Source organism: Hylaeus volcanicus, chromosome 5 (genome assembly GCF_026283585.1).
Source record: "Hylaeus volcanicus isolate JK05 chromosome 5, UHH_iyHylVolc1.0_haploid, whole genome shotgun sequence".
Classification (NCBI taxonomy): Eukaryota; Metazoa; Arthropoda; class Insecta; order Hymenoptera; family Colletidae; genus Hylaeus; species Hylaeus volcanicus.
In genome coordinates this window covers 5,651,097-5,721,781 of record NC_071980.1, presented here as the reverse complement: position 1 = coordinate 5,721,781, position 70,685 = coordinate 5,651,097, and the positions used below count along the sequence as shown (strand labels likewise).

General features: G+C 36.5%; 8 protein-coding genes across 16 annotated transcripts in view; 4 read left to right on the top strand and 4 right to left on the bottom strand.

Moving 5' to 3' along the window:
* LOC128877117 (UBA-like domain-containing protein 2) overlaps positions 1-1,672 on the bottom strand; it is a 23,602-nt gene extending 21,930 nt beyond the window's left edge. The window contains exon 1 of one of the 2 annotated variants that reach the window (XM_054124140.1): positions 1,291-1,672. In XM_054124140.1, coding sequence (XP_053980115.1) covers positions 1,291-1,398 — 108 coding nt within the window. In that variant the 5' untranslated portion in view covers positions 1,399-1,672. The remainder of the gene's footprint in view (positions 1-1,290) is intronic. The other variant, XM_054124139.1, reaches the window with a different exon arrangement.
* A 1,081-nt stretch (positions 1,673-2,753) lies between these two features.
* Positions 2,754-3,764, bottom strand: LOC128877118 (tRNA-uridine aminocarboxypropyltransferase 1). The gene is made up of 3 exons (XM_054124141.1): positions 3,192-3,764; positions 2,983-3,123; positions 2,754-2,893 (listed from the first exon to the last, which is right to left on the bottom strand). Exons 1-3 carry the CDS (start codon positions 3,420-3,422, stop codon positions 2,885-2,887), a joined length of 381 nt encoding a protein of 126 aa, XP_053980116.1. The 5' UTR covers positions 3,423-3,764; the 3' UTR covers positions 2,754-2,884.
* An 8,675-nt stretch (positions 3,765-12,439) lies between these two features.
* LOC128877114 (diuretic hormone 44) lies at positions 12,440-44,176 on the top strand. Its single transcript, XM_054124136.1, has 4 exons — positions 12,440-13,151; positions 38,359-38,538; positions 41,760-42,143; positions 42,329-44,176. The coding sequence occupies exons 2-4, from the start codon at positions 38,389-38,391 to the stop codon at positions 42,356-42,358; spliced, it is 564 nt and encodes a 187-aa protein (XP_053980111.1). The 5' UTR covers positions 12,440-13,151; positions 38,359-38,388; the 3' UTR covers positions 42,359-44,176.
* A 336-nt stretch (positions 44,177-44,512) lies between these two features.
* Positions 44,513-49,500, bottom strand: LOC128877112 (F-box-like/WD repeat-containing protein TBL1XR1-B). Of its 2 annotated transcripts, none has more exons than XM_054124134.1 (6): positions 49,095-49,500; positions 46,942-47,229; positions 45,849-46,195; positions 45,404-45,748; positions 44,958-45,326; positions 44,513-44,879 (listed from the first exon to the last, which is right to left on the bottom strand). In XM_054124134.1, the coding sequence occupies exons 2-6, from the start codon at positions 47,063-47,065 to the stop codon at positions 44,748-44,750; spliced, it is 1,317 nt and encodes a 438-aa protein (XP_053980109.1). In that variant the 5' UTR covers positions 47,066-47,229; positions 49,095-49,500; the 3' UTR covers positions 44,513-44,747. The 2 variants fall into 2 exon arrangements, with proteins under 2 accessions (XP_053980109.1, XP_053980108.1); XM_054124133.1 differs by lacking the exon at positions 49,095-49,500 and adding an exon at positions 47,555-47,817.
* Positions 48,756-53,157, top strand: LOC128877115 (methionine-R-sulfoxide reductase B1). Of its 2 annotated transcripts, none has more exons than XM_054124138.1 (4): positions 48,756-48,915; positions 49,992-50,091; positions 50,727-50,899; positions 52,205-53,157. In XM_054124138.1, exons 1-4 carry the CDS (start codon positions 48,837-48,839, stop codon positions 52,357-52,359), a joined length of 507 nt encoding a protein of 168 aa, XP_053980113.1. In that variant the 5' UTR covers positions 48,756-48,836; the 3' UTR covers positions 52,360-53,157. The 2 variants fall into 2 exon arrangements, with proteins under 2 accessions (XP_053980113.1, XP_053980112.1); XM_054124137.1 differs by having other exon boundaries at positions 52,169-53,157.
* Positions 53,158-54,837: 1,680 nt separating this feature from the next.
* LOC128877111 (serine/threonine-protein kinase Pak) lies at positions 54,838-62,503 on the bottom strand. 5 transcript variants are annotated; one of them, XM_054124130.1, is made up of 10 exons: positions 62,152-62,499; positions 61,175-61,926; positions 60,040-60,235; positions 58,763-58,931; positions 58,548-58,674; positions 58,354-58,471; positions 57,993-58,276; positions 56,729-57,224; positions 56,433-56,651; positions 54,838-56,312 (listed from the first exon to the last, which is right to left on the bottom strand). In XM_054124130.1, the coding sequence occupies exons 2-10, from the start codon at positions 61,228-61,230 to the stop codon at positions 56,229-56,231; spliced, it is 1,749 nt and encodes a 582-aa protein (XP_053980105.1). In that variant the 5' UTR covers positions 61,231-61,926; positions 62,152-62,499; the 3' UTR covers positions 54,838-56,228. The 5 variants fall into 5 exon arrangements, with proteins under 5 accessions (XP_053980105.1, XP_053980104.1, XP_053980106.1 ...); XM_054124129.1 differs by having other exon boundaries at positions 61,175-61,919; XM_054124131.1 differs by having other exon boundaries at positions 58,354-58,462; positions 61,175-62,503.
* A 986-nt stretch (positions 62,504-63,489) lies between these two features.
* Positions 63,490-66,019, top strand: LOC128877113 (ras-related GTP-binding protein A). Of its 2 annotated transcripts, XR_008457194.1 has the most exons (8): positions 63,490-63,795; positions 63,880-63,970; positions 64,053-64,152; positions 64,226-64,610; positions 64,683-64,898; positions 64,976-65,091; positions 65,155-65,616; positions 65,758-66,019. XR_008457194.1 is itself a non-coding variant. In XM_054124135.1 (7 exons), the coding sequence occupies exons 2-7, from the start codon at positions 63,959-63,961 to the stop codon at positions 65,244-65,246; spliced, it is 921 nt and encodes a 306-aa protein (XP_053980110.1). In that variant the 5' UTR covers positions 63,490-63,795; positions 63,880-63,958; the 3' UTR covers positions 65,247-66,019. The 2 variants fall into 2 exon arrangements, 1 of the variants encoding a protein (XP_053980110.1); XM_054124135.1 differs by having other exon boundaries at positions 65,155-66,019.
* A 143-nt stretch (positions 66,020-66,162) lies between these two features.
* LOC128876241 (beta carbonic anhydrase 1) lies at positions 66,163-70,399 on the top strand. Its single transcript, XM_054122428.1, has 5 exons — positions 66,163-66,317; positions 67,412-67,496; positions 68,961-69,148; positions 69,364-69,555; positions 69,669-70,399. Exons 1-5 carry the CDS (start codon positions 66,225-66,227, stop codon positions 69,876-69,878), a joined length of 768 nt encoding a protein of 255 aa, XP_053978403.1. The 5' UTR covers positions 66,163-66,224; the 3' UTR covers positions 69,879-70,399.
* Positions 70,400-70,685: the final 286 nt, after the last annotated feature.

Here is a 70,685-nt window from a genome sequence, read left to right as displayed (position 1 = left end):
TTGCTCGTATCGGTCGCTCCTGGGTGTATATATGTAAACGCACCATTAGTAACATCGTACGATTTTTATGAATGGACTACGTTTCTATGTAGTAGTAAATACGCTCGCCGACTCGTGAACGATCACGACCCGGAATTGTTACAAATCGATTAGGCTTCTACGATAGCATACGTGACAACCGACAGTGAAGCATCGACCGAGCAAATTAAGTAGGTTTTGTCAATTTAATTCGTTCAAACACGCAACAATTCCGCGTCGAATCGACGACAGTACCGTCTGGATGGTCGGCCATTTTCCTTGGCTTTGTTTACGTAGCCGTATACCCAGGGCCGGTTCAAGACATGGGTTATAAGGGTTACAAATTACGGGCCACCGACAGCTGGAGAGTCTCCAGAGATAATGTGAAATATTATCTCACTTATGAATACCAAATCGAAATATAATACATGTACTCTAAACTCTATTTCAAACCGGCTGACATTGGTGTCTACAGTCATTGTGCTAAGTTTGTAATTATGGTATTATACTGTGTATTGCATCATCTATACTTGTAAACATTGTGTCATGCATGCTCTACAACAGACCCTACATCATCTTAACCTTCACATATTTTACAAAGCTTTCCTAATCTTTGCCCTGTGTAACTACTTTCACTCTTATTATATGATTTGTTAATGCTTTATAATGAAACATCAACTTGTCAACTTCCATTTTTCCCTTCCATGTGAAATTTATTTTACTATATTTTTATGATAACTAAATTAAAATTATATTAATGACAAATACTAATGACACTAATAGCTTCAAGTATCTACACCCTTGTAGTTCCAAGTTACACTATGGATTTATATACTTCTGTGTTCGATGATAATTATTGAGATCGAAGAAAGGATTTTCTCCAAGATGAAATATGGAAAGGACTGTACACAGACCCAAGCTAACTAAACAAACTTGCTTCTATGGCAGTTGAAAACAATATTCTAAATTTAATACGTCTAAAGATGATCGTTCGAAATAGAAAACGGTATTGAAATATTGCTTTCCACGTCAATGAATCTAAACACTGCTAACGAGATACTTTCTCGAAATACTCGACAAGTACAGATATCACACTTTAAATTCTACCGAAAATATTACCGAAAATATTACCGAAGACATCACGGTTTCTGTAACCCGGGGCTCTAACGAACGTTGATCCGGCATTGCGTCTATCGAACCGCGGTGAACGCAAACATGGCAAAGTTCTGTATGTTTCGGTGGAAAAATCTACCGAATGGCATATTCTCTTACCTCGAATTGCCAGTGTGCCGCCTGCAGCAACTGTTTCGCTTGCTCTCTGGCACAACCAGCGGCCAGCACGAACTGATTGATCATCACTTGCTCGCGAAGGGCGTCCATTTTTTTCGTCACGTTGTTTTTTTTTTTGTTTCCAAAAAGGAGAGAAAATACCAGACGAAATGAGGCACACGCGAGACACGAGCACGGCACAGCCTTCCGTATCACCGGGCTTTAACTGTGCCTCGGAGGTTTCGTTTAGACGCGAGCGCGGCCTGCGAGCGGCGACCAGCCTCTTGTTTTCAAAACTAAACTCATCGCAGACGGCTGATGGGCGCTGCGGGTCGCGGAACGTGCGGGACGAAGGCGGTGTGACGTCACAGCCAGCTATTCGCGAAGGAGCGTACCGCCTCCCCAGTGTTTGGAGACGTTCTCCCCACCGCGTACGCTCCCCACTTCGATTGTTTGTTTTCATACATAATAAACAATGCAAAAGTTTGCGCTGTTAAGGGACGATTCACTCGTGCATTAGCGAACGGTTCCATTTTGTTCGATATTCTCGTATTCGTGCTGCCAACAAATAATTTATTCGCAGCTTAGAATCGGTCAAGATGAAATTTTAACACAGAAATAGATAACATGATTTCGTGTTTCGTTTGGTGGGAATACCTATTAGGTCACCCACCTCTGTTCTCGAGAAACATCGTTTTTGTAATGTTTGGAGACTACTCGGATGTTTATTAAGTTTGCAAGCCTGCTCGATACGTTTTACGATAAAGTAATCTCTAACTTGCCGATTGTAGTTAAGAAACGTGTTATCCGAGTATGAATATTGTTCTGAAAAAATATATTTTGTATCTTTTTAATGACATTATAATTTTAATGACAGTACTACAAATATATTCTTAACAGAATGAAGAAATTAATTTAAGATAATTTGACATTTTTTATGTACTTGAGAACTGATGCTAAGGTTAAAATAATGTAACAATCTTAACATCTTAATTTCTTTTTATTAATAGAACAGTAAGACGTTCAAGATTTTTGTAGAGAGTAATTCATTATCACAGTATTATATTAATGGCCTTTTATATGCCCATAACTGGTCATGATCGTACATAGTATGGATTTTTTCATACATATATTTAAAAAAATATAAGAGATTGTCATATTGACCTTTATATCTCTGATCAATTTCAGATAATTCGTCTTCAATTTGTTCTACAACAGAATCATCTGCGTATCCTTCTAATGTGCCAAACGCGCATATATGCAGTTCTACTAAAAACTGATGAATCGCTTCAATTGTAGCTAAATACCATCGTGGACTTTTTTTTTGATGACGCCAAAATTGGGATATCCTTGATTTTAAGACAATGCATTGTAAATCTGTGAATTAATATTAAATATTCAAAAACTAAATTATGTATTGGCTATGATTCTCAATCTTTTACCTCGTAATCTTTGATCCTTATAAATAGCTTTTGTTTGGTGCCATGTGCTATCAATGAAAATGGCTCGCTTTATAGGAAATTCATTCTTTATCCTATTGATTATCACATTGTTACCTTGTTTTATCTCTTTCTCAAAGAGAGATTCGACACTTATGCTAGTTTTGCTAGGAAAAATTAAGACAGTCTAAGGGATGATGTTATTGAGAACAAACTAATATCTTTGAAAGTTACGATATTTAAAGTACGTGTTCACCTCTTCCTTGTCTACTATGTCTGGGAAATCAGGATATGTAAAAATTCTCACATCGTTTGGTGCCAGCACAGCTGCATGAATAGCTGTACTTTTTCCATCGATTTCACGTGCATGCTTAACAATGTCAATCTTAATTGGTAACTAAAAACAAAAACTTGTTTACTCGTGTTTACGTGAAACGTACAAGTGTTTTCAGTCGATTTCGATACCTTCACTCTGGGAAAGTATTTTTCAGGGATTACCGGTAAGCAACACGAGTAACAAAAGAATTTCCGTGATTTGTAACATCGGTTACATATCTCCCTGCCTTCGATCGTGTCTAAAACTTGAGCATCGGTAATTTTCAAATGACGAAATGGCGCCCTATCGATGATTCTCTGTTCTACCTCCAAGTTTGAAAGTCTTTCGACATAATCATTCGTCACATCAGATTCCGCCATATTTTTAATACCATGAAAATACCTGATTAAACATAAAATCTACTCGATATGCTTAACAGTGTTTTACATAACTGTAGAAATACAAAGTATCGTTGACGGATAGGTTATCACTGTATACGGAAGTATTCATATCTGCACGGAATAGAATATGATTTATCAGAGGTGAAACTCTTGTCGAAATCTTTGATGTCTGTGTTCCTCTTTAGGGTCGACTCTAAGCAAATTAATTTACCGTACTAATGTCAAATTAAAATAATCTTCATACGAAAGGACATTGTAAAAGTATTGTGTACAAATAAATTATACTTGAAAACAGAAAATATTGTCAAATGAATAACTAGTCATTTTTTGATATGTAATCAGCGCCCTCGAGAGCAGAACGCTCAAGCTTGTAGTGGAATAGTTCATAATTTTGATGTTGGATGACATCACCAATATTGCTTATCTTTATATGGTAACTGATTTCACCGTCGGTAAAAAAGAGTTTCTAGCGGCGTCATCTAAAATGATAAGTGGAAACTATTTTACGACAAACTTGGACTTTTTGCCGCCGAGGACGCTGACTATAGGCCGATAAATTAGTTCGGCTTTTTTACCGCTGGATGACTTACACCTTACTATGTAAACTCGATCTATTTGAACTAGGGTTCATAACTCCCAAATGGTGTTACTTCGCATCTGATCGCTGTACCTATCTTTGCACTTAAATTAGAATCTAATCTCTTATTTCCAACGCAAAGCCATATCTAATTAATTTTAAATTTGATACAAAGATATCTTGTAAGGTCCTAAGTCACCTACGTACTGTGGTTGATACACTAACCATTGGTTATAAAAAGGAAATGTCTGATACATTAATAAACCTATAAAAAGCACGAGTCTTAATTAGAATAACAGGTAATTCCGAGTTTTAACCTAAATAGAGTTGCATGAACGCAGCCTGGGATGTAATTTATGAATCACCATTTCTTTGTGTTTCTCTTTTAATTAGAAATCTCCTCGTCTCTGAAAGGAATCCTGTATCGACGTTTGATGAACCGGCGCGCTTCAATTATTGCTTTCGTTTTTGAATAATTAGTCGATGAGGGAAACGTAGGTAGCAGGTAGCTGAGAAAGAAACGAAACGTGGCGTTATCTCTGTTTCCTTCTAATTTAGAACTTCTTTGACCTGGACAATTAATCGAATTATTCGCGAATCTCTCGCTACGCTTGCGTTACGCCGTGAAGAATAAGATTACTTGATTACTCTGTCCGGTGTTAATGAGACAGAGAAAGGTTGGAGCAATCGTAATAACTTGTACACGTTTCTTTTTCTTTTTTTTCACGGAATAGCGTATCCACGTTTCGAACCAAGTTATCCGTTTACTCGGAATTTATTGATTCGCTAAAATGGGACAGCACGGGACTTTATTACTGTTTGAAATAGACCTTTCAATTTTAATGTACAGTGTTATTTTGAATTGATAGCACTCGACGAGACAGTCCACGCTTAGAATCATTCTCATCCAATTTGATTATATCGATCGGTCGAACTTCACTCAAGTGATTGATGAGTGTCTACTGAATTTGATCGATGCCTTGAGTCGAATATCAAATTTCAGTACTCTGGATATGAACGGGTATCAACGATGAAAGTTAATTAAAATTTCAATCAAAATTCCGTAAAATCGTATGTAAGAATAATCAAAAAATGAGAATTATTAATACGAGGGACTTTGATAATTTGGTCTAAGTTCCAAATTTCATTGCAAGTTGATCGCAGTTAAATTTCTTTGCTCTAAATTCGAACGAGAAAAGAATAGTTGACTCTACGTCGTGGATTTTAATTAATGGGTCGTGTAATCAATTTGCAATGTTCGGGATATGTATCGGGAACATCGGTCTGTGAGTATCGTTGATAATTCGCGACAAGTCGAAAGCAATAAATATTAATAATGTGAAAATCGGCGCCTAACGCGATCAGTCTTTGAAAAGCATCGACGGAAGTGCGTGACACTTTCTGTCATAGGCAATTGGCGAAGAAGAAATTCTCTCGGTTCGCCTCGAAATCGAACGCGGCAAATGATTGATCCCTTTTGTTACGAGGTTCTCTCGATAAAGTTCGACGGAAGAGTGCAAATAAAGCGTTACGAGTGCGTGTGCGTGCGCTCACTTCCATTCTGTACTTCGGTAGTTAATTAATTTGACTTCAGATTCAGCAGTTAGGGAGGAGGACCGTATCTTGGGTACGCTTTTCAGCAGATTACTTTCTTAAAAGGGTGTTGTAATTATAATCTACCTATCACATTTTCCCTGGAGTATTTCTATATAAAAATTAAACTGAAACATAATGTATAATGTATAATGTAAATTATAATGTAAATTATAACGTAAAAATAAAGTATAGCGTTGTCTAAACTATATCTAAATGAACGTTACCCACTTTAGCTTTCTGCTGAAATTTTTTTTAAATGTAACACGACGTTGTAGAAACTACATCTGAGTGAACATTATCGAAATGAATATTTTTGTTTAATATTTCGTTCGTTAGTGACAAAGTGTCCGCGACGCACACGTCATACACCCCGTCGAATTATACGTTTCTATATGTGCTCGAGCAATTTCGCGTGATTCGATCAAAGCCGTTGCGCGAATTCCAGAGATGCTTCCACAGTTTCCGGTGCTGCGTTCCAGCAACCATTATCATTATCACATTTTTCCAGCTTCAGCGCCTTAACGCGCTCCCCGGGGAGATTTTTCCATCTGTCGACTCGATCGTTGGTAAATTCAATCGTACTTATTATTAATTTAAATCCAGAAATATTAAGGAAGAATCTACAACGAAAAATTAACAGATACGAACACGTCACGGACACTTTGCGATTTCAAAGCGTTATCAAAGGAGGTAGAGAAAAAGTTCATGAGACTTTTTCGTGTAGAATTTAATTCTCCTTAAAATTCATTCAGAGTATTTTTGGCCATTTTTGTAAATAACGAACACAGAACGGAAAAACCAAAAGGCCACGAGTTCCCCATTTTTCGCGCTATTACTCTCAAAATATCTAAAATAACTAAATGAACTCATTACGTAGACATATCGTTTAAAGGGTTAATGGGGGCTAATTGGCCCCTGGCACCTTCGTTTGACGCGAGACCTTTGGGGATGAAATCGATGGCCATAGAGAATCATCCAATAACCTCCGGGGAACATCGTCCGAACAGATGTGTTACATGGGTAGTTCGACAAACGAATCCGTGGGTTGATTACGCTTGATCAACCCGATCGTGATTGAGGGTAAAAACCATCGATAGGAATAAGTACCGTGATCGCAATTTCTGTTTACAAGATACTTGGGCGCAGGGCCAGACAAGTGTCGATTAATCTAGTCCCGTGTCGACGAAGAGTACCTACAACCCGGTACCTAAAGCAAAAACGACCATTTTTCTAGATAGCTTGCGCCTTATGTCTCCTACCATTGATTAGGAGTGACGTGATCATTTACGTTTACTGCCGTCACTTGTATCACATCAAGATGATTCAAGGATCTGTTCTTGTACTCGTACGTTTAAATAAATCGAGCGTTAGATACCCAGTTGCTAGTAGCTTTGCTCCATCGATAGCTAAACTTGTCCTTGTACTTGTCCTAAGGTTGGTGTTCCCATAACGTTTAAGTCCAAGTTCATTTATTCGTTAATGCTGCTTATAGATTTTTGGTTACTGCATCACTCTTTCCATAATGTATAGCGCGAGAACGAAGGTGTTGAATAAAAATGAAAGTCATTTCTTTATCTAGACTAACAAACTGACAAATAAGTAAGCTATCTCTGTTTCTTTTCTTTATACAATAAAATACCATGAAATCAATTGCCTCATTGGGACGGCACGCGACCGATTGGATGCGTTCCCTAACGAGTTAACAATATCCCATTGCAAGATATCGCGCAATAACGGTTTAAGCATAGTCTATTCACCGTTGCGTCCCGGGTGTAATCGTTATTCTCAATTCTTTTAATTGGCGTTTAACGGGCGACGTATAGCTGCGTCCACACAGAGATTTTCCTCCACGGTTTTTCCACGAGTGAGGTCCTTCGCTTACCAGAATTCATTCGACAACGTAAACGCGCGGATGGGCAAACAGGCGATCCCATCGGTTCAATCGAATAGTTGCTCCATTGCGGGAATTAGTCGACAGGCCAGGGTCCAGACGTTAAGAGCACTATTAGCCAGCGACCGTCGAGTACATATTATAGCGACCGGGACGACGACAAAGTCGCACTTCGATGACGAACTTTAATTGCTTTAGGGCTGGAACTTCGCCAACGTCCGAACGATGGCAGGGTATCAAATGGATTTTATCGTCTTTTCATTGGATTATTGTCGAATTATCGCCCAGATCGACCATCAGACACGTATTTCCGCGAATTAAACCCACCGACTATCCATTGGCTTACTTCCGTTTGCGTTTCCTTTCTAAAACTAGGTTAGTCGGCACGTTTTATGTTTCTGGTGCTTTGGATAAATGGAAGGAAGACCCCACTGGCTTCTTTCGATGATAATTTTCTGTTAACGAGTAAATTTTTAAGAGAGTATTCTAGAGCATCCATTTTCAGGCACTTTTTTTTAATGCGTAAGGATTCTTTCTCATTCCAATGGAGCTAAACGTATCATCACTTCTGTAATCATCCCTTAAATAATCGATTTAGATCCCTTTTTTGTTCGAGGCTCTAGGCAAACGTCTTTCGCGCCATTGAATTTAGTCGTAATTTCTGTCTACGATTATTCGAGCATCCACCGTTTCTTCGATAAATTTAACTCGGCGCATCGGCGTCATTGAGATTTTAAGGTGCTTGCGACGGATCAGGGGTTGGCCTGTAAAACAGCGATTCGCCGAATTCCATCGTTCCACCTTGCCTTCTCTGCTATAATGTAATGTCAAAGAAAATGTATCGTTTGTAGTCACCGTCGTACCTAATGCAAATAAGGAAGGAGAGTAATGGCATCCAGTAGACGGTGATTTTCTATGTGAAATGTGACATTATTAATTCCACTTCGGCTGGTAGAACCATACCCTTGAAGGATGTCCAACTTCTAGACAAACATCCTGTAGACATATTTTTTATTTTTCTCTTTTATTTCGCTAAAAATTTTGATATTCATTTTTTAGCACGAATATCCACGATTCGTTTCAATTCGCAGACGGCCTTCCCTCCTTTCGTTTGCTTCTGGTTTTACGTAATTATATGGAAACAATGATACGTGAACCGAGGGAACTTGATATTTGGAAAATTAATTATTGAATTGTCATGGCATATTTATATTGAATTTCCAATTGGAAATTTAAACAAACAGGCATCACGTTTGATTTAGTTTGAGGTTTATAGAAACCTCATGTCTTCCGAAGCCGTAACTTGCGAGAATTAGAGAGAAGATTTTATATTTAAAGCCGCGTTTCGGAAGAATTATAAATGAAACGTCACCGTTCTAATAAGAAAATTTTTGTGACTTCTTTCAGTGGCTGAGAAAGATCTTCGCAGCTACCGGCTTAATTTCGACAGGAACGATAGAGCGACGTTTACTCTGTATTTGTGAAAAATGTCAAGTTAACCGGTTCATTCGCTCTCAAGACATTACGTCAACGAACTCGAGGAAAACTGCTTTAAACTTGGGTGTACAGTGTCAGAGTACACACGGAGTTCGGTTCAAAGCTACGAAACTTCATCAATTTCTCGAATTACATCATAATACTTTAAAATTATGTTTTTTAAGAGATCCAACTTTGAGAAAATACGCGACGTTCTCGAGTGATGGCAATCGAGCGTAATTTAAAAAATCGAGTGTGCGAGCTTCGTTTATAAGAGTGCCAGGACTTTTGAATTTTTGCTTTACGTTACGTTTGCATTTGCCATGGTATCAGTCTTACGTTTGTTTCTTCTTTGTACGGTATTAGTTCTTACATTTTGCATTTGCTTCTCTTATCTAATTTATAGCTCGGGTACCTCGGGGTTGCTAGACCCGTACTGTAGCAACGATTGAGCAGCTACACAGCCCCTGAGGGTCTAAAAAATCGACTTTTCTTTCACCGATATAAATACAAATTCGTTGTTATCATATTTCCTTCTTGACGCCCAGTTATTTCACTTCAATATCGTCGCGGTTATTATTATTTAGATAATAATTCATTTTCACATTTCGCTTTCATGCTTTCGTAAATATGCATTTTGTTGAACAACGCCTTGAAATTTTCTTGAAAAATATTAATAATCAAGAATATTTACATTCACTTGTGCGATTATTATAATAAAGTACAAATGTAGAGTGATGTTCAACAGGTTTCCATTCGAACCTCTGATGAAGCGTTTGCTTTCATTTTATTTATTCTAATAATTAATGACGATTACGTATCTTGATTGTCACTCGTGATTATTCGTGTTAATCGTCACTCATACGATAAAAACAATTACGATTACCAATTAATCGATAAACAGAGCCGTCGATCATTAGTTCTGTTACACGCTAATCGAAATCGTAAATCATTGAGCAGATCCGATTTTGTCCGGCAACGTGTACGATACGCGTTAACCCCGTCGATTAACTTCATTACCGAAAATTTAATTCCGACGCAGATGCTGTATTTTCATAATAAACACAACTGGGGAAACGCGTGCGAAATGCAAATAGTGAAAATTACGAATTCATCATGCGTAACATGATTCAGGAACTATGTAACATTGAAATTAGCAAACTGTTATTAGCAAAATGTCGATAATAAATATGCTCGTGACGCAAAAGGGCTGTTCAATTGAGCGACGAACTGTTTCTAATCTTTGGAAATTGTTCAATGTTAATTTGAAAAGCGGTGTTCTGTTATTAACATTGTTGGAATGATATGCGAATACTACCGATGATATTTGAGCATGTAAAGTTGAAGTACTCTAATATTTCAATAATTTAGAATATCAATTCTTCTCCCTTCCGCCCATCCAAATACACAATCATCTGACAGCAAAATAATATTATTATTAAAAAAAAAGTTGAAGATGGAAATTTCAATGAAATGTTTGAATGAAATAATTGGCCAATTATTTTTGTAACTGTTATGGTCCCGAGGCACCAATGAATATATACATCTCTCCGCAAAAAATCCATAGAACTTAATTATAAACAAACTGGTTAAAATTGTCCCTTTTTTCAATTTTAATATTATGATATTTAAAAAATAAAATCCTAAGACTCCTTTTAGGAAAAAACCTTTGCATGAAAAATTCGCAAACAAAACGATCGTTGTGCGTTTGACAACCTCGAATTGTTTATTCAATCATACGTTACGTAATAAAATATTCGAAAGAATATTTGCGATATAGTCCACGAACGCCGGTGTAAAACAGAGCGAACGGAAATATGGAACAGTAAACAAACTTAATTGAAATTTGTCTTCGCTATTCCAATAAAACTCATTGGACGGTTACAAACGGACAACAACGAAAAAAAGAACAATTCGATTTCGTCTACGCGTACCGATTTTTTAGGGAAATCTGCGCTTTGTGCCCAGACTTTTGGTTTTTCACGGACGACAATCGTTAACAATCTGTCAAGAGGACAACCAGAACAAAGGGAAATCGAATCCTACTCGATGAAGTGCTCGTTGTTGTTACGTAACGATATATTTGTTTTAAAATTAATTATTTAAAAAATATGAACCTTATTCGTTTAAATATTGAAAGTACGCTCTTGTATTTTATCGTATTAGTTGGCAAAAAATCGAATTTGACGAAGTCTCACTGGTCGGTAACATCACGATAAATAAAAAAAAAAATAATTCACTTAAATAACGAATATTCAATGACCTGTACACATTTGTATCGGAACATATTGTTAAAATATGCGTTCTTCTCTAGCCTATCCATAAATCCAATGATTTCTTCGTATTATCACTGTTATGATAATACAGAATTTCCGAATCACCGAAAATGGGAAACTGATTATATTCGGTTGTTTTAAAAAAATCAATAAATGGCCTAATTTACTTGAAAATCCTCGCTCTAGAAAATTACTGGACACTCGCAATCAGAAATTTTTTCCTTTGTTCTTTGTTGCTCGACAAATCCGACAGTGAAACGAATCATACAGAGGACGTAAATACGTTCGCGCGACATTCGTCTATTTGCTTTTATAACGATTACAAAGGTGAACAAATTTTCATATCGCCTTCCTGCGGAAGATATAGTCAGTGTGTCGATACGCGTGTAAAAAAAAAAAAGAAAAAGAAAAAAGAAATGGCAGCCTGCACGTTCTATTTTTACTTTCATTCGATATTTTTGACAGATTCTTTTCATTGAAATAGATCATTCAGGGCCAAAAAAGGGTTACGCGTTGCAAGCGTCACAGGAGGCAAACAGATACGAAAAAGTTCCGAAACACGAGTTCTACGAAGAAGAAGGCGGTTCGTTACGCAAACAGCCAAAATTATTCTCAAAATACAAAAGGTGTATATTTTAAACTGTGAACGCGATTTTCTCGAAAGAGCGTGTTACGTGCTGCTGGTGCAGATATCTTCGACAGGAACAAATATGGTGTTCGGAAAGTTTAATAGCTTCTAAAAGCACGTACAGTAAATTAAAAAGTGTCTTCCTTAGATCCCACACAGCAGTTTTATTGGAGTTATATGACGATATACCAAACTACTAAACGTTCGACATTTTTAAATATTACCGATATTGATTCGGTTTAAAAAATATTCCAAGTACAGGTGATATACTCCAAAATTTTATATCGAAATTTCGAATCCTTCGCGTTTGCAGTTATACGCAAAAGAAAAATCAATAACGCACTCCTCATTTTAACTGCGAATGAAAGTATATTAATACTCTTTCCTGTTATACAATTTTTCGAACAGAACAGTATCGGTATCGACGACATTAAAAAATGCCAAACTGTAGTAAATACCCTCCGCAATCTCCCCAAAAAATTCCAAATCCCGCGCACCTACACTTTCCCCGCAAAAAATTCCACGAGGACCACTACTTTCCCGGCCGCGATCGAGGATGCGCTCGGTTCCGTCGCATGTTACAGACACTCTACGATCGTATCATGAACATTAAAAAATGCCAAAGCGTAGTAAACGTCCTCCATAATCTCGCCAAAAAATTCCAAATTCCACGCACCCACAGTTCCCCCGCGAAAAATTCCACAAAAGCGCCACCGTGTTTTCGCTCGCGAATATTAACGCCCGGTTAATTGTAATCGAAGCAGTCGATTCGTAGGGCGACAGGGAGGAACAATGGGTTAGGTCCGAGGAAGAGATCGGTTTGTAGGGCCAGGAGCTCCTCGACGGCAAGCAGCGTCGAGCGTAGTCGAGTCGTGCCGGCACGGTTGGCTATAAAAGCCCTCTCGCACCGACCCGTCGACGTCACACGTCGTTAGTACTCTGCACGGTGAGGAACTCCGGCGTGCCACCTGTTATCACCAGGACGAGAAGCTGGGTTTTATCTGCGCCCGACGAGAAGACATCATCGACGAATCGTTCCAACGGACGTACAGGCGGCTTGCTCCAAAGAAACCGGAAGTTGATCGATCAGGGATCGCGGCTCGACAAAGCTGAAAGGCTCGTTCGAGGACTCCTTCGCGGCCGTCGAGGAACTCTCTGCGTTTTATTCCGTTATCTCGCGCGGATCGAGAAGATTTTTTTTCTTTTTATTCGTGAAGAAGACCACGGAGCGCGACGATCCGACGTCTACTCGTGATTATTTAAAGTAAGTGACTATTTTTGGTTTTTCTATTTCACTTTAGTCGATGTTCCGTGTGCGCAGAGGTGGACAAAATGATGTTTCAGTAATGGCAGATAAGTAGAATATGTTTCGTTCTTTGGGGGTATGTGTAATTCAGTTGTTGGGTAGAGTGTTTTTTTTTTTATGTTCATTTTTGAGGTCGCCAAAGAAGAAAATTCAATGTAGGTAGAAATTCTTTTCCCTGGGTGTAAGCTAGCTTCACTTTTCGATCTCATTCCAGATTTTCATCAGAAATGAATTCAACGTGTTATAATTTATAATAACTAGACTGCGGATTTCATGCATTTATAACGAACACTAATATTGAAAGCATCCAAAAAAACGTACATAACATATGCGAAATATATTCTATTAATTAATTTAATACCATCTAATTTAATCCCGCCTACCATCTAAATTCTAATTTCCATTTAATATCAGATACAAAAATCTTCTGACGAATTCAATGTGTTATAATTTGTAATTAATTCGTAATAACTAGACTGCGGATTTCATGCATTTAACACTAATACTGAAAACGTCCAAAAAAACGTACATACCATATGCGAAATATATTCTATCAATTAATTTAATACCATCTAATTTAATCCCGCCTACCATCTAAATTCTAATTCACATTTAATGTCAGATACAAAAATCTTCTATTCCTTGGAAATTTGTATCCAGATAGAACTTTTGCCCGTCTCTCCCCACCCTGGCTGCCGAACTGGTAGCAATTCACGTCAATTTTTCGTCGATTCCGGTTTAGATGTATCTGTCTTATCTTCTTTCGCCTTGGTCAGATGCTATTGAGTAATTATTCGGAATAACGAGCACGTTTATCTGGGAATAAGTTCGCAGCGAAGCGCGTGTCGCGGTGTCAGTATAATTTCGGCGCCCGTCTCGGTCTGCGGATTGGCCGGTAAGGCCTGGCAGGTTAATTGTTGGCGAACTTCGTTAACATAGACGGTTTTTTACATTGCGATCGATATGTGCGCGTTTTACAAGCAACGATACAGAAGGTTAGGAAAAAGTCGTTACGTAGATACATCTAGAACGAGCGAAAGTGAGAGGTGAACTTTGCGAATTTTTTTTCAGTCCGCGATTATCTTTCATCGAATGATAGTTATGTACATTTTCAACTTCATACTTTTGTGCATGGATCTTGCGAGTGTCGTATGAGAATTAACGAAAGCGAAAATATGGCAACCATTTCCATAGGACGACTTTTTTAAGTTCAGGTAATCGAAAGAATCTTCGTTATTTCTTCTCCGAATCAAGAAAACGCGAAATATTTTCCCCAAACACATAAACAAAACTAGCCTGTGCCTTAGTCGAACCTAATAATTTTGATCATTCGCAAGCTACTCGGATAAAGATGTGATTTGCTACCCAAAAATGCAAGGCTATAATTCGCGAACTAAAAATAATTCCAAATCATTTTTTCCCCGTCGCGGTGTTTATTATTTAAATGTAACGGGATAGAAAATATCTTTTCTCCGCGAATTCCTCGATTGGCCTCCTGTTCGAGGATGAGTCACGTTTCGACGCACGTTTCGTCAGAATTTGCAATGAACAAATTCTCCAATGTTAAAACACCTGCGTCCGAAAGTTCTTCCGTTTCTCGTTTTACGGTCTTCCTAAGCCGATAGTACTTAGCACCCCCGATACACCCGCTAATTAGCGGGAGATTTTAACGATCATTCGCGCGAAATCTTCGCGTGATATCGTTCTCGCGTGTTTCGAGAAAAAGAAATTTTTTTGCGATGTGGACGATACTATTAACTCCAGAAGCACTTTTGTACGACCTCTAGCTTATTTCGAATCGTTTAAAATTTTTACAAAGTAGTTATTACACTGTTTGGTAGATAACACGTACTTTTCTTCAAATATCAATTCGTTAATTAATAATTATTGTATTGTGGATATGCTATAAATATCCACAGCCTAATTAGACGTACAGCAATATTTCTTACAGATAGCTTTCTCTGCATTAGTAAAAGTTTTCTTTTCGTTAAGTTCGTTCAGGGGTCTCGAACGACCCGAAAAGTAGAGATCAGCAAAAGTCACTGTGGAGGGTAGGATAACTCGAGTTTATCAACCGAGGTTTTACAACGTGCTATAATTTGGAAAAAGAAACCCATTACACGGCGTCGAACGTGAGCAATAACTACGTGGGCTCGTCTTGGTCACGTTCCGTTCTCTTCGTCTTGGAATCATTGCTTCTTCAGTCTAGACGGTGAACAAGAAAAAAGCTTATTCTCTACTCCCGTGTATAGGTGAAAAAAACTTTGGAGATAAAGTTTTTATTAGCTCCCGCGATCACTGTACAGGCTCGTGATTTATTGTTCCATCGACCCTGAAGGAAAATTATTTGGAAGAAATGATTGGTTCCATTTAGTCTTAGGCACACTTCATCGAAATTCAAGAATTTCATTCAAAATTATTTTCTTTCGCCTCGAATTTCAGATCTTTCAATCGACTAAAATGTTCTACAAACATTCGATGTTATAAACATTGCTATTGTTTCTTAAAATTTGCCTAAAATAAAACAAATCTATGAAGAATGTTATCGACCAAACTCCTAGAACATTCTACTAACGAATCGAACGAATCCATAACGAATCAACTCGATAGATTAACGTCTAATCCTAACTCGCGCATATTACCCGATAAAAATCTATGTTTAACTACTCTTATTATCTTCCACGCGCGAATGACTATGCACTATGCAACTTCTAGAGGAATTACACGTATTGCACTCATTATGCATCACTTGGAGCATCAGGGTTGTTAGAGATTGCAACGTCGATTCGACAGTGGCAATCAAAACAAAAAGATGATTCAGCAGAGTAAGCAGAAGAGTTGTGCAAATTCGAGTTTATCGTAAATGAACGCGATTTTTCTCCACTTGTTTCTTTCTTGTTCCTTCCCACGATTGGATCCAGACCCAATGGGACTTGAGACGTGAGTATGACCCTTGTGGGTATCGGTAATATTGGATTTCCCCATATTGCGCTACGAAACTGTACGTCTGGACGTCTGATATCGTTCGCGTTGGCTAGCGCGTACCACGATTGGTTATTTTATGTGGGTGATTTCGATTCGCATTCAAATGTCACTTGGAGATCCCGACGATCGACGGGATGGGAGCTAAACGTCCGAACCGAGTCGTACAATTCTTTTTTTTGTTTTACCATAAGTGGCTCTAGTGACGCTAACGTTACACGATTTAATTTCGGAATTGTTCCACGTCGAGAACGGTAAGCAATAGAAAATAAAAATGGTTCGTCTATCGTTGAATTGTTTAGAATGTTTATTTCTACATAGAGTCGAATGAAGGGAGAAATAAAAATGTGAGTATCAATATGTGTATTCGTGAACGAGCTTGTACACAAATATAAATACGTACGTACAATGAACTATGGTGGTCAATTAATTTTAACTGACATCCACCATTTATTTTGTGTACGTTTTTATATGCGTATAGTGTACAAGCTTGTTTATCTATACAAATTTTAATATACGCATATATTGCCAAGGAATTCAAATTAAAAATTAGAATTTATGGATCAATGTTTCGAGACTACGAAAGAAAAAAGAAAAACAATATCAATTCGTTATTTCCTAAACAATTTAATCCAAAAAAGAATTTTAGGCATGGCTGTCTTTAATTTCTCCAGGGAAAAATCTCTGGACGTGTTTCCTTCTTCGAACTACCGATTCTATTGGAAAATTCTTACTCTCTGTCTTTCTCGGTCCCTACCCTAGTTCGAAAATTCTTGTAACGATGAAGATGTCCAAGAAATTCGAGATTTCCTCGGACGCTTCTCCGGTTAACAAGAAGACACTGAATCCCTCCTCCCGCACCCTTCCTTTATTTCAACGAAGTCGATTCAAAGTTTTCAACCTGGCGAGGACGCCGTCTCGAATTCCTGTGTTCGCGTTAACCTGCGAGCGTAATTCAATTTCTTTCGAATTTCAATCGGACCGATCACTGACAATCGAGAACCCGTCCAAAGTTTCGAGAGCGCGGCGAGATCGATTTTCCGCTGTACCAACGCGCGGCAAACGCTTCGAGGGATCGAGCACCGGAATACAGGGTGGAGAGCGTTTGAAATTAATCGGTTAGACATTTGGACAGAAAAAATTAGTTAAGTAGACACGAAAGATATTGTGTGTCGATTGTAAAATATTTTTTTATCAATTTTGTTTTTTCAATTCGTTGGTAACGCACACGAATTAAAAATTAGGCATTTAGAACTAATCAACTGGGCAGTTTAAAAGAAAAAATTAGTTAAACAAACTCTAAGAATACTCGTTGTAAATTGCAAAAGATTTCAATCATTCCCTTCGTATTGTTAGTGAAGTCGCCATATCAAGACATTCAAATTAAGAATTTAATTTATAAATAAAGCTTTTGAAACTAAGAACTGAAACTGAATCAATTTTATTTTATTATTATTATTATTATTTTTTTTTTTTGGAAAGATGAATGCCAATCAATTAAAAATCAGTAGAGCCTCGGCTGTGGTATAGTGCAAGGCATCGAACGTTCCCTGTTATTTATGGGTTAAGTGGCGACAGTTTTATACAATTGTATAAAGATAGTATATGTGGCACACAGCGTACGATAGACGATATTTGTGCCGCTCCGATCTGCTTCGGCGTTTACTATATTGTTTTCGTGTGAAGCTATTCAAGGAATTATCTTTCATGATAATTATTTCACGTTTAACTAATCTCTTTATTCTAAATATATATTTATTCGAAACGTAAATGCATAAATAGCAAATGTTTATGCACTTCGAAATCAATTCGATAAAATACAAGTTGCACTTTCGTTCAAATTTCAATTTTTAATGCGAGTATGTAAAAATAAAAATTTGTACAAATATCCAGAGGCTACTTATAAACATAAAAATCACGTGGCTCGGCGCAAATTAAATAGAGGATATAGGTATCCTGGAATTCAGCATAGAAATTGGAGCGCGGGACGATTAGGCGACTAATAATTTGGACGTTACAGGTCGGTCTGTACGGTTACTAGAGACAGGAGCGAAGCTCTGTCGAACTGCCGGTTATTATCCCAAATAATCGAATAGATTAGCTTGTGTTACGGTCGAGTAACTGGTTTTCGTGATGGACCGGTAATTAACCTCGCGTGTGTGAGCCTGCACGTGTGTATATATACGAGCGATTTAGACGTCAGTTTCCAGGGACCAGGAACTTATCAATCGCGTAAAACATCCCAATGGTAACATTCTATTGCTCTATCGTGCAGACGAAGTGTGAAAGTTTGTTTTGATAAATTACGAGCAAGTGAAAAATAACAGTTGACTCTTTAATTAATCAACCCGACACTTGGTCGCACGACCCTCTTTACGAAATTATATTTTAAACGAGTACTTCTCTCCGAGAAGACGGAAGATTGCATATTATGGTGGAAAAGGAAAAATGCTCCTCGTGATGATTTAATCTTATTAAGAAACACTCGTTGGGGAAAGTTTACTGTCGTCGGTGGCGAACGCATCGAAAAGGAAACTGGGAGCTTAAAAGCACAACTGTCTGAAACGAGCGAGGCAGGTTTTATTTCTTGGTATAAAAGCAATAATTCAAAGCGATACGAATTACCAGCACCTCTAGTAACTGGTAGTACTAATAACACTATCACAGAACTATGATAACGAGAATCAGGTGTCATCGTCACCACATCTCTAGAGTAATGTCACTACACTAGCATGTCCAACGCGATTGAAAATCGTGCCAGTAGATGAAGTTCATCTCCAAGCATATTTTCTCTAGAAAGAGGTCTAAGTACGTAAATGTACGTTTCGATTAAGCAAAACTGTCCAAGCCTCTCCACAAGAGCTATCTCTCATCGCATGGTCCGATAACTGGCGTCGGCCAGAATTAGAACAAAGTAATCTTGTTCGTTATTAATTTTTTGGCGATTCGTGAGATCTTCGACGGAGCATTAGCTTCTAATAAACGATCATGGCTTCCAGTGGTAGGGATTCTACGCTAGCAGAAGAAGAAAAGCTTTTGCGTCAAAGGACTTACATGAAGCTATCGCATCACGTCAGCTAGATGTAATTGTCTCTTTGGAGCACCGGACGTGGAAATAATGGAATTTTGAGGCTTAATAGCAATGCTGAAGAGTAATTAGATACATCCAAGCTAAATATGGCTAAGGTAACATCGGTAGTGGTCACCTGTAACCCGTTCCCGTCTATGGTATCGTTTTCGACATGAAACAGTTCCAGAAAATTGCACTTTAAGAAAACGTCCCCAAAACGGTATTCGTTTGAAATTCTAGACCGGAATACTCCCTCGAACCTTTGAATAAATTTTCTCCGGCAATTTCGTTCTTTAATTTCATTTTTGCGTTAAAACAGCGCGTAGTTTCGGGCTTCTCTTTTAATTTAATTTCTCATCGTGCGTCTATATATCGCCGCGACGCATACTGCCGATCGAAAATTACAACAGATCGGCGCCGACCGAGTGCGTTTCTACAATGAACCCGCGATAACGATTTCAGCTCTTTGGCGCCGGCCACGGCGATAATTCGTTGCCATTTTAACTGGCAATCGCGTAATTGCTTCTAATTTTACGCATTTTTATCGGCTATCGCAAACGCGCCGATTCTTTTTCTATCGTCGACGAAGAGCGAGCCGTGCCGCGGCCATGGGACGCTCGCGTGATTTATGGGTCATTTCACGTCGGATCGATCGCTTTTGTCCTCGATGTCAGGGATTTCGTTCGAATCGTAATATGTCGTGGCCAACGCGAAAATAGAGGGGGTTTAATTCATCGTTTTGCTGTTTTCGAAGTCGTTAAAAATCCACGAGCCCTCGAACTTTGACGAATCCTGAAGAAATTTTATTCGAATTATAATTATAATTAACAGTACCGATAGTTCCCACTGTAGTAGTTTTCTAAAGCAAAATAAATTCGTAATTGGGTTCAGTTTTTGTAGCTATACGTTTGCTAAGATTTTATTTTGCATCCGTGGCATACTTGTAACAAAGTCGCGTTGGAGAATCCGAAGTCTCTGCTAACGAACGAAGAAAAAGGATTATCGGGCCGAATTCGCACGAATCGCAGACAACGCAGGGTCAAAGCTCGAATCGCGTCGCATCCGATAGAAACGAAATGGGCGTAGACCTATCCCGGAATTCGTCGCTGCGAACGCCGTTCCCCTTGTCGGTCCCCGTTTCGGTGCTTCCCCCTTGGAATTATTGTAAATTATTGTAAATTATAGTCGCCTCGTCAGTGCGCGATCCCATTTCGTTTCGCGAAGGACAACGTCTAGTAAAACAGTGGTTAACGAGAGTGTTCGAAAGGGTTCCGCCTCGCTTAGGGCTAAGGTTGAACGGAATCCCATAACGCAGTAAGGAGACGAGATTAATTTTTCTTTAACACGTTGATCGCCATGTCGTCATGTATGGTGTGCTTTTCATTCGAGAATTAAACAAATTAATTCTGAAAGTCAATGTGAAAGGAACTGAATTTAAATAAAGATCACGAAGTTTGATAAAGATACAAAAATAAATACTACGATGAACGTTTGATTCCGTAGTCTTCGATAGTTTAAATAATATTTAATATTTATTTGCCTGGCAGTCAACGTGTTAACTCTAGGATTACCGAAAACGGTCATTTTCATCCATTCCAGATATTTCACAAGGAAGTTTACAGAAACCGTTTACATTTTCCGCCTAACCACTGCCTTCTAGCCCCCTGTATGAACCCCCTGTGCAAACTCTTTATTTACATTCCAACCCTTCGCTAATTAATTCCACTAAATCAACCCCACATCATTTCGGTAACAGAAATCTGATAAATCTCCGTAAACCTAGGGTTAAAAATCCTTTCGTCCGTCCTTCGCGGGAAGGAAGTCCCGTTTCCGTACTCGAATCGCGAAAGAAACGGTGGAAAGCCCTGACAACGGCTGAGATAATGATTCAAGCACAATCTTCGCGACAGCTAAAAGCTATTTAATGATCGCGGTGGCCGTCGGTGTTAGGCGCGCGATTACCATGCAAACCCCATTTCCGATTGCATTGGAATGCTTCCGAACCGCGGGGAATTCTCTTTGTGAACCGTCTACCTAGGTACAAGCTGCCATCGCCGAGCGATTACTTTTGGGGTCTCTTGCACGACGACGCTTGCATTCCGCTTGATAGTCGTATCTTTCTACGAATCAGTGTCATTCTGGAAATTTCTGATGCAACCGTTTCGCGGTAACACTTGACGAGGCTTTTTTTTTGGTTTAGGGTTATATACATTGACTATTTAGTGATACTTCAGCGATCTTCAGCTACATTAGGATTATGCAACCTGTACTTTTTTGCTAATCTGTTTATTTCTAGAAATTTCAAGTACAGTAGCTTCGTTATTTATACTTGACAAATATAATAGCTTTGTTATATTTATAGTTGATGAGTTACTATTTTTGGTCTGGCTTGTATTTTATTCGCTGAATTTTATGATTATGCAACGTGTATTTCTCTGCCAATCTGCTTATTTCTTCAATGAGCTTAAGGAGCTCGGGTACCTCGGGTTCGCCAAACCCGTACCGCATCTGTACTTGGTCACAAAGCTTCCTGACCAGGCACGGACGCAGCCCCTGAGGGCTTACATCTTTCTGCAAATCTGTATATTTCTAGAAATTCCCGATGCAACCGCTTCGTCATTTAAATTCGACTAGATAGAACAAGAATAGTATTCCACGCAGCCACGATGCCATTTTCATAGAACCCTTCATTTCTGATCGCCTTACATTCAGATTATTTGCTGATATTCTATACGCGGATCTCCACCTCCTATCTTCAGCATTTGGTTACGTTTTTCCTAAAAGCAGCTCGCGAAGCATGAAAATCTTTTCGACATCGTACCGCGCGTGACACGCTTAACATTTCAATTACGATTAAAAGCTCAGATAACGAGGTATCTCCGCCATCGCCACGACGTTTCCCTTACATATTCTTTTCCCAGTATAAGGGAAAAACTTTACGGCAAATGAATACTTTCGCGATCCATACGCGTTTATAAATTTTCTATGCGAAATCATTCCGTCCCCGAAGCTTTTACGCGCTCGTAGCTTCCTTTAGTATCATACAACCGAAGATGTATTTCGAAATGTCACGGCGTCGTGTACTCGTTAACGCACACGGCTGTGTCTCGCGAGTACGCGTTATAAACGATTTTTTTTCTCGCCACGGTTGGACAGGGTAGAATGGAATGTTGTTGTCGAGCAAGAAGGCAGATGTTTACGGTTTACGGGTCGTTGGCAGCGTAATGAAAAAATTTGTAGCAACAAGGAAATTTGAACCGAGAAATTTGATTAACTACGCAGGAAGATCGTGCTCAAGGTGAACAATTTCGCACCGAACTTTCGTCGTCCAAGTTGACGAAGAACTTCAAACTTTCAAATGTCAACGGTAGGCGGCAGATGAATTCGAGCAGGGCTCGCGAACAATCGTCGAACTCCTGTATTCGAGTATTCCAGCGTCCGAATTGTTGGACGCTGGAATTTCTGTTCGTGTAGTAGTATGTAGCATATTGTGCTTGGATAGTGTTCGAATATTATTTAAATTCTATTACTCGATTCATGATAGCGATGTATTATGGGTGCATGATGGTATTGGATTAGGTGATGTATGATAGTGATGTACGATGGAGATGTTTGATAATGATGTATGGTGATATGGTGATGTAAGGATGAGAATACTGTTTTATATAAAAATGATGATGATGTTGATAGTAGAACATGTATGATAATGATGTACGATGATGGTAAAGGTATCACGATGTATGATGATGCATACAAAATTTGGACTTGTACGAAGTAATATAAATCCACGCAATATTCAATCGCGTAACGAGTTTCATTTTCGCGAAACACGCTTTTTCTTTTACTTATTCGCGGTCATGAAACGTAGATATCACTTCCTTCCTACGGTTTCTTCGACGACCAGTCGTGAGGGAAATAATAACAAAGTCACGAAGCAGCAAATAACATTCGAGAAGCCGACAATATTGAATTCTGCGCTCGCGATAGTGGGAAATGTATTATGCTATCCCGTTGGAATGTTGAAATCATTACATGTATGAGTATATACATACGTGTGTGTGTGTGTGTGTGTGTGCTTGCGCCTGTGTTCACGTGAGGTGAAAGTATGCGGGTGGTAGAACAACAATTTTCACCGGGGGACGATGGAAGTATTTCTTTGATGCGCACGTTAGGTGCGCCATGTGGAAAGGGAACAGTTGATGAGCACGTTAACGTCAACAATTATAGAGCAGTACCGCGTTATTTTACGGAATCAGATAACACTAATGGAAACCGAAGTCGTACGTTCTAGCGTGCCGGTGCAATTTCTTTTTTCCCATTCGTGGAATCATTCGTAGGCGCGTTTCCACCCGAAAGCAATTGCATCAGGCTAATCAAATTATGGAATTGAGAGGAACTGTTCTTTTTTTTTTTTTATTAGCGCCTAGGGAATTTTTGACGATTTTTCCGCGGATTTTTGCTCGAAAATACGTGAACGCTTTTTTAAATCTAACAACTGGACTGCGGATATTTACGCAAATTCATATTTTTACAGATTCATATAAAGAATTGAGATTTAAGTAAAGGTATATTCCGCGTAACATATATTTTATCGTTGATAGTCTGTATATTTTTGCATTCGTGGCACGTCCTCGTACAATGTGTGAACATCCGTATAGTCTACTAATAACTTTCCGAAAAATGTAATTCATAAATTTCGCTAATTTCACCTACTTTATTTTGTACCGTAATCAAAATATATTTAATACTTGAATTTCATCTGCATATCTACGTTGCACGTCTGCGTTAATTTTATATTATTATATTGCTTAATAAACAAATATTAATTTGCGGTTGCGTTATTTAAAAACTTGAAAAAGAATAGTAAAACGCGGTAACCGAACGCAACGCGATAGTTATTATTTAAAAGACAACGGAGTACGATAATTCGAACAAGATAATAAAACAATAAGTGAAATTAAATTGTCACTCACGTAAGTCGCGATGCTCGCTTCACACTTTCGCACACCGATCCGTCCTTGCCTATGTTTCGCGTGGGACTGATTTCAGCAAATCCAAATTAACGCAATCTCCCCTCTCTTCGCTATCGAGGGTCAGCCATCTGCGAGAGTAAAATTTGAAAAGACGTTCATGTTTACTGCTCGCAACGACCTGTGCGTTTGTGTATGTATACAAGATTCTCTCGAATGTTCGAGTTGCCTGCTCCAATTTGTTTACAATTTACCATACACGGTGTTTCGTTTAAATCGAAATGGTTAAATATCATTTCGTTTTCTACCTCATGTTTTCATGTTCTCGGACCTATTATGAATAAATATAATGGTGTACAGTGGAACCACGCTTGAAAAGGCGTGAACATCGCATGGAATGTTCTTTTACGAAGACTTTGTTTGAGGATGTTTCAGTGAAACTTTGCGTGGAACAGTCTACGGCAAAATTCCCAAAATTTTTCAGATAACTTGAGATAAACCTCGAATGCCACGGATACCAACCTTTCCGAGTGGCATGCATACAAGCAAACGCATTGACCACCTTTTTAGTTCAGTCACTCTAAACTATTACAGAACGCACAGAACATGATACGAACATTTCCATCAAACACGGTTACTGCAAATATTTGTGTCGAGTCATACTTTTAAAAATTATTAACCAATATTCTTGTTCTTCGTCAATGGATATAAATATGGAAATTTGCATAAACATCGTCAATCTATTCATAAACGATCCCAAAGTCGGAGCGTTTTACATAAATATTCTGCAAAACAGATTTAAATAATGAAACCCTCGGAAGATAAATGATCCCTCAGCCTGTCGAAAGTTTTCATTTCTCAACGTGTACCGTGGTTACGATAAAAAAAGAAACTAATCTTCTCTTTTTTTTCAATTAAAACAAAGTTAAGCTCCCGCCTTCGGGGGGGGATTTTCTTCGCGGCGTGTAATCCTCGGGACGGGGCTTAACAATTTTCGGTGGGGGCGATACCTCGTCAAAATTGGGGGTGAAATTACGCCGAGTGAATTTTCACAAGCCCGACAATTTGCATTGAATTTGCATGATAAGTTACGTTAAACGCAAGGCGTTAGTGTAATGACGTCTCGCGAAAAGGACACCTTTGGAAGTTCTCCTTGGAGATCGATTCCAACGCTTTTCTTCTGCGTTACACACCGTTACCCAAATTCACGTCGTTTTGTAACTTGGTATCGTTGGATTCGCAGGGGTGAGGGAAGCACTTTGACAGGGATTTGTCTATTGAAGAAATTCGTCTAAGTTAAGTGATAAATTTGATGCTTCCAAAGAAATGTTTCATTATAAATATATACGTGAATTATATTTATGTATAACAGTTATTCATATATAAATTCACGTACATATTTCGTTCATTATAAATATATACATGAATTATATTTATGTATAACAGTTATTCATATGTAAATTCACGTACATATTTAGATATCATAATTATTCACGTAGACGTTTATAATGAAAAATGTATCGAATTAAATATGTTCAATAGACATATAGACAATTGTATTTCTCCTCTATTTAGCTAGAATAATTCTGAACATTTCTAAATTTCTTTTCTCGATACCCCTGGTTAGAATAATCCCCGAATGGAACAACTCTTTAAATGTATAAATTTCTTCCTCTTCCATTATCCCTTTGTGTTAAGATTTATTTCCCAATAAGCATTCGTTTACGCATTAACGCGAAATGTAGAACGAGCGGTAATGGTTGAGCGTCGAACGAACGGGCGAAGGACTTCGCGATCAGTTGAACGAATCGCGCGCACAAAAGACTGTTAATTTAATGTCGATTGTATTCTGAAATCCGTTTTGAACGTATAATTGCGCCTGAATCGTTAAACTTGTACGCCCTCCGGCTGATATCCGAATCATCCGCGAACGTTGTCAAAGTCCTTTACCCTCGACGCGGTATTAATTTTACAAAATTTTATTTCGGCTAAACCAAGCAGTTCCTCCAATTATTAAACGCAGTTCGAGTTCTACTAGCTAACAGCATCTGGGATTTATTTTATGAATAATTTTGTTCATAGTATGCAGGAAGAATGCGCTACTATTACTAATTATTTCATATAATTTAATAACTTCACGGAATTGTCATATCGATGGCTGTACATTCGCGTACGTTCCACAAAAAGAATGAAACGGAAGAATGAAATAGGAAGACAAATACATACACAGGTGCAACTTTAAACGCGAATAGCATCCCCGTGTCGCAGGCCACGGCGATAAAGGAAGCATATGGTTTTTCTAACTCACTTAGCCGTAAATAGGATTAAGTCCAAGAAACTAGAAGCTGTCGCCACCTTTACTGCAAAGCGTCGCATCCAATTACTCTTCACTTAGGCTAACACGTTTCAAACCGAGGCTCTCGTGGCCACCAGCACCAAAAATGCTCTGGAAACAGTGGCCACGTATGAATCCTGTGTAACGACCCCATCCGCGTGATCAAAACGCCTTTAATTAACATTCGATACCTTCGTACGCGTTTGCGAAGCGTATGGAAACACGTCCTTTTCCAATTACGTAAATAAAACAGTTTATCAAGCGCGCATCTGGCGTTCCGTGATTTTATGAACGAATGCTCGGGGTGTGAAAGTAATCCGTTTGACGAATGTCCAATAGTATCGTTATTAATACCAAAGCGTTTATTTGCGTCGAGGATAAATCACGACGATCCTCGGCCAGGTTGAATCTCTGAAGGCACGAAGATAAAAATAATCGGTGTTGAACAGATTTATATCCTTAGGTTGGGAGGACACTGATATTTTTCCAAGTTCAATTTCTTTGTGTTACATGTTTTCAAAGATACGTATTTCAAGAATGTTGGGCTGATGGTAAATGAAAATTCATGAATTCCGTTTAAATTCCTTCGATGCTTGACTTTACAATTCATTTCTTTACTTCTTTAGCGAAAAGCACTGCCACTCATACATGCGTGACGTGGCGACCAACGCGTTAATAAATAAAACTCAAGACTTTTATAAAAAAAAAGGAATGTACCAGCTTGTAAAACGATAGAAAAAATGTACGAATCAATGGCGAACATTTCGTTAGACGAAATAATGTTTTGAAAAAGTTCTGAGTATTTGTATTATATTTCCAAAAGCCTAATGCTTAATATTTGATGAAAAAGCTTCCAATGGACTCCAATCTCCCCCATTTCAAGAGTCGCGTCGAGCTACTAACATTTACGAACGCTGACTGAAGTGAGTTTACCTGGGCGACGCGATAAATTAACCTGCCTCGCAGCTTCCCCATTCACTGTTCATCGCGAGCTCGAGAGTTTTCTTTGGTTCGCTTAAATTTCGCGAGGTAGTACAGCGTCTTCGAATTCAGTTTCCCTTCCGCGAATAATTCGAGTCGCTGCAGGATCTTCTCACCCCTGCCATTTTCCCGCCATTTTTAGACACTCGATCCGTTTGGAAAAGCTAACACGGCGTGAAATTGTACCTATGTTCATTTGCCGCGACGAGACGAACGAAACTAGACGAATAGAAGCGAACGTGAAAACGACAGAGCGGAGATCACGGTTTACCGAAGCGGAAACCGCACTTCGCCAGGGTCCATTTTGGTTTCTGTGGGATTATTATTTGTGGGAAATGTAAATAAGTAAACAGGCCACCGGATCGTGTCAACAACGGTACGCTGGGAAAAGTTAAAAACAACGATGCGCGTTGTACAACAAAAATATTCGGAGAATGGCCATGTTTGGCGTTGACGCTATACAGGTGGTGAAATAGGAATTCTTGCACGCTTGAAATACAGTAGCGTGCGAATGTCTTAGGTCACTACGTGAAGCTTGTATCGCGCTTTAATAAATTTTTACACGCACTGGTATACTATATGTAAGCGTAACAGAATTGTAAAAAATTATTTGAAAGATTTAGAAAAATTAATTTTTAATTAAAACGCTTTCATTTGAAATCATACAGTGCAATGGTTGCTGAATTGTCTGAGAGGGGATGAATGTAAAAAACATTTTCTACCGAATGGATAGACCAAGAAATTTAATGAACTACATATTAATTAAAGTCCTTCGCTATTATGTGTTCGTCAAAAAATTCCGTTTCGCCAAAGGGGTCCTTAGAGAGACGAAGTTTTCGAAACACTGATACAGATAATGGACTGACGAGAATGATAAGGAACATCCGTGAAGCATCACCCTTCCCTCCCCTTGGATTTTAATGAAACTTTGCAAGTATTATAGAGCGACAGAGGACGGAACTACCCTCCGAAGTTACGATATTCTGATGCCATCTTCAGAACTATTCGATATACTAGGAAGACTTTCGAACAAGTTGGGTACGGTTTTCAAAGGAAAATATTATGGTGCGTCGGTACAAGAGGACCGATGAGAGCTCTTTACAGCTAATTTTAATTGCCACGCAGGCAAAACGGGGGCGAGTGTGAACAAAAAAAGAACGAGAAAAAAGGCGAAAGACGTGGAAAGTGTTTAATGTCCCGTAGTGTCGCGAACCGTTTCTTTCGGTAAATTAAATTCAGTCACGTGCGAGGGCTGGTAACGGCGAGCCACCCTGTGTACTACTGTTAAATTAAATCGCAAGATTGCGTGTTCAGGGGATAGATTATGAATGGGGATCTCTTCGGCGCGACGCACAATATGACGACTGTATATAACTGTTAGAAACAAGATTCGTAACTAATTAATTTGTAACCTACGACCCCTGCTATTTTCTTCGGGAGAATATAAAAGTGTCCACACCGATGCATACAAAAATATACAGTTTTATTCGAAAAAATAGAGGTGACTTCGATTGTTTATCGAATGAAAATGTCTCTCCGATTTTTACTATTTCGGTACTCCGATTTTCCTTTCCAAAACAGAGTTTCGACTAAAGTAACCAGCCTTGTACGATCTACCAAGCAAGAATGACTCAACAAGTGTCCAAACGGCAAAACGCGCGCGTTGATCTCGAGGGGCAACGGCATCGTCTTTTAAATCTCCGTCTGTTCTTTTAAAATTATGAATGCTGATAAAAAAAAAAAGAGGTAATAAGGACGCGCGGAACATTGGGTACCAAACGGTACAATATGTCTGCATTATACAGTATCGGCGTGAAAACGAGGATCCAGCAAGTGCCCACGTCCTGATTGCGCTTTAACAGGGTAGCATTTGAATAACCGTACCATTTTTCTGAAGGGTACGCTACACTGAGCAATCTGCTCAATTTTTTTCCCTCTGATTTGCATGTTCGCACACGCAGATCGTCCTCGTTAAGGATATCGTGCTGGGAACTATTTCTTAATAATTTAACGAATCTGTCTAACTTGGGAGCAAAGGTAAATAAAAGTCTCGAACTACGTTTAATAACGTAATTTTGTCATAAATGAATTTTGAATTTTTGTCAATATTTTGAGGGCTCCAAACTAGGGGTGGACTTTTTAACGAACTTGGGTTCGCACTTCTTTCGAAACGCTAACAATTGCAAGCAGAATTCCATCGGTATTAATTAAGTTCGTTATGGTAACGAGCTTCGTGCATTATTTAATACGAAATCGAAATAAATATTATCCCCTTGCAGTGCTGAATTAATCCGTGGTAGGAAAATTCTATATGCTGCATTAGATTCATAATTTATTTTTTGATAATTATGCTTTTGAATACTACAAGTAGAATTCGTTGAATAAGGAAAGAATTTGAAAAAAAAAAAAACGTATTTTTTTCAATATGAGAATTCGAAAAGGTTAATGGTAACCAGAAAACATCTTGATGCGTACAATTAAAATATAATTAGTTTTCCATAAAAAATTTGCAAATTTCTGAAATTTGAAAATGTGTGTTTCGAGGCGTTGTTTCCCGATTTTTTAAAGCGTTCCTAACGCGTGACGACGCACTCGGTTATTGAAAATGGAATCGGTCGAGTCCGATGGCCAACGATTGCGTGCAATCGCATTCTGTTTGATCGCATAAATACGTTTGATTTAATTAATTACTCGTTATACGGACGCTCGCGATGAAACCCGTTGGTTCTGTTGCTACAAGAACAACGCCAGTTACGCAATTACCAAACATTAGTGGAGCTTTAAAAATTGTATCGTCGCGATTAATTAGAATTCTTTTTATAACGATAATAACAACTCGGCGCTTAAATGTTACTGTTTAATCTACGTCATCGAGTATTCGAATATATCGATATTATCCCTCCGAACAAAATTTGAAAGAAACGAAGAGGGTACGCGTCACCGAAACGCCGTTTTGTTTAAACAAGTCGCTTGTTTAATCTATTTCGGCGAGTGACACGATGCTGCCAGAGTAGGCGATGCCGCGTTCTTTTTCATAGGAACTAATAACAGCATCCGAGGAAACGTATTTCCCCCGACGGAGTTGCAACGATTAAACGTTACGACGTCGGGGCGGGAGAGAGAAAAATACAGTCGAAGGGGGAAACGAACAAAATTAATTCTCGTTTAGCAACTGAGACCCGTTTTGCCGAGAGAAATTAAATATTTGCTGGAACTCCGCGGACAGCGGATTTCCTTTCTAGAGGAGGAATTTTCCAGCGAATTCCTCCGTTTCGGCACTCTCGGCGGAGGGAGGGGCGGGGTGGTGTTCGCGAACGATATTCTTCTACAAAAAGAATTTTGTTTTTTAACTTCTTGAAGGGCGAATTTCACATGGATTGTTTTTTAAATTCGTTTCAATATTCTCTAAGCGAATCGAATCTAATATCCCTGGAGAGTTTAAATGGTGTGACAAACGTTTTATGGTCGACAATAAAAAAAAAAGAAAACCGAGACAAATACCTTGCCCGTTTCGACTTAATACCAAGTTCCTTATTCGCGCAACCGTCAAAATGATGTAGTAGGAATCGTTTGTTCTTCGGGGAAGACTTCCCAGAGCGGAAACTAACTGCTAAAACTTTTTACGGGGAAGATATGAGCGCAACGCGTCTGGTAGAGAAATATAACGATTATCATAATATTTCACGGTTTGTACGATGGATTATATTTGGGTTTGCAGGGCTACCGATGTTATTACTTGGAGCTCCCTTATGTACCGTCGCATGTCTGCCTCATCCGGGCTTTCGAATCCTCAACCACTCGAAATGAACCCCAATTGCCTTTCTTTTCCGTGCTCTCGGGAAGATATCTCGTCGCGATACACCCACGATACGGATATATCACCGGTAGAGTGTGTTTATGCAAATTCATAGTTCCGCAGACGCAGAATATGAATTGAAACTTCACTAAACATATGAATTTGCATAAATATCCACAGCGACAAATTTAATAAAGAGACACGAACGGTGGGAATTAACGTCTACTTAATTGCAACATTTAATAAATGAACATTTCACGGAAATATTTCGCAGATGCGACATTTATTATCAGGAGCAATAAAGATTTTAATAAATGAACATCAATCGTAGAAGTGACAGCAGGAGGAAAGGAGCGAATCAATTACCGCGGACAGAAATCGAATTTAATAATCGCTAATTTGCAAAATAAATGAAATAAAAAGAACATGGCGGCGCGTGTCGTTTTCATTGCCGAGCGGTCAGCAGGAGTTAATTGCGACCGGCGCGTATGAGCATATACCGATAACACACAAACCGTTTCATCAAACATTGATGGGATCTATCTTTCTCGTGTCAGCTTTGACGTGATTGCATTTAACGTGGAAATAGCGATTCGAGAATGGAAGACAAGCTGACGGAGGAGAGTTCTTTGAATCTCTCTTTTTCGTTAAAATACAAATACATTTATCGAAGTCTATGTTTAGTTGATATCTTTTTCTGTTTCGTATTTTAACGACACAATTCCTTTGCAACGCGACGTCAATTTTCTGATTGTTATTGGACTAATAGATAAATATTTATTTAAGTCTATGTTCAGTTGAGGTAATCCCGTTGCATCGTTCGATGTCAGTGTCATTGCCAGCGTCAGCTGATCGATCAATCAATATCTTGGCATTATTCATGTTAGTAATTACCATTTTTATACGTTCGTCAAGAATATCAGTCGAACGACGTCGCGCCCGTAGGTGTCTATTAATCGGTACCGGTACTTCGATCAAAACAGCGTTAATTCAACGCTTGAGCATTTTCTTGAGAAAGAAAATACGCGATGAAAACGAAGATTAAGAAATTAAAAGGCGAGAATAAATACGTGACCGAATAAATACGTCGCGGGCGACATTTTAATCTCGTCTGGTAAATTGCAAATGCAAATTCGCGTTCAATGCCTGCGCACACGCGTCTCGGGTTTTCATGTGAACACGGAGACGATCTAGAAGTAATAATAACGTAACTCAACCTATTCGTTCAATTAATTTCGCTGTTTATTAGGTGTATGCATAAGTCTTGCGGGCTTACGTGCTGAATTACTTTACTAACCGAGTGGAATTCAATACATTTTTAAAGAAACTAGAAATGATGTTACTAGAAAATCGAATGACTTCAATTAAAGCCGACGTGAATAACTTGAGGCGTTTCTCTCTGGTGCCAAACAGTCGTCATTCAGGGTCAGATGCACTATCGATAAATCAATATTGCAAATTAATCCTTCTGGCCCTTCCACAAGCGATAGATTTCCGGTAATTCTGACCCTACCTCACCTTACAGTGACCGCCATACTGACCGCCGTTAACTATTCCAGGAGTGCACGATTCGGAAATGCACTCTGCATGACGCAAACCCGAAATATTCGATAGCAGAAAGTAATATTTAGCTGTAGAAATTAATTCTGTGGCTGTAACTGAACATTCTTGACGACGCGAACGAGTCCTTTTTAAATTGTAGGAAAGAGTTGCAATCTCGTGTACGGGAAAAATGCGAAATTAGAAAATGAAAGTTTAAAGAAATATTACATACAACGGTAAAAAATTCATAATGAGAAAATGAATCCGCTCCCACGTGTACGGAACAACTCACGAGAGAAAAGTTGATTAAACTAATTCCATTAAAATGCAAAGTTCAAGTGGTTTCTGAAACTTTTGGTTAATCTCTGCCGAAATTGAGAAGTCGGTAATCATTCGAAATTAACTTTCGCCAAGGTGCTCCGACGACGACCACGGGTTTATCATATGACGTCGACCGCGAAAAATTGCTCGATACATGTGAGTAGGAGGGGCCGTGATTTGCATACAGAACGAAATCCGCGCTACTTTTGTCATTTTTCAATTAAAGTTTCCGTACTATGTGTAGATCGCGATAAATACGAATCGACTTGCGCAGTCTCGTTAATAAATACGTCACGAATACAAAATTCGCACAATTTTTACGACGCTCGTCATTCGATACGCGCGACCAACACGAAAACTCGATACCTGGGTACAAAATCGTAAACGGAAAAGACTATACAATTTTTATATATTTTTTGTTTATTTTTTATCTACGATTCTAGTGAAATAAAGTGTTTTCCTGTATTTTTAAATAGTATTGGATGAATTTTGTGATGAATATGTCATGACTGCAAAAACCGTCTTGATAAAACTATACAGAAAACTGGATGTTGCTTCTCGAAAGTCGACAGATATTCATTTTGATACTTATACTCCCTCGAATTTATTAGCCGTTGAAATGAAGTCTGTGCCTTTATATTCAATCATTTACAAGTGTAATTTCCTAACGTGTTGCAAGTGTAATTTTATATATTTTTCTCGTAGACAACATTGCAACTCTTTCCTAAAATTAAAAAGAGGACGCCCGTTCACATCATCAATAACCTTCTAGAATCAGGTCTTCGAGATGTCCAATTAATTATTGGAACGACCGTTGGATAGTCGGTCGCGAGTGACAGAGCTCTAATCTCGCTGAAAAAGCAGTCGTAAAACGTGAACGCGGTATTAGCGTCGGCATTAGATAGCGCGAATTTGCATTGAAAGGATTGCAGGATATCGTCGGAAGTACCAATCGCATTCGTGGATGTTTCGACACGTATGGAACGTAGTAACGCGCGCACCGACAATTTTCTCCTACCTCCCTCGTTAATCGCCGCCCACCTTTCCAATATCCAACTCAACAGCCAAAAGCGAACCCAACTTATACTTTCGGTGGTTCTATCCAGTGGTTATCAATTTTATTCCGAGCAGAGATTCGAGTCACGAGGCATTAATTTCATCTATATATCTTTCCTTCCCCGCGAAATGGCGTCCAAGGGGCGCGTGGCCCTTCTGCCCTCAACGCGAGATTCTCTGGAAGTTTCGTTAACGCGCGGCGAAACAGAGTCAATGTTTGAAGGTTCGAATTGGTGTTAACGAAGCGCTCGCGAAGTTGGGTTTGTTTTAAAGTTAAGCAAAACTGTACATTTAGGTTAATCGGGGCTTGTGTAACTTATCGCGCGCATCGGCCGAGCGATCAACGATAAAGCAGCTTTTACGTGTGCTCTAGCCGTGAACTATTGTCGCGATCGCGATGGCGGACGTAATTTTCTTCGTTCTTCCGCCTCGCTGGTGTTAATCAACTTTCCACGGTGAGGTCGGCTTTTAATAAGAGAGTTTTTAGGAGGACTTAAGGCTACCGTTGCCGGATCATGGGAAAAGAGTGCACCGGGGCGCTATTTAAGATCGACGGGGACGAATACGTCACTGTACTTTCTGACACATCGTGGTTTCAAGGATCACTTGGCGAAGTAGCGAAGTAATTGGAAAAAAATATGGAAATATTGTCTGGAAAGTCCATGCCGATTTTTGGTAGGCGGTACAGGTCCGAATATATCGGAATGGCTGAAAACAAATAATATGTGTACATTCCTTAACAGGTGAAAAGGTTGTGGAACAAAATGGTACATACATAATTCAATAAATATAAATCAAAATTCAAATATGCATTTGAATTTTTCTTAAAAATAGGCATGAACTTTCCGGACAAGCCAATGGTATAACTTCTATAACCGCACATTTTCGTGTATTTTGTTAGACAACGAAGACATTCGGATGATTTCAAATTTTACCCCATTTTCAATTACTTCGTATTCGCCATCGAGCCTTCATCCCATTCCCATCGCTTCTTTCATTTTCACTTTACACTCCCCGCCCTTTCAATTTCTCATTATTTTCATCCACTTTCCGACATTGTCAACTAGCACCCCACGCAGCCTTTAAAACACTTTTAACCGCGGTAATAGTACACCCCCGCGACCCACACGACAGCAAAGCGCAAATTGAATCCCACCGAGATATGAGCGTTGCACGTGCCTGCGCGTCGTTCCCTCCGCGATTACAGAGACGTTCTCCATCGGCTAGCGAAGTTACAGACGTTTCCTACATTTACAAAGGTACAAAGGAGTCCCTCCTCGAAATTCCTTTGTAACGTTCGATTAATTACCGATAGAACCTTAACGCGTTTCTCGGCGTTCCTATTTCCCGTCTGGCTGCAAATAATTTCACGCCTGTTGCCTCGCGGAATATTTTCCCCTGTTCCCAAGGCTTTCTTCCACTCTCGATGTCGTCACCGTCGACGCAATTAAGGTCTCGGCTCGCAGACGAGTTTAAGGTTTACTTTAAAACGGGAACGGCAGGGTCACGAAGCCCGCGGTGATACACACCCGGGTGCTTTAAAACTGCATACCTCGACGTTTAAGGGGTGGGTGTACTTTCGTGATAACGAAAAAATTGATTTTTTATCTCGCGAAGGAGCGAAGCGTTCCGATCGAGAAGAAAATTTTTTAAGACTTTGTCTCTAATCAAATGTATATAGAAATTTATAAGTAAATTATCATGCAGTAGAAACTGTGGCGTGGAAATTAATTCTGTGCCTTTACATTCGATCGTTTATAGGTATACGGTATAAACATAGTAAGGAATCGCACAGATTCCAAGGGAAGATTAAAAGTTGTATGATTTTTCTTTATAAATAAATGGCAAGTTTACCTTAGAAAGCCACAGAATTAATTTCTACAAAATGTTATTTTAATATTCTACATTATCAGCATATAATTATTCTAAACTTTCGATTGTTATGAAGGAAATTTGTTAGGTCTAATTATCGAGTAAAGACGATCGTGGTCACACGTTTCGATCAAGTGTCATTAGTTATCCTTAATCGGAAATAGGATCAGACGGATATCGCGCGCGTGTATGTATGAAAACGATAAACTTTAGAACAAACTCAATCATAAGTTGTCCTCTAGCCTATGCACTCGCCCTGTCATCGAAACAGGCTTTGTTACCGTCTTGTGTCTACAACCGACATCACTATCGTTTTCATTCTCCCGTTAAAGGATCGTAATTCTATCGATAATGTCGATACTCCTGCTGTTCCCAGAATAACATCAGGCTTTAGCGCTCGAGACGATTCTAAACGCGACAAACATGTCTGGAATTACGTACACCTACGACGAGGGAAAGTCGTCGGTCGAAAGCTTTCTCAATTTTCTAAGGAACATTGAAATAATATAACACTCGTGGAGTAAAGTGTTGCACTCGAGAAAAAAAGTTCTCTGAAATGTAGAATAACTAAAGTAATATTAAAATAATATTTTGTTTCGATTGCACATGAGTGACCTAACGAAGACTCAACGAAGACCTAATCAAATATATATTTTCCTAATCAAAGCCATTTTCTCCTCTGAACGCGCAACGGTACGGTTGATTCGTAATTTTCTTTGTTCCGTTCCCGCAGTAATGGCTGATCCTATTTCCGCTCGTTTCGCCATTGATTAAAATTTCCTTTTTTAACGTTCGCCAATTACAAAGCATCCACGGGAAAGAAACACGGTGATAAAGAAGGAGAGGCCAGGAATCGACCGTCGGGTTCGCGAGGGCGACGAGGCGGGCGTAATTGGAAAGCCGGCGTGACGGCAACCCTAAATTACCATGCGCAAATTAAGCCCGTAGTGTTAATGAACCCGCTGACGACGACGTCACCGACGACATCGACGGCGATCGTCGACGTCTGTATCGACAAGTCGACCCACATTCATTCACTGTCGAACTTGACCTTACTCGTTGGTTGTTCGTGCTAGACGTTCTTCGACTAAATAAGCGGTTCCCCAAAATGGAAATTATCTTTCTGAGGATTTCAATTTCTAACTCCTTAAGCGGAGAAGCCACATCAGGAGATCAATTACAAAGTATTTTTCATCATTTCTAATTTTCTAAATTTCTTTTGAACAGAAAAATTTTCTTCGATTTATTTTAACTTTGAGAATATTTTTGGTATGTTTTAAACTACATTTGGTAATTTTTTCAATTCATTTCGGTTATCCGAAACCGTCGGAAAAGTTGAAAATTGAATTTTGTTGAGAGCGTTTAAAGAAAATATATCAATTTTCAGCATTTTTAGTGGAGTACAAAGAAGCGGATATCATCTTCGAGCAAGCTGATAAATCTGAGACGAAGAAGAGTAGTGTAGTTAGTGTACCTTGCAAGGGGAAGGGTTATAATGGCACTTCCATCAGAGAAGAGTACCAAACCCCCAGACCGGATGTTAACAGTGCAAACAGGCGTGGTTCTAAATAGCTTCCTCATCTCTGAAATTTAGCTTCTCGCGAACCACTATCCGACGCAAAAACCAAAGTGTAGCCTAAGTGTCGTTTCGACGGCGAACCAAAAATTCCAGAACAGTTCCCTATCGCTGTTTCGATCAAAATTCTGAATACATCTTTCATGTAGCTGTTCCTTTGCGTCGCGCGTTATTAACCTCAATATCGCGCGGGATAAATTCCAAAACAGGCTGACTCTATTAAGCAGTGTGGTCTGCTTAATATTAAAATAGATGTGGGAGACTAATATGATCCGATATGATGCCATATTGTTTCAAGAATATCGTCATTTATGATAATATCACCCTACATCGCGAACATTGAAATAAAATTTTAATACCTCGTCTGACGTACCCGAGCACGTTTTTACATAATATATGTGGAAAGCGAATTTCGAAATGTTTTATTCAATATGAAAGTTCTTTTACGTAGAAAAATGCAACGGCCGAATCGAGCATGTTATTAATTAACCGGGATACCAAAGGGTCTTGTAGAAGGGCTTTTAGGATTTTGTTTTTTTTAACAAAATACCAATTTTCCTTCAGGAATGTAATTTTTAAGTTTAGAGTCTTAACGCCCCTTTTACTTTACGAAAGAATCCAAGAGTATGGCCTGTACTAACTACTCGTCTTTCCTATGTTTCAGGTAAATTCGACACTCGTGATTGTCACAACAATGACAATTATCAATATCTTGGTATCTCTTTTGTTAATCACCGTCACGTGCGGACTACCTGTAACGTACACTAGATACGATGAAAGGGATGTGTCCCGCGAACGGCCGCCATTTTTATTACTGGTCAACCATGAAGTACCAGAACTAGAGGTATGGTAATTTTTAAAATGCTTCCCGCGTTTCTACCCCGACTAACCAGGAGGAATAATTCTATCAAGGGAGGATAAACTTCCGAATAATAAAGCAGAGTGTCGCTACGTTGCACGCGAGAGTGAGGTCTCCGCGCAGAGACCTCACTCTCGCAAGTTATAACAGGTTACGCGACTTTGTGTGCGTACTTCGGATCCTCGTACGACTATAAATGCCATTACATGGCTGGCGAAGATTCACCACGTGTCGATCCAGGTATTGGCTCGATGTAAAGCCATATGAGACATTTCATCGCGGATACAATTCAATTCACACACGTGTGAATCGAGAACGTATCTCACCTGAGTCACACACGGGACAATCAAACGTCAGCGCTGGATCTCCCTTCCGTTTTATTTACCACCGTATAAACGGATTATTGGAAACCCATCGATTTTGCGCACCGAAAATGATTACGTTAGCCACGTAAATGCGACTCTGCAGGGCTACTCGTTTTTCGTTCGGGTCGAAAAATCGATTTTTCTTTTGTTGCTCGCGGCCTTTAACATACTTCTACCAAATTATACTTGAAAATTTCAGAATTGACAAAATTAAATTCAAGGAGATCTTGCATATACATGTATAAAGAAACGTACCATGTTTCGATAGTTTATGTCAAGTACTTGGACTACAATACAATGATGGATGTGAAAAGTTAACTCTTTTTCTTTTCAACAGAGACAGTTTCGATGAATTATTTGCAGCCACGGTGCTTTGCACAAACTTTTGAAATTTAATAGGTTTGTTTGTACATTTATTTACAAGATTATATTGAATCTACAACACATTTTCTGTAATATACCGTGGCTTTATGAGACTTTGTTACTATCCTTTACAAAACGTATTTATATACTTTTGTACTCTTTTGCATTTGATATTCTCATCACTCGATTTTCTCTTATCAATGTCCCTACAAGCTCGGGTGCCTCGGGTTCGCCAAACCCGTACTGTAGCTGCGCTCAAAAGCACAGCTACAGCCCCTGAGGGTTTGAATCAATGAAAAATGATTTTGTTCCATTCGTTACGAACGTGATTGCAGTATAAACTAGAATGAAAGGTATTAAAAGAAAATTAAAAGAAAAATCTCTACCTTTTGTAACCCAACACAAAAAAATAGTATTTTTTTACATATCAAAAAATATTCTATTCTAATAATATCAATTTTCATTTCTCTCCAAATAATTTCAAGACAGAAAAATCCATCTTACGATCCAGAAAAAAAGACCAACCCTTTAATATATTTTCTTCGTGACCTAGGTCTTCTGGTTGGGACACGATCAGGGTCTCCCATACCTCGTGAATCGTAACGAGAGGACGACTAATTGAAAACATAATTAGAACTTCATTTAGGAACGATTTCGTGCATTCTAATCAGCCACGACGGTGGCTGATGTATATATGCACAGCCAGGAACAATGAAGGAAAATTAATAGCGACAACTGAACGATTCCAGTGGCGCATATAAATGTCGCGTTACCACTATCTGCGGTACCATTTCGACTATTCTCTGCTCCCTGTTCATAATTAAAACGATCTCAGAAGACGGTCACCAACTGCAGGGAAAATATTCTTAATAAACCCTCTGCTTCCCAAAAGATAAATACAGTCAGTACCATAAGTGTTCGTACCTTCTATTAAAGTGTCTAAATTAATTGACAGATTCGATGGTTTCGAATAAATGTTCTATTATAACTACGTATATATTCATCACGAAACATTTATTTGAAGCCATAAAGCCTATAATTTAATTTAGAAAAATGTCTTCAATAGACGTCGAGAGTACAAGTACTTATGGGGCTGAGTGTATGACAATGCGTGGGTGTTGCCACAAAAAAAAAGTCAGTAATAAATTGAATGAAAAGACCTTATTTACAAAATTGCATAGGACGCAACACGAGATAATGCCAACAGTGGGGAAATTTCAATTGCTGCACTTGAAATTCATACATGTAACGCTCACAGAGTCCTCCCGCGCGAGTCGTTTCGCCAGTCGGCGAGTTAATATTCATACGCGATACAGATCTCTTCGACTTTTAAGCAATTCTTATAATCCGGCGCGTAAATTACTTGCGAGAAACGCGTGTAAAATTCCAAGCACGGCTGAACACAATGAATTCCGAACTGCCGGTGGGTGTATCTCTTTCAGAACGAGCTTCGAGACTTTTTCTTCATATTCTTGAGCGCGTGTTCCGTAAAAGTGGCAATAAAATGAGGGAAATATCGCGTAGGGGATAGACCGGGCAACCTGAGCGTTGCACATATGAGGACCGTTTCCGTTGTTTTCTTCCCTTCATTTTTTTCTTCTTTTTTACTCTTTTTATCTTTCGCCTCGCAAGTATGCATTTGCAGCTTGGGAAGCGTTTTAACCGAGCGTGTAATTTTTTTTTTTTTACAATGTACCATTCTTTGCCACTTTTTCCCTGATCGATGGAGAACGGGGGACGTATCGTTATTAATTATTAATTTTGATTCAGCAACCTTGAAATGGACTAGGCTTACTACTTTACTTTTATTGAACTTATTCGATAAGAAAAGATAGGCTTTCGATTACTTGACAATAAAATAATTGCATAAGTTTCGAGCTGCGATGAGCATAATTAGATTCGATCAATCGATAATGAACGATATCGACTTATAGTCATTTTGAAATACTTTGAAATATTTTGAAACACCAGTTTTGAACTAATTTTCAAATTTGTTCGATGTAATTCGATATAATACGATAGAAATAGATTAGAAATATCTTGAAGATCTTATCGAGAGCAACAAAATCTATTTTTTACCCCCGCCCCTTCCCCACAAAAAAAAAAAAGACCACACGTTTAATATTAAAATAGCAAATATTTTCGCGTAAAAGAAAGTTATGTTGCATGAAAACACCCACTTTGCTCCATTCTCGGTAAAGTTATTGGAACTTTGTCTCCTAAATGAGACAAAACAGAAGTTGAGTACTCCATAAAAGTGGAGACTGAGATCGTATAAGAATACATACGCTTTTACATCAGACGAAGTCAATCCACTAGCTTCACGAACCAGTTTTGAGATCATTGATTTTGATCTGTCGAAGTAGCTGTAACAGAAGAAAAATGTTCTCTGTAAAAACAATAATGAAAAACGCTTAATATTTGCCCTGATAATGTATACGTACCACCTTGAAATGACCCAAGTTCTGCATCTTGCAGAATGAAATGTTCGACTCGGGTAACGATCCTGGATCGACGGTGGTTCGAACGAAGCGCATCGGATCCTTGTCGATCGTCAACTCTTTGGACGTGTTACGACAACGAGTGCTCCTTGAGCTAGCTCGACGCAAAGCGATGCAGGCTCAGCGGCAGGTCGACGCAAATCGGCGCTACTTGGAGACCATCGGGAAGAGATCGTTGCCGCTGTACGCAGCCGGCTTGTCGAAACCGATCGACTCCAGATCGAGAAATGGTATCGAATACGCGATCGAACAGGATGGAAAGAATCACGACGCAAGTTTATCGCCGGACAGGATGCCCGAAAAGGTCGAAGATTGGTTGCAAACGAACGACGCTGCAAGGCAAGACGATCAACCGCGAAGGGTGACTATTTCTATCATGTTTCTTTCTATTACTATATTCTATATTCTATTTCTATTATTATATATAATATCCATTCTTATCTAGTATTACATATAATATGCAAGATGGTCACGTAACAGTGGCGGGATTAGTTTTTGTTCGCTGACATAACTTAAGAATATTTACATTTTTATACTTGTTTTCAGGTGGAGGCGAACGAACTGCGTCTACTCTAATCTACTCAGAAAATTAAATCACCGCTGTCGCTATTACGGTTTTTTATCTAACGAGCCAATTACGATATAGTTTATCTATTATTCGTCATATTCCTCAGGTTTTACCATATACCCCATGTATACATTTTGTGTCGTGCAGAGTCAACAGTTTAATATCGTTTTCACCCGTCAACCCTGCAAATTACTCACGTGTCGAGTAAAAATCAAATATAGCGCGCATCAAATTCCCTCCCGCGTAGATCAAGAAATTTAATAAACAGAATGTTTCAGTATTTTTTTTTTTTTTTAAGTTTGAATCGTTTTAACTAGTTTAATTAAACGATATCCAGAAAAGGAAAGAAATAGAAATACATAAATTGATGAAAAATAAATTTCGTTGTTCAGAATTTAGCGAGCAAAGAGACACGGTAATTAGTCCAGGCTGTTCGTCCTCTACTCATTTTCTATTTTTTCCTTTTTCGATAACGCAAACTCACGAAACAGAACAGTATTATATGTTGTGATTTATTTCTGTCTAATCGATAACCATCATGCAAAGCGTTTAGCATTCAACTATGGATGCGTGTAATTTAACATAAATGTTTTTTCGTATTGATGTTAAGTTTTAAGAATATAATAACGAAGACATTGTAAGGCATGCCATTGTAATTATTTAAAGGTGAAAATATTCCAACTTCGAGATCAAGCAGAAAAACATAAAAAATAATGATATGGAATTTTAGCTACCGACTGTACAGTAACATTTCTGAAACAACTACGTTCGCGTATAATATTTTATCGATCGTTTTTAGCAGAAATTAAGTGTTATTTGCAGAATATCGGTTTGAAGAATTACAAATTTTATGTAATGTAACTACTTCGGTATATAGTTTTCGTTTAATCAAATTAAACTTTACTTGTGAAAACAATAAATGTTTCAAATATATGTCTATACCCGAGCTTCTTTTAAATCAATTGTTTTTTCTTCTGTTGGATATTGTTTTCATTTATGTTAATACTATTACGAATGCATTCCTTGATTTCTATAATAATCTTAAAAGACACGTGATAATGGAATTGACTGTATCTTAGTCGGTATACCAAAGAAATATTGTATTATGAGCAAGTACTCAAAATAGTCAGTCAAAGGTTCCTTTTGTATGTGTATAAATTAATATATACATGCTGTGTTTAAAACGCTGTTCTCTAAGAATTAGGTATATAGCTGCGTAATACATATAGAAGCGTAACTAGTTTTATGATTATTTCAATTTTGGTCTTAAGTAAGCGTTTTTGTCATGTTCAACGTGTAAGACAAATAAATACCTTCGGACCGTAATATACTACAATGAAAATTTAATCAAAACAGAACTTTTTTTTTATTTTACTTCAAAAACTAATTATATTTAAGTTTATATTTACCCGTTTCGTTTAGTTTTTCCAATTATTTGTCCACTTATACACTGGACATTCATTTACAAATGATTTCTAAAACTATTCTAGGAACGCGTCAGAAACATAACGATGTATGTAGTAATGAAACACATGTTAACGCTTCTGATGTTTACGTTACTATTAGAACATAGGTATAACTATACATACTATTACTATTATTATTATTTACACAATATATTTACTTGTATTATACAACTTGTGACTAGAAGAAAAATGTATATGAATCCTAAAAATACTGTGCATAATGTAGATGTAAGTTATTTATTTAAAGAAATAGAACAACATTGTTATTTATGTACTTTAATTAAAAAATTTTTTTTTTATTTCGATGACTTGAATTGCACAATATGTAGTTGAAATGAAATAAATTTCATTTAAGATAGATTCGATGTACATTCTAATCTAACCTCTCTTATTAAAGTATAATAAGAATAAGTCATGGTACTGTACTGTTCTTTAAAAAAGTTTATTTTTTTTTTTTACTTATTACCGATGTTTATATAATACTTAGTATTATTATTTTATTTTATTATTACAATTACAACATATACCCCATTCACTTCTCGTGAATGAATATTGTATTTTACTTTTTTCTCTGGAAATATAATGTCTGTCGAATTGTTTCACTGTACAACGCGTCACAACTGAAAATACTAATGTACAATAATTTTTTTTTCTGAATTTTTCAATAAAACGTCGGGAAGAAATTTAAAGAAAAGCAACATTTTTCAATTTACATTTATCATTGAAATTCTTTTGACTCGTATTCCAGTCCTGTACATAAATAATTAATGCTCTTTCAAACAATATTCAGCATACACAAATTGCTGAGAGAACTGTATAACGTGGCTAGTATTTTGGATAGCAAAAAGTTGTACCATAGTAAAAAAACTGAGGATAACTCAGAACCGTGATTAGTTCTTGAAACGAAACATAATCTATTATTTAATTGCGATCACAGTTTACGTAGGTCAAGAACAAACACGCTGCCATCGGATGCAGAAGCACCAACTTTATCCCCTCGACTGTTCCAACACACTTCGAAAATTCCCCCAGTACCTTTGTAACTGTGCACCAACTGACCACTCTGCATACATAAACGTAAGGTAAAAGGTTCTGTAATTATTGTAAATATTATAGGGAAATATAAGTATGATTGCCTTACCTGAGTGGACCAAATATGAACACATTTGTCGAAACTTCCACTAGCAAGAAATTTACCATCTGGACTAAACGCTACGCTATACACCGGCTCTGTGTGTTTTGTAAGTGTATGTATACATGCACCTCTTTCAACATCCCATAACCTTACGGTTGAGTCAAATGATGCACTAGCTAAAGTTAAGTTCATGTTTGGGTTATGAGTTCCAGGTCCAGTTGGTGACCATTTAATTGTATATATTTCTTTGCTATGAGCTTGAAGATCATGTACCCATGTATCATGTTTCATAGACCAAATTTTAAGACTCATGTCATCCGAACAACTAGCTAGCAAATTGCCTTGAGGGTCCCATTTAATAGCATTAACCTCATTCTACAATTGACAAAATAAGTAAAACTTATGTTTTTATAGAAAGCTGAATATTTAGTTATGTATTACTATTTACATACTGTATGTCCTTGGAAGCTCTTGATTGGTTTATCAACATTCAGTTTGCATACATGAATACACTGATCTGTGGAACAACTAGCAAATGATGTATTTGTTTGCCAATCAACATCCAATGCTGGTGCACAATGAAAACTGAACTGTTGGGTACACTGTCCACTTTCCGCGTCCCATATGATTGTTGTTTTATCAACACCTGCACTTAATATATAGTTTCCACGTTTATTCCACTTTAACGCGAAAATCGGACCTTTATGTTGACCTAATGTAGATGCTAATCTACCATCTGTTGTCCAAATTCGTGCATAACCATCATAACTTCCAGTTGCTAATAAAGTACCATCACACTAAAAACGATGACAAGTTTGTATTATCCTTCATTTTAGCATGTTCACTATGGTGTGAAGAATAAAATCTTAAGGTGTTCTATAAAGTGAATTAGCATACCTTCCAGTCTAACGAAGTAACATCTTTGTTGCTTGGTACTTCGGTACCACCTTTCTGTATGCAATGACGAAGAACTAATTGATTTGGTGCTTGAGAGTTATCAGACATATCCCAAATACGAGCCGTGCTATCTCCCGATCCAGATGCCAAAAGATCAGTCGTTGGATTCCAAGCACATATAAAAACTTCTGATTCATGTCCACGTAATTTTGTAGCTTTACTTGCTGGGATTTCAACCAAACCAGCATTAGTACCTCCACCTGAACCTTGTTGTTGTTCATCTACCTCCATTTCCGTTCTATCTCCTCCCCTCTCATTTGTGCTTACACCTTCATTGGAGGTAACAACTACAAATAGGTTAACAGTTATTAAATTAAGTAGTTTCTTCTCCTTTGTATAATTATATATGATAATAATATTGTTCGCTCCTAGATCACAGACATGTTATATATTTAATACTGAGCTTTATTCTACTATACCAGGGCATATTATAATATTGATGAAATACATTTCTAAGTTAATAAAAAATGTTAAGCCTTATAAAGCTTAAACAGAACTGGTATAATAAAAAAAAAGTTCAGCATGTAACAAATCCATGAACTAAAGCAGTCCTTTAATTTACCTGGTATGGTAAGGAGGTCTATCAAATTTAATTACTTTCACAGACCAGGGTGTACCAGGATATACAAATAATTAGTAATTTTAGCATGTACACGCAATATTTTGAGGGCATTAACTGACAATTGCAATTTGAAATTTGAAAGAATTTCAATGACATTTGGCTAAGTTACAGCAATTTATATTTTAATAAATTGTAAATATAAAAAATGTTCATCTTGTTATTTTCTATGGACAACTAAACTGCTTGATCCTACTTCTTGAAGGTGTATATATATATATATGCCTTTCACAGTCAAAAGGTTAATTTACTATCAAGTATGAGTAACAGAGGACATTCAGTTGACAATCTGTATTGTTATCAATTTTAATTCTTCTTTTTAGCACTTATGGATTATTCTTTACCCACTAATATAAACTGAGCATACTGTGCTACTTCTTGGTATAAATAGGTTAACATAAGAAGTAATTTTACCTTCTTCTCCATTTGTATCCTGCACTTCCGTTTTCACCTGTTGTTTTTGCTGATTAATTTGATTCTGCCTTGATGCAACAACATCTGGCATAACAGCATCGATAAGAGATAAGGATTCCACCATTCTTTGCTCTGTGCCATCTTCACCTATCGATATCTCTGCTTCTGTATATTGTAGTCCTTTTTGAAGTATTGATAAAAGTGCAGCTGGTGGTACTAATGCTCCATTTATATTACTTTGCGATATATGTGATTCTATACCAAATGTGTATGCAGAATGTTGAAATCCTGCAAAAACAAAAAGAAGACCATACATTAATATTACTTTGATCGAAAACCTAAACAAATGGACAAAATAATTTTAAAATATCGTCAATTTAGGTAAATAATAGCGGGAATAAATGTTAATTTACATTCGAATAATTATTTTTTCCCATTTCATTTAACCTATATTTCATAATAAATCACAGGTTAATAATGAATTTATTAATTCCGATAACTGTTCTAATGAGAGTGTATTCATTATGTAAGAAATAGGTGTACATAAACAGTAGGAATTCAAACTTTGTTGCAATTAATCAAGAAGAGGTTATGAAACGCTTCGAGCACATACCGGATTCTTGAAGGTATCGGTAAACCAAGAAATTGACTTCATCGCTAGAGAAGCTCATCGTTCTTAACCTTCGCACACTAGCACAACATATTTATAGGAAGTTGTGCCGAAAAATCGTGTTTATTCACGTCGGACGCTAGATTTGCCGCGTCGAGGGCGCCGCAGAAAGGAACACAGACACACGCATTATACTCAAGTAACTCAAGGCATTACCATTGGCCATGGAATACGAACAGTGGCGTTACCAACTTTGGCACATGAATCTAAAGTATACAGGGTGTCTCAAAAATGTTGTAACACCTTGAAAGAGGTGGTTCGGGAGGTGATTTGAAACAACTGTTTCCTTAGCGAAAATGTTGTCCGAGGCTTCGTTGAGGAGATATTAACGGAAAACACTGACCAATCAGAGTGCGAGGATGCCGGTGGAGCGGCCGCGGTAGCGTATGAGCGAACCCGGCTAGTGCATAGCCTACGCTCGACCAGTATCCGCGTGCTCTGATCGGTCGGGGTTTTCCGTTAACATCTCCTCAACGAAGCCTCGGACAACATTTTCGCTAAGGAAAAAGTTGTTTCAAATCACCCCCCGAACCACCCCTTTCAAGGTGTTACAACATTTTTGAGACACCCTGTAGAGCTCAGTTTCGGGCTGGGTAGTTGAATTGTAAAACAAAAGGGGAAACAAGCTCTAAGAAATTTTCGGCCATCTTGGTATGGTCATCAGATGACTCGCTGTAATGGCGCAGATGAGTTTATCCCTCGTATTTTACTCATGGTATTTTTTCACTGTTTGCAAACTTCTGAAGAACAAAAATTATTTGGATATTAATACTTTCTTTATATGATTATATTTGTCAGTTCAGAACTGGTTGTTAAAACACAAATATGTATATATAGCTCGATAATATTTTGTTTAAATCTACCGCGAAATATTACGTTAAAATTACCGCTGCCATAGATGGCAGCAGTAATTGATCAGACAAAGATGGACGAAATACCCTGTATCTATATATCTAGCTTACATATACTATATATCTTTTAAGTCTATGCTCTAACATGACTTAGTTTAGAAACAAAAAAAAAAAAGATGATTTGACCGAAAAATCATGAAGTATTCTTGTACGTATTAATCGTGCAAACAATTAATACACGTACTTGTACGAGAATATAATCATGATCTAACATAGACAGAATAAAATTATATACAATGCTTTGTCGAATAGAATACTAGTACTATACAGCGAACATTACGCGATTGCTTTTAAAAGTGTCGAGTATTCCAACAATGTCCATCATTTACAGAAATATGTCATTACGTCTACATCAATTAAATGTACTAGCAAGAAGTTCATTGCTTCATAAAGGTTTGTATTGTAGTGCTTGCAGATTCAATGTATGTACCCATAAATATTCCTTAAACACGGTTAGGTTGAAGAGGTTAATCTTAATTTAGAAAAAAAGTTAATCTTTACGTGCCAAAACTTTACCGTTGATTTCATTCGTGTAATCTCTATATTATTTCTACAATTATCTCTGTACTCACGCAATCATTCTCCATTTACTTCCATGATAATAATGCTATCACATTTTCTTAATAATTTTGAACCACGTAATAGTATGATGTTTTCACCAGTTTTCACTGTTCGAGTTTAGTAAACGAACTATTTATCATTTTATTTGGTAATGCGTTTCCTGCCATTAATTTGTATAACTTGAACAAACTTATTTGGTTTATTTGGTTTTTATTATATTATACTATAATATTAGTTCTATCCTCGATTCATTATTATAGCTATAGTTAGCCCAATTTGTATTATTTTCTTCAATTAAAATTTTGGAATGGGGACATTCATCGATTAGGACGAGTGATACATTTAAAATAATACAAGATAGCTAGTGATATTAATAGAAAGAAATGTTTAAATTATTTGTATTTTCCTGCATGAAAAATATTGTTTTGCTTACATACTCCCCCCCCCCCCCCCTCCCATAATTCTCTCTTACTCTGTTGGGGGCCTACTGGTCTCCCTATAGCTCGGGTACCTCGGGATTGCTAAACCCGTACTGTAGCTTAAAAAACACCGCTACAGCCCCTGAAGGCAAGATGAATAAAAAAAATCGACAAACAAGGAGCTTTTAAGTGCCCCAAATTAAAGATTCCCTAGTTTCATGGTAGATTCGCCCCTGCTTCATAGAGTAGAAGCTTCGCGTTATTATAACAGCATAATTATCAAATCCGCTCGCCGAAGAATCTGATTGGTTAACCCAAGGTCACGAAGTGTGATCGTCCATGTCTCAAAGGAACAAGCGATGTGCCGCTTCTGTTCTCTTTGCGGTATAGTTGCATAGTTGTGAGGAAAGCGCGGCAAGACGGATCGCGTTGTTTTTTGTATTATCGGAATCGTTGTTTGATTCCACATTATTTGTCACTTGTTATAAGATTCGATTAGAAGAATGACTGTGGAGATCGACAAGGAAGAATTAAAAAAACGTTTGACACCGATACAGTGGCACGTGACGCAAGAAAAAGGCACGGAACGGTACGTCTGACGTAAATTTAATATGGAACTGGATGTGTATCAAATTATTTTATAAGTCACATATACTGACGTATACGACACTGCCTTTTAAATGAATTCGTTTTTCGTTAAATGTAAAAGATTCTTTTGCATCTACTACATACGATTCTATACGTGTAAACAACATTGCGGTTGTATACGAATATTTGCAAAATCAATAATGAATAAATTACCAATTACTTATTTTTGCTCAATGTGTGATACATTATTTATCGATGTTATATTTTTGTACTCTGTAATCACGCGTACATGATCGCGATTATGTATAATTATGATCAGCTGATTTGATTTTCCGAGTTTTGGTCTTTTGTTTTTAATGGTTTTTGCGTTCAAATACTGTAGTATTAAAGTTTTGATCGAGCAGATTAAAATGAATTATAATACTCGTGGTTCAATTTTCCAAAAATATAGTTGGTATAGATGATACTGGTATGCTTTTAGTCGATGTGAGACCAAAATAACTTTTTCAAGAGCATATGTTGGCTTGACTTTGCGTCATGACCGAGTGGTTTAAAAATAAATCATAGGTGTTCATATTTAACTTCCTACTCTGCATGCTTCCTGACGCATCTAACCACTTATGTTTTCTTCCACAGACCATTTAGTGGTTGCTACAACAAATTCTATGACAAAGGCACATATACATGCATAATCTGTGATCAAGAATTATTCTCTTCTGACACAAAATATGACAGTGGCTGTGGTTGGCCTGCATTCAACGAAGTATTGGAACAGGGACGAGTCAAGTTAACCAAAGATACCTCACATGGTAAGCAAATGTATAAATTCTACTTTAACCAACAAATTTTTTTAGAATTATGCTCGTATTTCTAGTACCAATAACACAGTATTTATTACATTTATAGTTTTAAATTTCTTAAAAGTATCTGCTTAAATGGTACATAAATAAACTTTTCATTATAAAATTTAATTTGTATGTGATGGTAACAAATGATATCTTGAATTTAAGAGATTTATTTATTTACCATTTTCATATATTCTTCATTTTTTCTTACATTCATACTGTCACAAAACCTTTCCTGAACTTTTATTTCTGCTGTTCCTAAGCCTTCCATAGTTAATAGATACTTTAATTTGAACTATTCTTTATTATATTTTACAAGTTACATTTTCAGCTATTACAAAATGTTTTATTGTAAAACATTTTATTACTTTCTGAAAATTGTTATAATCAATATAATCTTAATACGCACAAATAAAATAATTAGCACAAGTGTATGATTATTATCATTATAATTTTATTCTATTTATGTTATTGTATAAGGAAGGCAATATTCCTTGTATCCTCTACCATGCATGCTAATGCTTAGAGTGTGATTGTGTTAGACTCACATTGTCTATTGTGTGAAACTAAGGTCATAGTTCTACATTAAAAAACCATTTTTTCTCTATTATGTATGAAAGAAAAGGAAATTAACATATCTTGCTATTTCATCATATTATAGTTTTTAACATATAGCTTCTGCTTTATGTAATGTTATAGTTTTAATAAAATTACTACTATTATAATTTTGAGCTTAAATTATATTTTATGTAGTATTGTGAATTATTAAAAATTTTCTGTTTTATATAAATTGGTTAATTATGACATACTACTGAATGCTGAATATTACATGCATTACTTAATATTATAAATTAGTTGAATAATACTGCATATTATTTATAAACAAAAAGATCCCAGTAATGGTATAAGAAAATAATTTGTACAGAATGTATGATTTCCATATTTTACATAATTGAGAAGGAAATTTGATAGATATCTTTCACTTAATTTGATAAAATTATTTAGCTCAGAGGTTTTGATATTTATTGTAATCAATCTACTGCTTTTAATAATATCAATTTACTTTTTTGGTGCTGCTATTACTGGAAAGCATTTAAAGTGCACACAGACAGGTGTTGGTCTGCGTTTAATCACACTCTATTATTCTATTTCCTTTGTCTTCCTATTGCTCCGCTACCACCACTTCACTCTCACCATTGACACACGAAAACTGCGTCGACAATTGACGCACAGTTGGTGGAAATCTACTACTGCTGATCGCAAACCCAGATATGGTGCGGACTGAAGTGACCTGTTCGAAGTGCGGTTCACATTTGGGACACGTATTTAACGATGGACCGAAGCCCACAAGGAAGCGTTTTTGTATCAACTCTGCATCCATAAACTTTCATGCAGCAGGAGAAGAAAAGAAGTCAACATCATAAAACTAGCAGAAAAAAGATTTAAATAAGAACTTTGAAAAGTCCAATTTAATATATATTAAAAGAAGTTTATATTTCTTAACAAATACTGTCTCCATATGATATTTTGAATTACACTTTGCTACTATTATAGAAACATTTTGTTATTCTTTAACAAAATATATGCAATCTTGAGTAATAAGAGATACATTTATGATAAATATTACTACTAATATTGTAAAATGTACTCTATATTTATTATAAATAACTCCTATTTGCGCTCCATGAATGTTAGAGTTATTTCCATTTGTTAGAGGTCAAGATTAGCTCTATAAAAAACAAATATGTGTATTTATACATACTACAGTGATAAATCATATATTAATTTTTGCAACATTGTCATTTTAGGGTAGATCCAATTCTGTAAATACACCCTAAATGAATAGAAAAACTATGCAATTAATGTAATAATTACACAAAATAATTTATAAAAGCATTCAGTTAGTTTTGCATATTACATACAATGGGCATATTATGTAAATAATGATTAATATTTATTTGTTTCAATATATGGAGTAATGTAAGAAATTTGTTATTTGCGTATAACCGTTAATTACTTAAAACGAAGATGCAAATACTATATCAAATTTACGTAAACTTTTCATTACCTATAAAATAGTATTTTGCTACTTAATGCTAAAGATAAGGAGGGAGAATCGCGTTAGAACAACTTTTTGTTATAAAATGTTTCCTTATATTGTAACGTTTCAAAACAAACTAAAAGGTGTTACAGTACAATATATATGCAAATTCTAGGCATTATTTTTACAATAATTCATTATCCATTTCCTGCTTTCCCTCATTTTTAAATTCGACACTGTTAAGTTAATTAGCTTTCCTGAGAAACCAGATTTTTACCAATATTCTCCTGCGACAATAAATGTCAAATTTCATACAAAGAGGATAACGGTAAAATGGAATATTTTTCATTCAAACTTGGAAGCTGAAAACTTTAATAAAATACGTAAATAATATAACGGCTTCGCCGCTAGGCCTGATGTTTTTATATTGAGATCTCAAAGCATTTTCAAAAACATCGTAAACAAAATTATGAAAACGGGTATACATGCTTAACCTGGTTTATGTAGGAACCTATTTTATAGTTTTAAACCGACAATAATACGTTTCTTATGGGAATACATAAATGCACTTGGAACGGTAATCGAGACGTAGATGCAAAAACAATTTACGCTTGTCCACATTTTTCAAAGAGTTTTCATTGAAGCAGTATATCGTTATGATGTTTCTCGATATTAAAATAATAACAATTACGTCAATTTTGCGAATAGCGCTTAGTTTATTATGATAAGGCATACTGATACAACTTTTGTACTTGTGTTTATTCGACAAATAATTAACGAACCTCGTTTAGAATACTCATATGCCTAATCATTATCTGTATACACTTGCGTAATATTTAAAAAAAAATATGGACAAGTGATCTTGCACCCACGATTTGCCTCGATTTGCGAATAAAAGTAAATCTTATAGATAACTGCTGTAGTTGAAATATGCTTAATTATCTGCCGCAGTAATACGATGACGTAAAATGGACGTTACTTTTTTTCTTAAAAGATATTTGTGAAAATGCAGGACCTCGTTCAGTATTTCTGATCGAGTTAACGTCAATTTTGACCCTGGATCGCACATTCTTTTTACACAAACATATTTTTGTATTAATACTAGACGTGCAATTATTTTTGTTCTCTATACCTCCTAACATTGCTTACAATTCCCAAATAATTTAGAGCGCATGCTGAAATGGAATAATGCAAGAGCTCTTATTCTTACTACCGAGACACGTATCATACGATTATATATTATAATCCCTGATTCTTTACAGGTAAACATATTTACCCTTCAGCATGCAATTCCAAATTCAGGCGTAAGCGTGATACAAACTGAGCCGCTTCGTCTGTCAAGTATAATTAGACATTATTATAAAAAAAAACTAATCAGGCTTTTTAATAATATTACGAAAACAATAAACTCAGTAAATAACGAATACATTATTATATATATGACTTTTTATTACCAAATAATGTATGCTTTCCTTTTTTTTTTTGTTTTATATGCAATATATCATTAACTTCTTCAATATCTAGTATACTCTCACATGGCGTCCTTTAGCAGTACTTTACAACAAAGTTCTATATATAATGAAGATGAAAAGAATAAAAATGACAAGTTTGAAAAACTGCGTTCCTTAAACTAAAACGTTCAAGGTTTCCGTTTCAGTAATATAATATGTTTAAGGTATAATACAATTAGGAAAGACATTAATTATTAGGTTTAATGTAGTACAACCATATAGAAATCTTGTCTTATACAATCGTTAACGTAAATTCATGTATACTTTTCTGTTACTTTGTATGTATTTTGTATACTGTTTCTGCTAGTTTTTAAACAAAATATTAAATTATTCCGTTAAATGGTTCAAGATTATAAGGAATCTAGCGCGAGTTTTTTCACGTCTCTAAACATGACAAGACAGGCACTTTATAGTGTCACAAAATGCTCCTATATCTGAACCTTGTTTTAAAATTTCGTCGCTTATCCGTTCACTTCCTACAAGACACGTCAAAAGACATTTTATCATTTGACCTGTATCGGAGAACACACGCAACTGGACATACGTCCATAGAAAGATGTTTTTCTTTTACAACTAATATATTTTTATAACAGGATCAATGTCTCGACGTGTCTCATCGGTGATGCAAATGAGAAAAAGTACTTATCTTGTATACTTACAATTACAAATGAATAGCATTAAATAAGATTCGCGTGTATTAAATTGATCATAAACTTTGCTATCTGTGAAATCAATTTATCGTATTTATATACATTTTAACGTAATGCAAGGATTGCAATATCCGAATACTAAAAATATCTGTTAAAACATTAACTTGATGCAACGTAATGATGTCCCCTAACATTCAATGACAAGAACGCGATTCTTGAGAACGTTTAAAACAAGTTAGGCTATCGCTTACACATCTACGTCATACTGACAGACCAAAGACTGAAAACATATTGCTCTGCTCTCCATAACTTCATTCGAAAAATATAAGTCTGACATGAAGACCAATTTTCTTTTTTCTACGATTTCTTGTTAAACCATAATAATGTATTAGAATAGGTCCTATGTACTTGTTCACATTTGTTTATGGTATTATCTAATAAGGTTTTCACTATAAATAATGTATGTTTTTTTAGCTAACTCTGATCTTCAATTTTAGAGTCAGTAATACTAGTTTTATATCTTTAGAAAATAACTGACAGTCGTTTGAGAATCCTCGATGACAGTTCCACATTGGTACAAGAGCTCTTCAGGCAACAAACCACCCCATACAATTTACTCTTTTTCTCTTTGAAGACTATTTAAATAAGACATGGTGAGCTCTTCACGACCAATAAAAACTCGTCGAGGATCGCAAGATTTCTGCCGTCAGATCGTTCACAGTTCTTCTGATTAACTTTGTTTCCTCGCAACATGCGAGAATCGAGCAATTTAAAAACTTTGAAACCATTTCTCGATACTTCCCAAGGTATCGGATAAGTTCTATCTATCTATGATCTATATATATAAATATGTATATATGTATATATTCTATATATGTGTGTGTGTGTATGTGTGTATGTGTGTATATATATACATATTTATATATTTATATATATGTTTATATATATTTATATATGTTTATTTATTATTTATTATATATTATTAAATTATTGTGCCGTTCCGTTTTGGGAGGGTGATTCATTTTTTTATTTGCAAACTTATGTTTTCTGATCATATTGCATGGCCAGAAACGCCAATAAGAATTCTGCCGCTAATGACCTTTAGCAGCTTCCTTTGCTGCCATTATTAAGGGTGTTAAGGAAGCAAGTGGCCTTGCTAATTTCAGAAAAGGATGCTGCAATTCATCATAAAAAGTACACGTTTGATTAAAATTTAGTTCATTTGTTAATTCAAGCCTGGCGTATAAAAAGTGAATTACTGTATTTGCATAATGCGTGTATATTGTTCGTATTACCTTGAGTAATTCCGAAGCTGCCGATCGTTTCTCCACCTCAACTTCTAAACACTGATCTAGGAAATCTTGAAAAATTGGCGATAACTTGTCCTTCTCTTTAATTTCGGGTTTTCCATTTGTTGCAATCAAATATAAAGCTCGTAATGGATTTTCGTTTAAATATGGCGGTTCCCCTTCTATCATTTCAATAGCCATTATACCCAACGACCAAATGTCAACCTACATATTAAAATTTAATTATAAATATCACAGTATGATAAATTCTACCTTGTCTCCCGTTTGTCAAGTACATTTACCTTTGGGCCGTATTGTTTTCTCGTAACTACTTCAGGTGCCATCCAATATGGTGTACCGACCATAGTAGTTCGTTTACTTTGTTCCGGTGAAATTTGTGCACAAAATCCAAAATCTGTTAGCTTCACTCCGCCGTCCAAACCGAGCAGAATGTTATCAGATTTAATATCTCTGTGTATAACTTGATTACAATGAAGGAACTCCAAAGCTTGTAGGACTTCTCTACACACTGCTGCTATTTGACCCTCATCCATACAAGTCTCAGTCACAACATCCGTCAAACTACCACCAGGTAAATATTCCATAACTACCCACAATTCTTCTCCTACAAGATAACTATCCAAGTAATTTACAACGTTCGGATGTTTGTTCTCCCGCATAACTAATATTTCGTTTATTATTAACTCTTTCTTGGGTTGTTGCGAAAGATTCATTTGTTTTATTGCAACTTCCATCCCTGTTGATGTCTCGATTGCTGTGTACACTGTTCCCGAAGCACTGAAACGTAAACACACAAAATAGTTATACAGCGTGAGTTGTTAACTATTGTCACCTGAAGTAAACTTGTTATCTATTGATTTCTGAAGAAATTGTTTCATATAAAATACATTGAATTTGATGACATTTATTAATAATTATTGTTCCACGTATTTACGTTTCCATGGTTTGTAAAAGGTGATTCATAACTAGATAACATTCTTTGAACAAAACCAATCATGATGTTACAACGCTCATTCATAAAATTCTACTCGTTTGTGATATAGATAAAAATTATAATGATAGTAGTATACATATCTCACTTGTTCGGGTAATATGAGATTCTTATGAACTCTGGAAAGATTAACGACTACAGATGCTAAAATTGCAACTTTTATTGCTTCTCCAATGAACCAGTATCGTATCAGTTGTTTCTATATTCATGTGTCGTATTTTCTTATCGCGTATACTATTTTGTAATACTGATTCAGAGTCACAGACCTGACAGTTTATGATTTCAAATGACCTTGACATCTACACAGTATGCATGATTTCTTTACAAACACAAGTATTTAACAATTATTAAGACTCTAGTAAATAATCATTTTATTATAGGTTATTAAATTTGTTTCTTTGTCGGCAACAACGTACTGCTAAGAAAAAAATTTTTAATTTCAAGGTCACCTCGACATCTCGAGAAACACAAAAGATAACAGTAGTTATTGACTCACCCTGTATATCTCAAGAAAATTTTTCTAAGCAAAGTTTATAATATAACTTGTCGCTTACCCTTGTCCAATTTTTTCCATTTTTGTATATTTTCTATTAGGATCTCCTACGCTTACAATTGTTCTTAGTTTTTCTAATATCTCGTCATCCGACATCTTTTTCTTTCTAGCTTTATCGCTTTGCGCTGGTCTCGTTTGATCGGTTGTCGTTGATGTAGGAGTTGCTTGATTTTTGTTTCTGTCCAATTGCGATTGGTGTGGTTGTTGCGGTGTACCATTTCGTTGAGGCGAGCCTAACGTTGTTGTTAATGGTGGAGGCGGTTCTTCTTCTATAGGCTTTGTATACTATTGGAAAGAATTGTATGTTCTTAACACACGAATGAATGTATACTTATACTCTGTGTATATGGGTGGTTACTTACAATTGATTTTGTACGTTCTGGTCTAGCAGAAATTGGCGGTGGCGGAGGTTCATCCTCTTGTTCGGAACTAGTTGCACAAGCATCCGTTGGCGTACTACTTGGACTACTGCTACTTACTCTGTAACGTTATTGTTTCTCAGCAGACATTTAAATGCAAATCTAGTCGATTCAGGTAAAAAGTGTAAAAGACTCACCTGCTGAGCGAATGCTGAGAATGAGAACTTCCAGAAGCTTGTGACATTGCTTGACCACGAATATTTCCTACTCCCGTCCCAACACTTATACCCATGCTTCGAGGACTACTTGCTCTTTCAATGGGAGCTAAAAATCATGTTTTCAAATGTACATTTATAATAAATTATAGTACCGAAAATATAAGCTCATTTTTACGTAAGTATTTTCAACTAACCGACTACTCCAACCATTTTTGTTGTTGTCATATACTTGGAACCTTTCGTTTCTTTACTACTACTGTCATACCAGTTCAAAACGTCTAACACGGCTTGTGGGTTCTTCTTCTGTTCCTGTTTACTGATGTTACTAGACATAAGCAGCCTCGCCCAAGCCTCTGGCATTCCCTAGGATAAAAAGTTATGTTTCAAAATGATCGTTGTTAACGATATACGTATACGTTTAAGGAGGAAATAAGTGATACAGGGTATATTATTCGCAAGGATATAATTCTCGAAGTTTTTAAATCTAAGAGAACATCGTGCAAATGTAAAATATTTGAGAATTCAATTGATGTATGGAAGAAATAGTAAGATTTTAAGCAGTCGAACCAATGTGATATTTTATTTCGCAAGAAAGCAATAATATTAAATGCAACGTTGACTAAAGCATATATTGGTCTACTGAAGCAGCTATGCCTGTAGTCTATAATAAATCCTAAATTTCGAGTAAAAAAAATATAACTTAATTCCATTAACCGCAACAAAAACATACAGTTAAATCATGTGTATGTATAAAAATAAATGCAGGCAAACTATTTTTGTGGTCATTTGAAGTTACTTACTTTTAATGGCAGCTTGAAAGAAATACGTGTCTAGTTAGTTTTTCATGTGAAAAAATAATAGGTATAAGAAGCATCGGACAAATTACCAAATTACTTTTCCACAATGTCCATACACATGTGAACAGGTGATTAAAATTTCATTTCTTTTAGGTACGGAAAATCCATCTAAATTTTTCTCTTTAAATAAATGAAGGTTACTGCCACTAATATTTACAAATACATTACTAGTTCATTGCATGATTTTATGCATTTTAAAAATAAAGAATTTTTTAAATAGAATAATATATATACATATATTAGAAATATATAAATATTTTGTATGAATTCTAATACTACACTGTGCTCCATTTTTGTTGTTTCTCTTTCTATTAGTTAATAAACTGTAAAATAAATGTTCGTTATTAAATGCTGATAAATATTAATTCAGTATTATACTATAAAGAATAAAGATTGTATTCAAATTTTAATTAAAGGTGCATTATCCATAAGAACTACAGTCTTCCATGAAAATTAGTAAAATGTATGCAATGTATTGTAATATATTGGCACAAAGGAGTATTCATTTCTATTGTAATGCTTGTTTGGATACTCCGTACCATTGTATAATAGCAAAGCAGGAAGCGAGTGCATTTTGAACGATAGTAACAAATTGCAAAAAGCAAAAAACTTACCGTAAATTCACCGGTAACCGCATCAAATCCAACGTGTACCGTATGTTCAAAATTGGTGGGGTAACTGATGTTGGGTTTATCTTTGTTCTCTTTTACCTTCATTTTGCTTTTTAATGTTTTTTTCTTACGTTCATCAGAATCAGGTTCTTTAGGCAATGGACGCATGTCCACTGGCAAATTAGGTGCCGATTCACCTCTGAAACATTAAATTTATTATTACTTAAGTACATTATCAAATATGATAAAGTATTTCATCCTTATAACAATTATGAACTGATTTGTACTTTAATTATTTTGATTAGGTATTTATTTACTAAATTAAGATGATAAGACTTTATATCAATAAAATGTATGATTATTCTTTATAATTTTATAGTTGAAAATGAGTCTTTATTTTCATTAAATATATACAAAATACTAATATTTAATTCTATATTGATAATATTTATGTGTAAATAACATATATTTTGTTGAGGCATGTTAGTTTAGTTGTATAGAGACATAAAAGGGTGGTCTCCCACAACAGAATGTCATCGCATCTGAACTGTAGAATTTTATTTTTAGCAACTACTAAATTAGTGTCTGTTCCTCTATTTTAGGGGAGACACGTATCTCTGCATATTGCAAAGAAAATAATAAGAATATAGACAGTGTAATAAATTCATATCAGTCTCAATATTGTAGAAAAGATAACAGAAATTTCCTCTAATATCATATTGATAACTTAGAATCTGCACAATGTAAAAACAAATCTATATTAGCAAAAGAACTATCCTTCTTAAAGAATTATTATTACCATGCTCACAAAATAAGTATAAATAATAGTTTCAGATTAGTGATGTCTTTATTATAGACACACATGTTTCAAATAATGTATACACATCCCTTTTCAGATGCCTAAATATCACAAGTCTTTAGCCTTATAATTTTACTTCATTTATACAAGTTCCTTCTATACTTAAGCATCTAAAGACAGTTGCAAATAATGATTATTATGTGTTTTTTTTTTTTATAATAAGAATATCATCATTCCAGAGTTACTACTATTATGACTATAAGAAACAGTTGTAGTAATGTATTACCACTGTCAAATTACGTTGCATACAAGAAATGAAATTACATATACTTGAATTACCTGTTCGAAGTAAGTCGCACAGGAGGTGCAGGGGGTTTGTCTTCTTCATCTGACATGTTGTCCCTACTCTTGTCTCTTTGTTGCCAGTCTACTCTAAGTTGCTGCGTTTCAATACTTTTAAACGGATATCCACTTAACTCTACGTCCTCCTGCCACGGTTCTGCTCAGTCGTTGTGACGTTACTCGAAAATTTCAAAAGACTAAGGGCTCTCTTAAATCACAGTATATACAGAATTCTTCACGTTGACAAGACCGCCAAGTTCTCTCTTGAAAACATGAGAACCTAAGATCCATTCACTTCTGTTATCAGGAGAAGAGGTGGATTTTTTTCAGTCTGGTGGACGTTGTATGACCGATGTTTCTAATACCGGCTCTGTATCACGAGCACGGATAGAAAGACTTTCGACGCCCGGTGGAGGACATGAAAACGAAACGGAGCAGGAATGCCCCTCCTCGTGGATGACAGTTTCGAACGGCTAATCGGTACTAGTCGCTTAAGGTCTTGTTCAATTGCAAACCAGCGTCCTCGATTGGGTCAATGTCGTGAGTATAGGGTGTACTCGAAAACGGGGGACAGACGAGCGCCTCCGACGCGTGATTCACGCACGGGTGCAGAGACACCGCGCCGCATCCGCGAATCTCTACCTCTCTTTCTCGCTCTCGATTCACTTGTGTCGGCCTCCCTTAGTGTCGGGATTTCTCTTTCGTTCTCGCGACGGTTTCCACTCCTCCCTTTTTCTGTCTTCTATGCACTCCCCCGAAAGAAAAAAAAATACGATTATATATCGTGTATGTATATATACATATATACATAAATATATATGTAAATGTATATAAATATGTATATATATATATGTATATGAATATATATATTTATATATGTATGGCGCCGCTTTATCCACACGTCCGTGATGTGCCGCGAATCGGGCACGGCGGAGGCGGAACCACGCGGCGCTCTTAAGTCTTATCAATGACACCTCATTTCGAACATATAATCGACGCCCGATGTCGACGAATCACTCCCAGTACTTCACCACGACTTTTTCAGATTGATAAGGAGGTCTGAATCACCACCGCCGCCGCCGCGGTTCTCTACTACTGCACAGTACTTTCCACTGAGAAACACACAGCCACAGTGATTTGTCCCGTCAAAGGAGAAAGTCCCTAGCTTCGGCACCAATCAAGGTCTTTCTTTCTTCGGACAATCGTTTCGATTGGTGCTCGAACTGGGAACTTTCTCCTCTTATGGCACGATCACCGGTTTTCATGGAACACCGTTCACTCGACCCCCCACTATTGTTCTCTTTCCTTTCTCTCTCTTTCACTTTACACTCGGGTGGTCACCTCTCTTTCCTTCCTTTATACTTTATCTTTCGCTTCGTATACTTACAAGGTCCGATCATTAGTGAGCACACATGTACATCGGTCGGACATGAACGAATGTGCATATGTGTTGTATAAATGTACACATGGTTTAAAAAAAAAAGTTAGAATAATATAGGTTCGAGCCGGTGGTAATACTGCACCGAATCAATTACAGGTCAGCCAACATATTAAAAGTGAGAATGTACAACTTCACGTTGGAACTTCATGATAATTTCATCGAAATCAATCAAAATTGAAATCTTTATTGAATTGTATCATTTGTTAAGGAATAAATGTCGAATATTTGTGTTTGTAATGTATTATTTCCTTTTTCTTTATTTCGAATGTATTTAGACCAGTGATTAACCTTCCAAACCACGTAGTTCGCAAGATTTTTAACCTCTTTGACTAATGATACAGATTTTCACATTACCTTAGTTGTTACTTTACACATGCAAATATTACATATATACTGAACAACATTGCATAAGTACACATTCTGTTGTCGTATGAACATTAATATTTACAATTCGGTACTTAAATTTCACGTGAAAGAGTATCTCTGTTGCACCATAAATAATCATAAGAAATTCTGAATGCTAAAATTTCGGCTGCTATTTCTATAAATTGTTTGTTTCACGATCAAATTAATTTAAATACTATGTGTTACAACATTTTACTATAATTTATTAAATTTTGTTATTATCCATGCTGAATAGTATTGTCAATAAACTCCTACCTCTTCAATATGGTGCATAGTAATTAATATGAAATATCATTTCTTTGTGCTATACATTTTGTATGTGACAATCTAGTAATAATATAAATGTATTTGTTTAACATTTGAGTCTGCTATCATTCAGTAAACTTCGCGTAATCAACATTCTAATTTATCTAATCTTTCAATGGCGCTGTAGTGGCCAGCGGTGACCAGTAGTGACAATCAGTGACAATAAGTGTGAAGTTAGCTACTAGCAGTTCATATTTCCATAGTAAAAAGTGGAGAGTATCGTAATTTCTATATCGTAAGACTGTTTACTATCAAGGAAATCGTTGGAAGTCGTCGTCTACCTTTGAAACGACCAATGTTTTTTTTTGTATAATTAATTTTCTGATTGCATTTAGTACCGTATATCGTTTGAAAAAATACTGTTGTGTTTTAATTGTATGTTACAAAGTCGCACCTATAATCGTGATTCATCGAACAGTTTTGAATAACCTCGATATGAAATTTGACATTTGACCACGCATTTGACGTATGTTTATGATATAATGCCATCGTGAAATTAATGGATCTTGAACCGTGCGACTATATTATACTGAACTATGATTTGTTACAGACCACAGGGTCCATCAACCATTCGTTACTAGAGAACGATTAATCTAAATAAACTTTAGGTTTAGTATTACCAGTTCAAGATGAAGAAAAAGGTCCATAAATCTTTTATTTATACAAAATTGTAGCATATACTTTTTTTTATTAAAGGAGTATAATATGTTAAATATTTCTTAGGTTCTGTTAATGGGTAAGAGTGGTTCAGGGAAAACGAGTATGCGTAGCATTATTTTTGCTAATTATATTGCACGCGATACTCGTCGTCTGGGAGCAACAAGTAAGCAATAATAATAATTCATTGTTTTAATTGTTTCAGTCAATAAATGCTCATTTGTTTGTATTTATTGCAGTCGACGTTGAACATAGTCATGTTCGATTCCTTGGTAATCTGGTGCTAAACCTCTGGGATTGTGGTGGTCAAGAAGCATTCATGGAAAATTATTTTGCATCACAGCGTGATAATATATTCAGGAATGTAGAAGTTTTGATCTATGTTTTTGATGTAGAATCAAGAGAATTAGATAAAGACATGCATTATTATCAGAGTTGTTTAGAAGCCATATTGCAAAATAGTCCAGAAGCGAAAATATTCTGTCTAGTACATAAAATGGATTTGGTGCAAGAAGATCAACGAGATCTGATATTTAGGGAGAGAGAAGAGGATCTGAAACGACTTAGTTTGCCCCTTGAATGTACTTGTTTTAGAACTAGTATATGGGATGAAACATTATATAGGTACATCTTCATAATTGTACAGTGATTATAATTTATAAAATTTTAGGATTTCATGTGTATTGTTACATTTAGAGCATGGTCTTCGATTGTATATATGTTGATTCCTAATGTGAAAGAACTTGAACAAAGTTTGAAACAATTTACAAACATTATTGATGCCGATGAAGTACTTTTGTTTGAAAGAGCAACATTTCTAGTAATTAGTTATTGCCAAAGACAACATCATAGAGATGTACACCGTTTTGAGAAAGTTTCTAACATAATAAAACAATTCAAGCTGAGTTGCAGGTAAGACTAGTTGGATAAGAATACAAATTATAAGGACATTAATTTGGACATATGTATAAAAAATCATATTTTTTTAGTAAACTGGCGGCGCAATTTCAAAGTATGGAAGTTAGAAATACGAATTTTGCGGCTTTCATCGACGTATTTACCTCCAATACTTATGTAATGGTTATTATGTCAGATCCCGCAATCCGTAAGTATTTATAATTAAATCTTTTTCTAACAAGTACTAGAATATCTGTTCGTCTTGTTTCAGCGTCAGCGGCAACGTTAATCAATATTCGTAACGCGCGAAAACATTTTGAAAAGCTGGAGCGTGCTAGTCAAAGCTCAGCCTTAAGTAGATAGAAATCAATTCGACCCAGGCGCGTTGTCACCCGGGTCCAAGGTGTTAATCATTGTTGAATCTAAGAGTCATTTCGAAATAAAGTCACTAGAATGAGAGTACAATTGCACGAGAATTGACCAAACTGTATCGATAAATTTGTCAACGAACATTTTATATGGTAATTGTCAACATAAGAATAATGTTTTCAGACCTGTATTGGGTGCTAAAAACGGAACTTCAAAAGCACTCACTGTTTCGTTGGTATAAAATTTAAACGGAACATATGAAAAGATTTTACGTTATTGATATCGTATTCAGTCAACACTTTATATTATTCAATAAGGGAAAACGCTCTCGTTCTTGGCTCTTAGATCATGCATGGTTTCCTGGGTAAGGAATTTTCCTGGTTCCATGTTATTATACGTCTCATTTCTGTACAGCAATTATTCTGGCCTGTTTCAAAGATATATATATTTTCTTACGTTATATTCGATTAATATAATAAGCCATAACGATCATACTTTATTACAGCAAAAATTAACGTAACTGAACGTCATTATATCTCTGAATTTATATAAACGATAATATGGGTCGTACGCTATACTTTGTAAGAAATTTCGATTGCCCAATATCTTTTGACATAAACGAGCAAACATTAAATTTGTATGAATTTATTTACAGCTATATTTATGAATAATATTAGGCAAAAAATGTGGAATAATAACTATGCTTAAGTATGTATCATTAAACTGTATTTTTTAAATGTACAAATAAAAGAAAGAATAAATACAGATTTGTGTCTAATGAAATTGGGACTCAAATGGGAACCAAATTGTGGGAGATTGATCTAAATTTTACTAAAACGAGTTCTATTAAACTTCAAGCGAGTTTAAATTTTCCGCCACTTATTCGATAATGGCGGAGTTATGTATTCGTCATTTCATGTTGACAAAGTGTAGTTGGACAGGGACTCAGTTGGACAGTTCCCAAACGTTACCATGGATAGAATAATTAAAGGGATAATGAAATACAGAAAATGCCATAGAGAAGGAATGGTGAAACAATTTCAACAAGTTCGAGACCATCCCGAGGTATGTTAAAACCATTTTGTTTAATTCTTTGTTGGTACTTTCGTGTATAACCGTGTTTATTTCTTCGTGACGATACTAAAGGATCTTAATTATTATTTTAATTGAAATTAATTTGAATTATTATTAAAAATATATGGTGAAAATGAAAACGTTTTCATTCATGAAATTTATTGGACAACGAATACCTTTTTTATCATAGTACTTTTTACTTAAAATAACACGTTTATTCGACTGCGACCCATGCTATGTCCTTGATCCAAAGAAACATTGATAAGAGAAAAAAAAAACACGTGTATCTGAAATCTTGTAGAAGCACATGGCAGCAACGGTATATCATCAATTGTCCTAAATCGAATAATTCAATTTATGTTTAATAATGTATCGCACTGTCGAACAATGTTTCCATAAAATATTTCTAATATTTCTTAAAGATTTTCCATTTTTCCAATAAAAAATAATTTCCTAATTTGTAGACTGTTTCTTCGTTTTTTCTGTCCATGATCGCGAATTATTCAAATGCGTTAATATAAATGTAAATCGATGCTTACCGAATGCTTTTCTTTATTATTTACGCGGCAATTTAAAATAAATGCTCATTCGAATCTGCAGATAGCGTTTGTTTTGCTCGATTCGATAGCGTGAACGAATAATTCTGCGGCGTAAAAACGTGTCAAGAATTGTTATAACTGGTTTTTCTGTAATTATAAACGAAAATATTCCAAATTTTTTGCCCGAACTGCAAGCTATGTATTTCCAAATAAAAGAATTCTAAAATCCTCTTTGTTGTCTCGTTATTTCATAATAATTTTGTGACTTACTGTACATACACTCTTTTTCTATTATAATTTATGAAAATACATTTAAACACTTTCGAAAACGAGAGACAAGATTGTCGATCGGAATAATCGTATGTTTTCCATTCTCTTGTCTTATTAATTGTAGAAATATAAATTGTGTATGCGCCAATAAATGTAATAGTTCCCAATAAATAATAATTGTCGAAAGTACAATACCAAAGTGCAATTTAAAAACTTGTCATATTAACAATATTTATCGCGCAATATAAATAATTACTGCCGTTACTCTTATCACAGCCAAAGGCAGTATTCTTTACCTGCATGGACTCCCGGATGATCCCAACTAGATTTACGGAAACGAACGTTGGGGACATGTTTGTCGGTACGAGATTTCACTATGGCATCATTCAATCGAATATGAAGCCTGACTTTTTTGGCATTTTTACGTCGCGATATATTTCACTATAATCGCATCAACCATCAATGTTCATTACAAAAGAGAAAAAAAAATAGTTATTCTCGAATAAGTACTTCGGTTGTGAGAAGTTTCGCTAACTGAATAACGCGATTTTACAATATATGCAATGTCGTATATTACAATATATAAGGTGTCTCACATAAAGTGTTACTAGCTGATTTAAAAAAAAAAAAGTCAGCAGAGTCGTCTTATTTTATTTTTTCTTTCTCGCATGTGAGACTTAACACTTTACCGATCGATAGTGCGTGGGCATGTAATTAAATTTAATATTATTTTATACTTTTACGAAGTTGGTATTGTAGAATGTTAATTTTGTCTATTAGAATCGTTTTCAGATGAGTATTTGTATGATATTTTATAATTATCATATAATGATGGGAGTAACAGATAACAAAGTATTAGCTATCATGGGAAAATGGGTTACCATTAGAAAATAAGTTACCATGAGAAAACAGACTACCAATCGGTAAAATCTTAAGGATTATTTCCAACTTCAATATTTTGTTGAAAACGCAGCATCTGTTCGGAAAAGTTTCCTTTGGTGCTTTTCTATAATTCTGTATCTAGAATCATCACTTTTTCTATTGAAACGGGAATTACACAATCTCTAATAAAAACCGTCACGTGGTGCCACCGTTGGCGCCATATTTGTGATATCGAAGAGGGGATTGGCATCTCCTTTATGTTTTAAACATGAAACGGCATATGAATTATTATATGTTTGGAGATCGTTTAAAAATAAATAAAGTTTATTGGAAACATTTTTATTTATTTGGCATAATTAAAGAAAAATTACACTAAATATTCTCCGATAGAAAAACTGCTATGAGACCGAATCGAACACGTTAAAGTCAACTTTTCATTCGTCAGAAACGAATATTTAAAGTATTATCTATGCAGCTGTAATGTTTATCTTTTCGTTTATTCTATTTCAAGCATTTTACAACATGCATATTAAGGTAATATGCATTTATGAAAAGACAAATTGCCTTAACAGTATTAAAAAAAAAAGTTGAGAAATATTCTAAGTACACGCACATTATTTTATATGTGAAATGAAATGCGCGTAAACTGACTGTTTCAAACAAATGTTGCACCTTTCAAAGCAATTATAAAGAAAAAAACGCGATTGTTATATGCTGTTTCGTTTAAACACACGAAGGAGCGCTCGATTACGATGTCTGAAAACGAAAAGAGAGTCTGAAATATAAACAAAAAATCGTTTGTCACAATAATTAACGAGAAATCAGCTTGTAACGATTTACACGAGACTCCCGGTAGAATAAACTTTCGTGTATGCAGTCGCAAATTTTTCTATTTGTCGTCATTTTCGAACGACGGCATATATTTTATTGTTTTATTTTTCAGTGAGAAACGCCGGTAATGTCGTACCTCATTCTCAACATTTTCCGGATGAGTTGACAATGTGCGAGCCCGCAGCTTTAGAGCTTGGCTGCGTGGTGAACGACATAAGGCACGTTATAGTGTGCGGACACAGCGATTGCAAAGCTATGAATTTGTTGTATGCCCTGCGGGACGAGGAATTTGCATCTAAGGTTTGACAATTTTTACCGTTTTTGTTTGATGCCGAGTGCTCGATACTTGACATTCACAGTTGGTATCGTTTGAGACTTTCGCCAACGTTGCAGCTCTAGTTTAGCGATTGACATCAGGATCGGTGCATCTTTAAACGCTTGGAGAAATCAGCTGCAATGTTGGCAAAAGAATACTTGTTTGTGAAATTTTCAAAAGATTTTTCTTTGACTTCTAGGCGAACAGAAGGATATCGCCATTGAGAGCATGGTTGTGCGCCCATGCCAGCAGCAGCTTAGCGAAGTTTCAACAGCTCGAAATCACTGGCTTCCGCCAGCCAATAATCTTTCAAGCTGAGACACCGATGAGGAAGTTCGTAGCTTACATTGACCCCGAAGATAAATTTTCCATCGAAGACAAATTGTCTCAAGTTAGTAAAACTGTGACCACGAACATTGCCTTAACTATTTGCAATAGACTGTACTGTACTGTTCTAGATGTACCGTAGAAATAGCTAATTACAGAAACATCTTTCGATTCCAGGTGAATACATTGCAACAACTACAAAACGTAGCCTCGTACGGGTTTTTGAAGAAGCGACTGGAAAGGCACGATCTGCACATTCACGCCCTGTGGTTCGACATTTACACAGGCGACATTTATTATTTCAGCAGAGCGAACAAAAGATTCGTCGAAATAAGCGAATTGACGGAAACGCCTTTGCTCGCTGAAATTAAAAGATATTATTCCTAAGTTCCATTACTCTTGAGCGGTGCAATCTCTAGAGATGAGAAATCTCATAATTCTGCGGATTAAGACTGAGCAGTTCGAATACGACGAATCTTTGAAGAATGTTGAAACGTATTTTAGCCGTGGTTTCGATACTCGTTCAACTGAAGACCATATAATGTACCTGGATGTGAAAGTAGTAAATTCTCTTCCCCCCTCCCCCCCTACCCGTCCCCCTACCGCCCCTGCTTTATTAAGATTGGTATTACAAACTTGTTTGCACAAAATAAACTACGACGATATTGTCGGAAGTATTTACAATAAGATTAGTCGGTCTAAGTTTATATCTTTATTTATACAAAAATGGAGCGAAGCGTGTGTCCACTGGCGTACAACGCTTAGAACCTAGACATTTCTTACTATGTATCTAGAGATAACTTTAAATGAAATGTTATTTTTGAAACTATATAAACGTTATGATATTTTATGTACTGTTATACACTATAAAAAGTTTATTCGAACATATATATATATATATTTTTAGCGATTTTACACGACTCTTTATATAGCTGATCGTAGGAATAATACGAAACATATATTTTTCGTTTCCTTGGGATTCTACGTTTCGTTTCGTTTCGTTTAACGATTCGCTGGATACCCCGACGATTTTGATCGGTATACTTTGCGCGTGAATCGCGTAAAATTGAAGCCGCAGAATAAGTGGCGGAGGACGTACCGTACCGACGGATGGACGGTTTCGTGGCCAGGCGAACTAGAGCATGCCACTCCCGAAAGAGAAAGCAAAACAACGAACCAAGGTGTAGAATTAGG

Coding starts and splice junctions, on each gene's coding strand:
- LOC128877112 (XM_054124133.1), bottom strand. CDS start 47,612: ATGAGCTTCTCTAGCGATGAAGTCAATTTCTTGGTTTACCGATACCTT. Junction 46,196..46,941: donor GGATACAAATGGAGAAGAAG/GTAAAATTACTT, acceptor ACCTATTTGTAG/TTGTTACCTCCAATGAAGGT. Junction 45,327..45,403: donor AGAGCTTCCAAGGACATACA/GTATGTAAATAG, acceptor TGTCAATTGTAG/AATGAGGTTAATGCTATTAA.
- LOC128877114 (XM_054124136.1), top strand. CDS start 38,389: ATGACAATTATCAATATCTTGGTATCTCTTTTGTTAATCACCGTCACG. Junction 38,539..41,759: donor ATGAAGTACCAGAACTAGAG/GTATGGTAATTT, acceptor TGCATCTTGCAG/AATGAAATGTTCGACTCGGG. Junction 42,144..42,328: donor AAGACGATCAACCGCGAAGG/GTGACTATTTCT, acceptor ACTTGTTTTCAG/GTGGAGGCGAACGAACTGCG.
- LOC128876241 (XM_054122428.1), top strand. CDS start 66,225: ATGGATAGAATAATTAAAGGGATAATGAAATACAGAAAATGCCATAGA. Junction 69,149..69,363: donor ACGAGGAATTTGCATCTAAG/GTTTGACAATTT, acceptor TTTGACTTCTAG/GCGAACAGAAGGATATCGCC. Junction 69,556..69,668: donor TCGAAGACAAATTGTCTCAA/GTTAGTAAAACT, acceptor TTTCGATTCCAG/GTGAATACATTGCAACAACT.
- LOC128877113 (XM_054124135.1), top strand. Junction 64,611..64,682: donor TGGGATGAAACATTATATAG/GTACATCTTCAT, acceptor TGTTACATTTAG/AGCATGGTCTTCGATTGTAT. Junction 65,092..65,154: donor TATGTCAGATCCCGCAATCC/GTAAGTATTTAT, acceptor GTCTTGTTTCAG/CGTCAGCGGCAACGTTAATC.
- LOC128877118 (XM_054124141.1), bottom strand. CDS start 3,422: ATGGCGGAATCTGATGTGACGAATGATTATGTCGAAAGACTTTCAAAC. Junction 3,124..3,191: donor AATACTTTCCCAGAGTGAAG/GTATCGAAATCG, acceptor TTTTGTTTTTAG/TTACCAATTAAGATTGACAT.
- LOC128877115 (XM_054124137.1), top strand. CDS start 48,837: ATGTCCATCATTTACAGAAATATGTCATTACGTCTACATCAATTAAAT. Junction 50,092..50,726: donor CAAGAAAAAGGCACGGAACG/GTACGTCTGACG, acceptor TTTCTTCCACAG/ACCATTTAGTGGTTGCTACA. Junction 50,900..52,168: donor AACCAAAGATACCTCACATG/GTAAGCAAATGT, acceptor ATTGACGCACAG/TTGGTGGAAATCTACTACTG.
- LOC128877111 (XM_054124128.1), bottom strand. CDS start 61,230: ATGTCAGATGAAGAAGACAAACCCCCTGCACCTCCTGTGCGACTTACT. Junction 60,236..61,174: donor GTGCGACTTACTTCGAACAG/GTAATTCAAGTA, acceptor TTAATGTTTCAG/AGGTGAATCGGCACCTAATT. Junction 58,675..58,762: donor AAAAATGGTTGGAGTAGTCG/GTTAGTTGAAAA, acceptor CATGATTTTTAG/CTCCCATTGAAAGAGCAAGT.